The sequence below is a fragment of the Nasonia vitripennis genome, chromosome 1 (genome assembly GCF_009193385.2).
Source record: "Nasonia vitripennis strain AsymCx chromosome 1, Nvit_psr_1.1, whole genome shotgun sequence".
In the NCBI taxonomy this organism is placed as follows: domain Eukaryota; kingdom Metazoa; phylum Arthropoda; class Insecta; order Hymenoptera; family Pteromalidae; genus Nasonia; species Nasonia vitripennis.
This window is the reverse complement of record NC_045757.1, coordinates 8,033,913-8,104,331: the sequence shown is the minus strand read 5'-3', so window position 1 is coordinate 8,104,331 and position 70,419 is coordinate 8,033,913. Positions and strand designations below refer to the sequence as shown.

Genomic DNA, 70,419 nt, shown 5'->3' with positions numbered 1-70,419 from the left:
GAAAATCAAAGGGAGCCCGAATTCGCGCCGACGTTACACCCGTTCCCTCGATCACTGCAATACACGCACGCGCGAGGGAGTGTAAATCGCGTCTCTCGGTCTGCGTGAAAAGCCAGAGCTCTCTATCCTCGGACACGCGTCGTCGCGCGACGAGTGCGATGGAGTTCTCAACGCATGATTTCCGCAGCTGTTGGCAGGTGGCTTTGCGTGTATAAGGCGAGGAACGTGTTCGCGCATACAGACTCGCTCGCGCATAATTTTTCCAACTTTGCCGCCGACGATGTAGCCCGATGTGTCGACATGTGTCGTCGTCGACGTCTCTCTTATTTTTTTCTCTTTCGAGGAAAACTCTATTGTTCGCAGCGCGCGTTTACGGCTCTCTCGGATATCGATCGTGTATATGTATTATACTGCAGCAGTGAGTTGTGGAAACTTGCGGAGGGATAAATTATTATCGCGGAGTAATAAGTATCTCGCTTACTTACTTATGTACTCTAAATTGAGTTTCTTCGCGTGTGTATAGCTGCGACTCTATAGTGTGTGCACAAGCGCGGCGATCATCGATCCCGCTGCGCAACAACAAGAAAACAAGCGAACAAGAAGAAGAAGCAGAGGAGGAAGGTCCCTCGCTAATCGATACACCGACGAGCTAGCGCGAAAAAAGCTAGTGCGTACCACGGAGTACCAGACACCGATGAGAGAGATAGAGAGAGAGAGAAAGGGGTCAGCGATCCAAAATGGCTGCGCGCAATCAGCCTGTATACACAAGAGAGTAAGAGAGAGAAAGGCTGCAGTGGGGGGGGGGGGGAGTCGTGTTATATCGACCGCTCGACTCCCGGCCAATGAAAGCCGCGACTCTTTCTCATTTGCCTTAACCCTTCCACGCCGCGCGCGACTGCTGCACCTGCTTCACCGCCGCCGCGTAATTGCAGCGAGGGGACGCGAACCGACGGGATAGGCTCGTGCCGAGGAGGCGGGGATAAATAACGCCGGGATGATACGACGCGTTATTCACCCCTTTCGCTGCTGAACTTTTTTTTTGCTTCATCACACGCTCGGCCCCTTTTCTCGTCGAGGGTGGGGGAAGGGGGGAGCTCAACCCGTTCATCGGTGTTACGTACACTGTGGTTTCGAGAAACTCGTATAGGAACCGTGTGCGTGTGCAGTGCCATAAGACAATGGCCGCTGGCCATCAGCCCTTCCCGAAAATAAGAAGAAAAGAAAAGGCTATGCGCGCGGCACTCCGGGGGTGGAAAAGAAACTCATCATCGCGCGAGCGAGAGGTACGAAAAATAAATCAAGCGCATCCGAGGAAAAAGCGCAAGCGCATGCGGAAAGGTGTGCTCCGCGCGCGTGTAAGTAGCTGCGAAAGGCGCCGCGCGCGTGATTAATGGCGCCGAGCGAGAGCCGTTTCGAAATTTCCCGCTAAGCTGCGCCGGTGTGTATAGTGTAAGCAGAGAGAGAAAGCTGTATCAATCGGATTACAAACAGCTTCTAATAGCTAATTACGCGGAATCGATTGCTGCCTGCCATTATATGCGATGATAATACTGCGTATGTAGACGAGGGCAGGTGTGTACAGCGCGAGATAAAAAGGTAGAGGGAGAAAAAGAATCTGCGATACGACGTCGGCGGGTAATGAAAACATGAATACTTGAAGCCCCTTGTGAGCTTGGCGGCGGCGGCGGCGTCTTCGCGGCATAATTATATCGTCGCCCTCGGGTTAGAGAGAGAGAGAGAGAGAGAGAGAGAGACGAGGGACGATGGAAAAAAGAAAGGTGCCGCTGACGGTGGACGGGGTAAAGGGCGAGCTTTTCTCTACTCTCTTTCTGCCGAGGGAACGCCATTTCTGTCCCCTAAATAATTAATTCCGGCAGCGGCGCTCGATTCTCTATCTTCGCCGCGCAAGGGCGAAGGATAAAAGTTTCGACGACGGCGGCGGCGCAGATGGAGGAGAAATTTGCGGGAAATCCTTTCAAAAGGCCAGGAGAGAGAGAGAGAGAGAGAGAGAGAGAGAGAGAGAGAGAGAGAGAGAGAGAGAGGCTTTTAAGAGCCTTCGCCTCTTTCTTCTGCTTCTTCTTCCCTTTTTTACTCCTGCCGCTTTGAAAATGGAAAAGTGAACTTCGAATCGCGTAATTAAGGGGGAGAGTGTTTGCTAAGACACCGCGGCAAATTCAATTTTCCATCAGGGCTCTGTGTATTCGAGACGCTAACGAGCAACAATATTGTACGAAATCGATCTAATTTTTTTTGTCTAATTCGCGACGATAATTTTTCATTTCGATCGCGCTGTATACTGTATACTGAGAGAGAGAGAGTGCAAAAGTTGCGGATCTATACCCTCCGCGGAGAAAGCAAGACTCTATAACGGCGAGTAATTATACTTTAGAGCTACTTACGCGGACTCGTGAATAATGCAGGCCGATTTCAAGTTTGTTAAAAATTGAGTCATTTACGTGGAAGTCTACTGCGTCCGTGTGTGTGTGTGTGTGTGTGTGTAATGTGTATAGTACACAGTGGCGAGAGCTTCTATAAAAATACACCGCCGCTGGCGATTATTATAACGTTATCGCGTTTCGCTTAGCGTATAATTGGAGGGAAAATAATATAACCTCAGCCCTTTTCTAATTAGATCAGACTTGCAGATTTCGCTGGTGAGAGGAGAAGAATCCTCGAGAAGAGGGTCGTCGCGTCGATTAATTTCGGTTCCAGAGCAGCGATCGATTATTAAGAGGAGGAGGGAAAAAAATTCCCTCTCGGTATTACACAAACGCAGCGTCAGCCTGACAATTTGCATGACAAATTGGCCGAGTCCGAGCCAGAGCATAGCCGCCGCTCTCAACAACGCTGCTGCGTAAGTAAATCAGAGAAGATATCAGGCGAGTGTTTTTGCAAGGTCCGCCGTTTTCCTTTGTTCCTCATCGTCGCAGCGAGCTTTGTGTCGGCTCCGGCTTTTGTGCCAGCTCGGGCTATTGTCTCCTTTGCATTCGCGCTCTCTCCGTGAGTAATTAATATCGTATAGTGCAGAGGGCAAAAATCACCGAATTTTCCTCCGACAACGACTACGAGGACGATAAAGGACGGCTTTTTTCTGCTTTACTCTCGGCGTCGCTCTCCCTTTTTCAAAGAGCTAAATTAATCGACGCCCGCGAGGAGAAGGAAGAAGCCCCATTTGAAATTCCTGAATCGCGCTGCTCTGATTAACGATTCGCGTTGCCGGCGAGATAAGGGCGGTTATGGCTCGAGCTCGGCGCCAGGAATTATTGCCAATTATCTTTTTTAATTTCGAAGCCTCGTTGCAGACGGGGAGGGGAGCAGAAAACGCGATGCTCGTTTATCAGGCCGAGGATTATTGCGCGCGTATATAATACGCACCGACTTCTTTTTTGTTTAAACATTCCCTCCCGCCGGCAAAAACTCGAGTGACGCCGTTGTTGGACTTAGGAGGACAGAAAGAGATAAAAGGCAAACAAACGAGTGAAACCTCGGGATTTCCTCTCTCTCTCTCTCTCGCGCGAAAAAACAAAAGTTCTCCCGAGTGTCTCCACAGATACACGTGCTGGTCTATCCGTCTTGTGCGCCGCACACTCGAGCACTGGGGAAATAATGCACTCCGCTTCCTTATCTCTCTCCCCCCCCCCATCTCCCTCTTTCTCTCGCTCCGCGAGCTTGTTTTTATACATCCGAGTATTTAGGTTCACCCTCTGCTGATTTTTCTCTCTCTCTCTCTCTCTACTCTACCGTGTGTGTGCCACACTGCCGGACTGATCCCCTGGAATCCATCTACGTCGAGCGAGTTTTATCGCACGGGACGAACTTTCCGCCGGAGCGAGCGCCTTTGAAGTTTTTCCGGAAAAGGAGATGCGCTATACTCGCGTACAAGAGAGGGACCATTTCTCCCGTGTCGCGAGCGCGCGTCTATACTCCCGCCATCAGATTTTTTTTTCGAGGGGAATAAATATCAAATATTCTATGAATTCGGAAGACCCTTTTTCGCGTATACGGTATAAGGGGGTGCCGAAACAAGAATGTTACGTTGGGTATACACTCTCGGATCATCGGAAACTTTGCTCCTCCGTATTCAATGAACTTTTTGATAAATTTATCATTGTTCGCCGGTTTGGGTCGAAAAGTTGCCGAAAGCACGCACATACGCACGAAAATAATAATCGGGTTTCTCGCACTGCGAGAGAAAGAGAGGCAAAGGCGCGGGGACGAGTCGTAATTTTGGAAAACGAGGTAAACTTCTCCCCTCCGGTAGCCACAGCGCACGGGGTTATACCGAGAGCGAGTTGCACGCGTCTTACTCCCCTCTCTCTCTCTCTCTCTCTCTCTCTCTCTCTCTCGCCCCCGCGCACGATTCCGCAGCGGCTTTATTGGATTTCTCTCGCCCTTCGCTCGCTCACAGCGCGTCTTCTTTATCGAGCCGGCTGTATACTAGCCACTATGATTTCTCTCGATTCGACCGGCCCTTTCTATCTCGTTAAAAGTAAAGCGCGCGCGGCTTCTTATTCCACCGCGAAAAGTTGCGCCGAGAGATGGAATTTTCATTATTCAAGCTCTCGATCTTTACGCGAGAAAAATTGCGTGAACACACGGCCGCCCAGAGAGATCGACCGGCGTCCATTTCTCTCTCTCTCTCTCTCTCTCTCCCCATCACACGCACTCGTCGGTCTTCCCCGCGCTCGTGCATCATTCCCCCTTTCTATATCGCGCGTGTCACTGGCTTTTCTCTTATTTTCTCGTTGGCCTCTCTCTCTCTCCCCCGCCTATAAGGGGGTGAGAGAACTGGCTGGCTGCAACTGACCAATGAGCTCGGCCCTCCGCGTATAGCCTAGTCCACCCCATGTGTGAGTCTGTGCGTATACACCACCCCTGCATCGCGCGCAAGACGGAGAGAGATCGATATGGTGTGCACACGCGGTCTGTGTGTGGAAGCGAAGCCACGCAACTCTCACTCTACTCGTCCATATACGCGGCAATTCCCTGCAGACACTCGGAGCTAATTACATCTTCTCTCGCTCGCTCTCTCTCTCTCTCTCTCTCTCTCCGTAGCAGCCGATGCTGCTGCAGCAGCGGGAGGAGAAGCCAGAAACGATTTCGCACCTGAAAGCCGCACCTCACGGCGGCGCTTAAGAACTCGCGCGTACGCGTAAGACACTGGCGTGATTAATCATCGCAGCGCCGGCTTCTCGGAAGGAGTGTAAAATTGGCTAACACCGTCGGGGTGTAGCCAAGCTCTCGCTCGCTAGCCTCCTCCGACGCCCACGGAAAACATTTATACGTACGCGCGCGCGCGCGAAACGCGCACAGGATGATGCTGCAACGGGGCCCGAAACGCAGCGGGACGCCAACACCAGAAGGATACCGGCGCGCGTTCACGCTTCGGCTCCTGATGATTGGGCGATTTTTTTCCCTGTCTTCTGCGCTGAGGCTGTATAGTGTGCACGTAGAGGCGCGCGGGATTTAAATGTTTATTATTGACCGCTGAGGAAAGAATGCCGATCTATGGCTTCGTAATTTCATGCGTTTCCACGAGCCCTTTGTGCCTCTTTCACTTTTGTACGAAACGATGGATTTTTTGCGCACAATCGACGGCTTCGTGCATTGTCTCTCTTTCTCTACGGCTAATGCTTGTAGCACACAGGAGTTTTTGAAATCCCGCGTGTACACACCTCGTTAATTCCCGAATGTCAGGTATAACGTATACAACGCACCGGCTGGAAAAGTCGTTTTCGCGATAATTACGAAAATTGCTTCCTCTCTCGCGCGCGTGTAATGTATTACACAACGTCGTCGATTTTCCGGCCGTCACGGTTCACAATTTTCATATCCGCGCTGTCGGGGCTGCAGGAGACAATTATTTACGTCCCCGAGACGTAATTAGCGAAAGCGAAGCCTTTCAAGCGCTACCCCGTAACACGACAACCCGCTTCTTGCGACGAAATTATCCTCGTTATGCTTATCGTTATTTAATTGTGCTTCGAGCTATACAATATTATACCGTACATAATGCATTCATTTTCGGCACAGCCTAAAGCTCGCCGGCGGAGCTGACTATTTTCTCGGGATTATTTTCAAGCGAGGAAGCACTCAGGCAGCGACGCAAGTTGACGAAAAAAAGTATATAATGAAAAAAAGCGCGTAAGCTCTTGGAAGCCCGCGCGCAAAAGCCATAGAAGCGACAAAAAGTTTCGCCGTTGCTTTTTCTCTGTCTCTCCCTCACCCGTGCTTAATCTCGTTGGAGAAGCGCGCTAACTTCAAAGTCCGCGTCACGCGAGATTTTTCGTCGCTTACGTCTACCCTGTTCTCGGAAAACTGCCGGGATATGGTTTTTTCATATTCTTATGTACGAGAAAAAAGGTTATTAATACGCTGCATACTTGATTTCACCAGGGATTTCCCGAAGCGTGAGCTAATGTGCCTACTTTGCGAGGTACAATGGCGGGAAAACCCTTTTCCAAACCGGCCGCGCAGGAGATCGATTCCGACTACCTCGAAGGAAGAGCGAAAATACGGGATTCCGAGAAGAGCTGTGCAGGCCTACTCTCGCTTTATTCGGTCACATCTCGCGTGCGCGGTCCCATAACTCAGCCTCATGCCCTCATTTCCAACTGACCGTTGCTTCTATTCGCGCTGAGGTTGAGAAATTAGGATCGTTAGGCCGGCTACTCTCTTCCGACTCGTAAGCGCATATATTTCGAGCAGCAACCCCTTTGCACTTCTGCAGGGCTGGATTGATGGCGATGCGCGGTTTGGATTTCCACCAATTTTTCTCCTCCATTTTCATTATACACGAACGTCGAGCACACATTCGGATTAGAAACTTCGAAACCGCGTTGTGGCTGAAAGTGGGTCGAGCCCACCCAGAAAGGGTTAAGAGGTTCTTTTTAAAAAAAAGAGGTCGAAATCTCGGTGCTCCCGATAATACCCCAATTTTTTTTCCGTCTCCTCGAATTCCAGCTAGTTCAGGCCCTAATGCACTTTTCAATCCGAACCCTCCCATAATACCCCGGCGAGACACGGTGTCGTTTGTGGAAAAAGGGTTGCGCGCCGTACCTACCTGCTCGCGCCGGGATTTTCCCCATTTTTTTTTCTCCTCGTCGCCCGTCTAAATACCGTCTACAGGTGCCCCCGAAAGAGGATCGCACAAGAGAGAAAGGGGCATGACGCGGCGAAGGGTTATACGACACGACCCTTTCGCAGGTGAATCTCTGACCTGGCTCTAAACGACGATGTGGGAAACCCTTTTCCCCCCTTTTGTGTCTACAGAGCACACATCGCATACCTGTTTCGCTCGAACCGAGAGAGAGAGAGAGAGCTTATGCTTGCTACCTGTTATGTTATCTATATCTAATTCGATTTTTAGAGTGCCTGTCTGTCTATACCCTTTTCTCGCCACTTGTCTCGTGATTTCGGATTTTTCTTCTCCACTATACGCACCCCTTTTTCCGCCGGATTATACTCGGTCGCGTTTAATTGGCCGTATTGAGTTTCCCTCCACAGCAGACTTCGCGGTATCTCTCGCTGTTTACTCAGCGCTCGAGTGAAAAAACGTCTGTATACCCACAAAACATCGACTCCCACGCAGTCCTCCTATGCAGCTCGTCGATTAATTAACAACAATCGATACACGTGTAGCATATAGGCGTCGGCCGCCGCCAAGCGGCGCAGCGATCGCGTTTCAATAAATGAAAGAGATTCGTGGGAGTGCATTAAACATGCGTGTGCAGATCGAACCCTTATATATACTTTTGCATTGATCCGAGACGCCGCCGTGTACTGCAGCGGCAAATGTCGGATGAGTCGCGGCGGCGCAACAATATACTTTACCGCCCACTTAATGCCACGTTCGCCGTCGCTTATAGCCACTGCTGCTGCTGCGCGTTTACGCGTGTGTATAATATAATGCCGGAGTTTTTTTCTTCTACTTCTTCTTTTTTTCGCTCATACGCGATTATTATCTGCTCTCCCCGCGATCGAAGGTTAAGTATACACGGCCGCGTGTGGGAGGCCAAAAGGGTTTGTTATTATAAGTTGTTATCCCTCTGATCGCGGTTATAAAATAATTTTTAAGTTTTCGCGATTAAAAATTCATTCGGAGCTGATGACGCGCACGGCGCACGACAGTGTGTCTGGTGAGAATTTGCCCCATACCTGCGGTACAATATGGTATCTCTACGGCAAACATTTTTTTTCTCGGCTTCGCGCGAAATCTCTCCAAATTGCATTTTAACGATCACGGGTACAGCCTAGCGAGATTTAGGAAAAAAAAAAAAATCCGTCATCCTTGCGCAATTAGAGCAGGAATCCGCCGCCGCTTAGGCTAATACCGTCTACAAACTGAAAATGCGCAACAGCGTAGTGTACGCTATCTGCTCTCGCTCTCAACTCGTTCTCTCCCCCCTTAATACCCAGACCAAACAAACATAATACACACCCTTTTTTTCGCTCTCACTGTCGGCGGTGCGTCCGCCCATTAGAAAATCCACATAAACGGCCCCTACTCCCCGGCGCCAGTGTATAGAGAGCAGGTACTTTACGATCGCTCTTCCTTCCTTCTTTTTTTTTTTAAAGCGCGCGTGCACCCTTTCGGGAAAATCCGCTACCTGGGCGCGTGCGGCCGCTGCGGCTCTCTTTTTTACGACACTTATTTCTGACCTTTCTCTCCTGCGGCTTTTTTACTCGCGTGCGCGTCGTCTGTTATACCTGCGCGGGGTAAACACGCGATATGGAGAAAACGACGAATTAATTCGGGCGCCGCGTGTGTCAACCCCTTTTCGCCACCCCGTGGATTGAGTCTTTTTAGGGTTATGTTTTTTTTGTTTTTTTTTTTTTTTTTGGAAAAGGGCGCAGTAGCGCGTTTAGGGGCGGCGTTTGTTGTGCGACAATAATTTTCGGGTGATAGATCGACGGGCTGTTTATCGAAAGGCTTTGAAATACTTATTTCCTGTGTTTGTATGATCGAATCAGATTAGACGCATCACGTGAAGGAGAAAGAAACGCCTTATCGTCGGCTTTCATCTGGATTGCCCAATCCTTTCGATTCCATCTCCTGTGTACACACACCTTTCTCCGAGTGTGTATACGTGACATTTTCATCCTACGCGTCCTCGCGCGCGCGAGGGTCGACGATATAATTACACAAGCCTGTGCGTGTTCGCTGATCCCTTTTCCTCGACCCGGAGAGAGATGCGCGATTCCATAAATATAAATTTTCATCCCCGTAATAATATCAGTATAGTAGGATTGACGAGGAAAAAATATCGATCGCCGCAAGGAATAACCTCCTTCCCCTTCCGTTAGATTACATTATTTCCCCCCATAGCTGCAGCTTCTTCTTTGTTCCTCTTACGCGTCGTCCCTTTCCGACTCACACATAAGGGCTGCTGCAGATTGCACAACCGTCCGGCGGCAGCTGGCCAACCCCTTGACCTTTCACTGGACTCGCGCGCGCGCGCGCGTGTATATGGACGAAGGGCAGCAGCAGCAGCCGAGTAAAGGTGTTCTCGAATGGTCGTTGGAGCGAGAGGCCGAGAAAGGAGGGAAATAGTACCTAACGCGGCTTTTCTGACCGATCGCCTGCACGTGCGCGCTCTGTTTCTTCTCCTTCTCCTGGGAGGGTGTATCTAAGAATACGGACGCGCGCGTCTGCAGCTCGAGATTAAAATCTCGAAGCCGACGAGGTCCGAACGCAATGATCGACGGGAGGGAAAAGTTAATGAAACGAACGGCGCTAGATGCACAAACTGCACGCGGCGATAAAAAGCATAGCGCCCCATCTTTGCGCAATCCGTGTGTCCTCGAAAAGCCCCCCGTAACAAAGACAAAGCGAGCCCACGAAAGAGATGCGTGGCGCAAAGGGAGGCTGGTGTGTCTGCCGAAATTTCGAAAACGAGAGAAGGGAAAAGTGTCGCACAGACTCCGGCTCTCTCGTACATTATTGTTTGGACTGAATGGCCGCCGCCGCCGCCGCCGCCGCCGCGAGAGAGAGCACACAGCGATCGACCCCCTTTTGCATCACGAGGGGGTTCTTACTCTCTCGCTCGTCGCCTACACACACAACTGGCGCAATATATAAAGGTTCGGGAGAGGATAAACCGCTGCTACAGCGCTGGCGGCGTTAATGGAGGCGGACTGCGATTACGCATTTATTGTCGGCGGCGGCGCAACTGCAGCGTATGCGTAAGCTTGATTTATGCCCTGTAACGCCGACGTGTCAATTAATGCGAGCGAGTCTGCGGGAGAAGGATTTTTACCCGAGCGGACGTGCCATTTTTCCGGATTGGCACACTGGCTATACTGTCCTCTCAGAGCTCGTGTAACGCGCGTGTGCCCGAATACATATAGGTTATAGAAGAAAGCGAAAGTGAGAAAGGAGGCGAAAGGCCAGGAAGACAATGGGCCGCTCGTTTTGTTTTCCCCCGACGGGGGAGGGAGGGAGGGAGGGATGATGCTTTTTATACCGCCTCTGATATCAGCTAGCTCCTATATAGAGCGAGTGCGAATGTAACACGCCGACGTATGCTGTGTCCTCTATATACGGGTTTACGCGGCGTCACACACGTGATAAGGGCACGTACGCGCGCGCCGAGAGTGATAAGCCAGCACGGGGAGTGCGTATAAGGAGCTGCGCGCGAACGCATTACTTTTTTTCCCTCTCGATTAATGACGAGCGCTGGCCCACTTCTCCGCGACGCTCCGCCTTTATTTACGGCTGTCTTATCGTCCTGCGCGATTATTTCGAACGATCGCTTCTGTGCTATCGTATATAACACGTGCGTCGAGGGAGAATAGAGAGAAGATTGCAGCCATTTTGAAATCGACACCGGCCATACTGCGCGTTGATACAACCCTTGCGTATAATATCGTAGCACAGCGAACCCTTTCATCCCTGATGCCTGAGCCGCCGCTGGCTGTCACAACAGCGGCATTCGAGCGTCAATCCTTTGGCCCTGATTGGCTGCAGTTATAGGCTCCGGCTGATTGATTTTCAAGACCGTCTGGTCCCATTGATTCGAGTGCATCGACACATAGAGTCAATCTCTCTCTCTCTCTCTCTCTCTCTCTTTGTGGGCGTCGCGGGATTGGTATACCTCCAAAATCGATGCCTCAGCTGCGTATAATAATAAACCGCGCGAAACAAGCCGTAAACTATTTGTCATCGCCGCTGCACTATCAGCCGGTCGTTTATACTGAAAACGCAAGCGAGCCAAAGGGGGAGATCGATTTATAACATTTCACGGCGCCATCGGAGAAAAAAAAACGCAGCCGACGAAACCCGCTCCCGGAAAAAAAAGAGTACAGTAGGCAGCCGCATGATCGAGCGAAAAAAAAAACAGAAGCACGTATAACCCGGTGCCGAGGATTCGTTACGCGTGCAGCTCGAATTTTTCAGTAAAAACGTCGAAAAACGCGCACACGCGAGTAGGAGGGGGGAAACATAATGGGGAGGCGCGCGCGCTCTGGAAATATCCGAGATCGTAGCGCTGCATCTGCGAGAGAGAGAGAGAGAGAGAGAGAGAGAGAGAGAGAGAAAAAAAAGGAGAGAAACAGAGCGTCGTCGCCCCGAGCACTCGTGCGGTTTTTTCGACGAAAAGCGGAGAATCGAGAGCATGGAAAGGGGGAGGGTTTAACGGGGTGTGTGCTCTCTCGGCTTCTAATTGTACGAGGCACGCGAGCCCAAAGGGGGTCGAAAAATCCTTTAACCGGCGCGAGCGCACGATGATGATGCCGGAGAAAAGAGGTGATATGTGGGGTGGTACGCTCGCGCGCGCGCGCGCACGCGTGTGTGTACGAGGGCTCGTGCCGAAGTGTATGGCTTGATTTATAGCGAGAGAGAGAGAGAGAAAGCCGCCATTTTCATCGCTCGAACGCACGTGTAGACGCACTTTGCGGTCGCTAGTATATTCTTTTTCGAAAAATTTGTTGCTTACGACTTTTACAATAGGCTTTCCTTTCGGGAAAATCACACACACACAGACAGCAGCGCATTGAATCTAATTTCCTCTCCCGCGGCGCGAAGCTTCACACGTCCCGAGCGGAATACCGTATTAGCCGGGCATCCGCCGATACCGATCTCTCGCGCCCGCCGAATACTTTACGATGTCAGCCTCCGCGAGCTCGTAACTCTCCCACAGACGATCGTATGCGCCTCAAAATTCTGGAAACGCCGCGCGTCAGATGTGATAAAGGACGAGGTGAGAAAGAGCGGAAAAGGTGCGAAGCTCGTGACTAATGAACCTAAGACGCTTGATATTCACGGCCGCGGTTCCGGTGCTTAGATTTTACACGCACGCGGAGGATCTACGAGCTCGATCGTCGTCGGTGGCGCGATACGTGCGCTTTCGACGAGAGAGAGAGAGAGAGGAAATAACGCGTCTATTCAAAGCTTGTTGTTTATGCCTTTATTCTCGTCTCGCTTCCTCCGAAGCTTCTTCAATCGCGGAGATAAAGCAAGCGGGACAGGTGCTGTCGAGTCGGGCAAATCGAGTGAAAACGAACGCGTGTGTTTTGACCGCGTCGGCTCTTTGGAATTAACGATCGAAGAAAAATAGTGAAAAAAGCGCGTGGCGCGGAAGAAAAAACGGCCGATCGCGTCGAGGGTGAAAAGCCGATTGAACGAAGAGAGATTTTATCCTTTATATCCCGAGGCTCCTTTATCCTCAGCGCTCACGCGCGTATAGGAATTAGTGGCCCGATGCAGCTTGCGGCACCTGAGAGAGAGAGAGAGAGAGAGAGAGAGAGAGAGAGAGAGAGAGAGAGAGAGAGAGAGACGTGTGTGTACGCGCTCGTGCGTTAATATCGCCGTCCAAGATCCAACGAGTATAGCTTATATCTCAATGCACATATAATAGCGTCTATATGCATCAGGATTGTTAATTACACGTTAAGGAGCAACGAAAATATCGCGCCGGAAATAAAAGGGAGCGGTGACCTCCTCTCGGCTCGAAAATAGAAAATCGGGTATAAAATCATCGGGCTTTTCTATTATGCTTCTCTCTTGAAAAAAAAAAAAAAGAAGAGAGGAGGAGAGACGCCGCAATTATTTTCAGGAGACGAAAAAAAGCTGTCTCTCGCTCTCCCGAAAGTAGGAAAAGAAGCTGGAGGAAGGGTGGGGGCCGAACCGCGAGCTAACAATTTGTTCGTCTGACTGCACGCGCGCGCGCGCGACGATGTTAAAACGGTGCGAACGAGTAACTCGAGAACGGGCTGTCGCCTCCTTTTTTTCGAGGGGGTTGCGCGCCTGTCTGTGTGTGCGTGAGCAAAGGCTTTTTAGACAATAAACCGCACGCGGTGCTCGCTTTCGCTCTTGTTTTTCCGATTTTTTTCGAAAGTCCGTGTGTGTGCTGCAGGGGTGCTGAGCGGACCAAGCGGCGATGATGATATAAGCAGAGTTAATTTTGTATTCTTCGATTCTCGCGAAACGTCAAAAATCGCTCTTCCGACACCTCCCAAAGCATAATCCCATCGCATCGGCTGCACACGTATAGAACGCAAGCCAATCATCGGGAGCAACCGAACTTCCCAAAAACCTTGAAAAAACGTCTCTCGCCCTCTCTCTAAAACCGAAAAACTCGTTTGCTCGCGTGCGCTCTCTCTCCCTGTCCCCGGCGCGTCAGCCAGGGCATTATCCACGCTCGCGCTACTCGCCGGCAGATGCTCGAGTCGCGCTCTCTATTGTGAGCGCGTTCCTCCTCGCTCTCGCTTCTCTTCTCCTGCGCGCGTTTTTTCCGTAAAAAGGGGAAGAAAAAGCGCCGACGTGTGCCGTCGCCGCCGCGTCGACTCTCTTTATAATACCGCCGATCGGCCTCTAAAAATGCGATGTATAAATACGCGCGACGCCCCCGCGAGCCACGCCCGCGTATAAACGCGCGACTAATTAGCCTGATTAAGCCGCGCGAGAGTGAGAAGGGACACGCCCATCGCTCTTCCGTCTCAATCCTTTTTGGCAACGGCTAGCTCGTCGCGATTATTTTACGCCGGCCTCTGATATTCTGGAATGTCGGTTATTATACTCGAAATCGCCGATTGCATGTGTATAGAGGATAATCCATTAGTATTGCGTGTGGCGCGTCCGTTACCGCGTGTCATATACCTGTGAGCGCGGCCTTCGGACGTTAACGTAATCCGCTCGGTCTATATCCTATAGGCAAATGTCGTCGCAAAAACAAAGCCTGTCTCGCCGCTCTGCGCAGATAAGGGACGGTCGAAAATTTCCTCCTGCAGCTACCTAATAATACATGGAGATGTGTACTTTCGACGGCAATTTCAACTTTCATATAGCCGATAAAGGTATCGTGTATTTTCGCCTGTGGTTTTTACTTTTGCAATAATGCGTTTTTCGTCGTTTCTGCGGTCGAAAGTATCGAAAAACAAAGAAGAGAGAGAGAAAATCCACGCGAATGTTGATTTTGGGGCGAGGGCGAACTTGTTGTTTTTCGACGATTGCTCTCGAATTATTACGTCGTCGGGAAAGTACACTCCCCAATTTGACGAATAGCCCTTGGAGAAAGAGAGAGAGCCATATCGCAGCCTATTGCCTCATACGGCCGACGTATAAAATTCTCATTTTCACAAAGAACCGATTAAAGCCCGCTGCGCGCGCGAGAGCGGCGATATTAACCGCAAACTATACGCACGATCGACATCGAGAAAAATGGTTCTCTCGCGCCGCTTGCAATATAACGTCCTCGAGAAATACGGAATCTCGGCGGCTGCCGTATACTGCGCGCGGGGAGAGGAAAAGCGGAGGAATAATGATCATCCCGACGCCCTTATATGACCGAAAGAGAGACGATATACCCCCCCTGATAGGCCTCCCCCTCGGAATTACTTTCGGGACAGCAATATCCAGTGTTTTTATTGTAATAAAATTACGCGAAAATTCACGCCTCTACCCTCACACGTATTTGAGCGGGTTCAACAAAAGAACGTTTGTATATTTTTTCAAGATGTACCTCACACACACACACACACACACACACACTCGAGCGTCGCGCAAACAAAGCCGCAATCCTTCCTTCCTTCCTTCCTTCCTTCCTTCCTTCGGCCTCTATTTATACCATAATACGCACAAATATTTACCGGCGGCGCATATATATGTATAGTCGAGACTGCTCTCGAGGCGGCGGAAATATATTGGCGTCTCGTCTTTCACGGACGACGTCGCGTGGAGTAATCCCTTGAACAAACGGAAAATCAAAAATTCTCCAAGCGACAGTGCGAAAAAATAACACGCGGAAAACGCATAGGCTTAGGTATACACGTATATATTGTGTCGGCGGCGGACAAAAAGAGTTGACGAAACATGACACACCAGAGAAAGAGAAAGAGCGCGGTGAGACGAAAGCCCGAGTATTATACACTTATATATATATATAGCTATATGCGGATCTGCCGAGGCAGCTAGAGCTGAGTATAAGCGGCGACAATGCCTGCGGGAGTAAAGGACGAGTTGACGCGTCGGCGGCTTTTCTTCTCGCTTGTGTGTGTGTGTGTGTGTGTGTGTGTACAGTCAGGGGGGATTATCGCGAAATTGCGGAGGCGCGTGAAAACACGCCATACACACCGCAAGCCTTTGACGCGAGCCGACGACGTTCGACCTGCTCCACTCGGAGTTAGATGCGACGAGCTTTTGATTGGCTTCGTATATAATCCATAATTGTTTACCTCGTCGGCCCTTTTATTTTATTCAGCCCTTTTTTTATAAATAACGCGCCGGGCTCTCGGGAATGACACATAAAGGAAAACGAAATTACAGAAGCTCTATATACTCGCGAAATAAAACTCGACCGTCGCTCCGTCAAAGACGTCGTCGTCGTCGCTGAAAGCTCGCGTCGGTCCGTTTACGAGGTCGTTACCGCGGCGCATTATTATGCTCGTTGCGCCGAGAGCACAATCATAAACCCTTCGCCCTTCATTGCGCGCGCCTTCCGAATCGACAGCGTAAACCACTTTTCCATGCAGGAAGTCTATGCTCTCTCCTTCTTACTCTTGTGTGCGTACACGAGAAAGAATTTTATAGCGGCGTCGTTATAATCCCGAGGCTCTTTTGTTGCTCGATGAATATTTGACAAATTCGCGAGGGAAGGGAGTGTACACGTGCGTGCTGACCGCGCTTTTGGTTAAATTTTCGAAAATTACAGACTTTTTACACACACACACACACACACACACACACAAGCGGAGAGTTTCAAAGACACATATAGCATAATGTGCTCATTAGCCCGGGCTGCGGTTCAACGTAGTTTTCTGACATATTTTCTCGGCCGGCGAACTGCGGTTTCAAAGGGTATGTATACTACGACGCACTCGTGTGTAAGTATTAGCGCAAACGTACAGCCGGCGTTTCGCCGAAAACTTTCGAGCGAAAATTTCAAAAAGCTGCACAGCAGCGGCAGAGAGAGTGAAAGCGAGAATACGCAGCGACTCTAAAGGCTGAGTTAACAGTTAGGTCAGCCGACGTCGGGTCCCATCGCGGGGGCGGCCTCATTGTTCCAGATGCGCGCTCCGCTAAAATACAAGCCCGAGCGCTGCTGCGCGCATAAAGCCATAAACCGCATTTTAGCGCGTTTTTGCGCTCGACCTTCGCATGCAAATACCTACTTTACACTACTGCAGCGGGCGGCGGTCGTGTCGTAAAATTCGACCTGGCTGTACTCGAGAGGCTCTGCCGCGTCGTGTCCGGTAAAACGGTTAACTTTTTGACTCTCTCTCTCTCTCTCTCTCTCTCTCTCTCTCTCTCTCTCTCTCTCTCTCTCTCTCTGCCTGCAGGCTAGAGGCCGTGGTCGCTTTAAAAATATAAAACTACGGTCGCCGCTTGGGTCCGTTTTCCGGCCGAAAGATTTGCGATCGGTCTGATTTTTATGCGCGGGCTCGCGCTGTATATCTTGATTAACGATACGCGCGCGGCGGCCGTTTTTCGGGGAAACTGGAAAACAAGAAAGAGCGTAGTGGACTGTCCAGTTTATTGCACGAGTATACTATATTGTGTAGAGTATAGTGGGAGCGAGGCAATCGGGAAATACGCAGAGCCTGCCAATCATGCGCGGGAGACGGAGAGATTGCGTGGGCGGCAATATCGTAAGCGCGCATCTTCCCGCGCGACACGAGTCGACGCACGTGTCGGAGCTTATCGCGCGACAGTCGCGTGAAAAATCCCCGAATCCCATTCATTTTTCCACCCCTGCTTATATAGACGTATACGGCGTTGCAGCTTTTTCAATACGTCTCGCCGTACTGTCCTCGAGACAGCTGACCTAAATATTCGCGAGGAAAAAAAAGTAAATTAATGGACGCTACAGCGCGTCGCTTTTTGCAAAACCGTATACAGACAGTTACGCTCCGGGTAAACATCGCAAGGAACAACAACAGCAAGCCCTCGAGGTCTATTATCTCGTCGCACGCATACATCCTTCAAAAAGTCGACGCGCCAAGGGCGAGCTGCTCTCGGGGACAGATTTACAGCATAGCCTCGGATGCAAATGCGAAAGCGGAGCGCGCAAGGAACAATGCGCTCCGCACTTTTTCGGAAAAAGCCGAGAGAAAGCAACGGCTCGGGTTTTTTTTTTCGCCGGGCCCCAAAGTCGCTCCCCTTTCCTCGCTTTCGCTCCCTGTTTTGACTAACAGGCGTGAAAATCTGGGCCAGTTCTCTGTGCGGCGGCAGCTTGTGATTTGTGGCTTTTTTGGCGGAAGGAGAGAAGAAGAAAGACCTCCCCCGCGTCGCGTCCTCTCTCTCTCTCTTTCGTCATGCTCTCTTTTCGGTTTCGGTGCGACTCCGCTTGAAAAAATAAGTTACACTGCAGGTTATAGCACACAGACGCACGTGCGGGCGCAAAAGAAAAATAATAAGGTGGCGAGATAAGCGCGGCGGCCCTGTCAAAATCGTCAAGCCGGCGAGAGCGCATCTCTCTATCTCTCTCTCTCTCTCTCTCTCGGAAATGGTTATAAGCGCGCGGGTGGACCTTCGAGAGAGAGAGAGAGCGAGAGCGTCGTAATATCTTTTCCCGGGCTCATCCGAAGAGCAAACATCGGAGAGGAAAGAATAGCGGGAAACACGCACGCATAGAGAGGTGGCGCGCAAGGGTGTATACAGACTGGCCGCCGAGAGAGAGGGAGAGAGAGAGAGAGGTATAGAGCCAGATAAAGATAAGGGAAAAGAGTAAACGACGGGCGATACGGAAGAGAGCAAAGAGATCCTCCGGAGGAGATTCACGCGCTTATCGAGCGAACAAATAACAGCCCGTGCGCGAACACTCCACTATACAGCCTAGATTATTGAAATGTTTTTTAAACCGACGACGACGACGACTCGATTCTGTAGACTGTGTGTAAGCGAGAACTGCGCAGAAACCGGGGAGGAAAATCCATAAAAAGCCGAGCCGAACGAGGGAATAAAACGAAGTAGCGAGGATCCGCGTGTTATCCGGCGCCTCTCGCCATATACCGCAGAGGATTCGAAAGGAAAGGGGGACCGCGCAGAGAGAGATATAGCGCACTGGAGCTCTCGCTCCCTGTTTGTTTCCTGATTATTGTCCGGCTCGAGGAGTCTCTCCTCTGCAGATAGCTCTAATCTCGAGACGCGACGCAGAGAGAGAGAGGAAAGTCCCCTCCATTCCCATGTGTCTGTGTATGTGTGTGTGTGCTTTCTTTGCGTGCGCGAGACTCGCACGTGCGTGCTTTCGGGTTATGTTTGCCGCGATGACAGGTCCGAGAGCGTCAGAAGTTACCGAGATAAATATTTTCTCTTTTTGCAGCAGCAGCGGCTTTGTGTCCGTTTCCTCTTCGGGTGCAAACGATGATAACGCTATGATCGACCCGCGCATTCAGACGCGAAATGAAACAATGAGTCGAACAGCTCGCATACCTGAGAGGCAGAGCTGACAGTCGTATTTTTTTCAAAACGTTCTCCTCGAGGAGACACGCAGCTATTCCGTCGTAAAATTTTGGATACAGGCCGCGATGGATTTGTTTTTATGGCCACGGACGGCGCGTGCGAAAAGCGCGCAGCTGTAGCCCTCTCCCGAGAAGTCAATAAGCGCGGGCCCGTGAAAATTAGAAGTGGATCGGTTTTTACGGGCCGCGCGTAGTTCAATTTAATTTGTCGCAACTGTGCAGCGCACTCAAGGCCGGCGTTTTACAACCGAAGAGAGTTTTCGGCTTTCGGCGACGATGTCGTGCCGTTTGTGAATTTACATTCCGGTTTACAACTTTGGATATTTTTTTATTGATCATCGTAAAATACCAAACTCATTTTTGCAACTGAATTTTTTGAAACAAAAACGCTAATACAGTCGCTCGTTTAAAAGTTTATGTCCAGCTTTCAATTTACAAAATAGAATTAGAGGCAATATAATCCGAAAATCGAAAAGAAAAATTAAAGAGCCCTCAGGCGCTCGATAAAAACCAGCCATTGTTTTGGCTAATCCTCTACAGCTAAATTGTATGCTTTTTACGAGCTTTTACGGCGCTTGACTTTTTGCCCTAGGATCAGTCTGACTTTTTGAGCGCAGACCCGGCTTTTTTACGTCGGCCTTATAGCTCGGCCGCATTTATTAAGGGTGTAACCCTTGCGCTTCCGGGATGGCGGAAAGCCATTAGCCGAAATAAAATTCCTCCTTTCTCGGCCTTTCTCGGCCGGCAACGAGATTAACTCGACGTCGAACCGCTCGTCCAATTGGATTTCCCTCGCGTTGTCGGGATGTGCGCGGCTTGATTTTTCCACGTTCGACCTTTATACGCACGTGCTCCTCCGGCGATGCGAAATAATCGGTATTTTTTGATAAAATAATATAAACCAATGTTGGCGTATTGTATAACGACTGTACGCCACCTATACTTGCAAAATAAAAATTCAAAAATGTTGAGCATAATTATGAATAAACTATTATAATGATATAAAAAAGTGCACAAGCGATAGTCTCGTCTCGCGCAACAATCGCTGCTCGACAACAAAACCGATTGATTTATTAAACGCCAGGCCTTTTGTCCACAGCGTAAGCTCGAAAAAGTCCGCGCGTAACGATCAAGCGCATCCCCCACAGGAAAATCCCTCTGTCAAAGCTCAAAAACTGCATGATGGCGCAACAACGCGATGGCACAGCGTTCAACTCTTTAAAACCTGCCCCGCGCGCGCACATGGATCAGCGGAGTAGGACAACAAACGAAGGAAGGTGATCCCGCGGGACAGTGCGTGTCCCCGCTGGCCCGCATTCAAAGGCCAACATGACTCGGGAAACGGCAAAGGATTACACACCGGTCATTTTCGACAACGAGCGCCGCTAGCTCTTTTATGTATCTCGGCAAGGGATCGCTAAACGTCTGTCGCGTCTCTCTTCTCCCCCTTCCTCTTTTTCGACTCGGCTCGTCGCTGCGAAATAATGCATTTCTGAAATGTTGTGACATCCGGGACCAATGAAACGAGCCCGGAGATCCCTCTCTCACAATGAATGCTCTGGCCTTTGGCTTGCTTGGAAAATGCAAATTTTCCCGTGTACCTCTATACGCTCCGTATTATTTACGAATTTCTGACTCGTCACTTCCCCTGCGACTCTGCGATGCTTTTGGTTTTTTTTTTTTTTTTAAAGAATAGGTACACACACTGTTTTGATTAATGTTCGAAACCCCTTTCGAGCAAAAGCGTCGTGTTTACGTTTCGCTGCAGTATAGTTGATCGATTCCGGCTACCGGACCAGCTCGGAGCTGCCTAATGACATTTTCATGCGGAGCTCGACAACATTGACTCTTTGTGTGCTTTTCGAGGAACGTATCCACGCTCTTTTCTGGCTCGCAATGCACGAGCAAAGCCGCTCGAATCGGCCGTAAAACAGTAGCGATCGTTCTGCGGCCAAATAAAAAAGCAAATCCAATTTGCAAAAATAGCCTTGAAATGTATTTTCTAGCTAGTATCGCTCTCGCACAGCGGAGACCGGAATTCTCAGGCTCGTTTAGCTCAGCTCATTGTAGGTGTGCATAACGGTGCAACGGCATTAATGCTCTGCGACTCCGCCCGCAATAAAAATAAATAAGCTTATGGGCTATCCCACCGAGTAGAGACCCGAGCATACGCAAATATTACGACTGGGCTGGCCTATGCGAAATTTTGCCGACTGGACAATATAAAGCGCTGTCTAGATGGCTTTCCGACACTAAAACTCGACTAGGCGGGTGTGGGTGGATGGTCGAGTTGTAAAAAGAAGGGACGCGCGCGCGCGCGTGCGAAAGCACGACCATTGATGCAGGTCAACCCACAATCGTCGTAATAAGCAGCTCTGCTACGCAGTCCAGCATCGTAAGCCCTGAGTTTATGTCGCTCATTGCACAGTTTTCGGTTCATACCTGCGTGCCGTATGCAATCTTGCTCGGACAGGCGCGGTCAGGCATGTGTATATAGATATACTCTGTGGCTCCTCGGCGCGCACGTAAGCTATCGAGCTTAACTCGTTATATCCCATAATTACTGGTTATTTATAGCGGGGGTGGGGCGGGTTCGGATTTGCGCAATACCTAATACCGAGATTTACCGTTGCGCAACATTTAATACCTTGAATTACTACTGCACCCGTTGCGTAGTCCCATGCAAAATCGACGTAATCCCTCCAGTGTCGCATAAATCCTCAAACTCTTTGGGTTGGGATAATTCTGCGCATATACCTGACGGTACTTTTACAATGCGTGCTGGCGAGTTCCACAAATATTGCGTTTCTCGGAAATACGAATATTGTTAATTTTTACTTGAGGGGAGGGGGGTTTGATCTCCACCCAATTTGGAAAAACCCATCCACCTAACATACCTGGATAGCTATAACTATCTCAGGTACACGGCCACGTATCGAATGCGGTTACCGATTTTGGCGTGAAAACTCGTCGAGTTACAAAGATTTAAAACCTAAAAAGTGACCTTTTTTGACCGAGCTAAAACAATTAAATTTTAACAATGATTAAAACTTGTACTCACACATATGCAAATATATGCCATGTCAAAAAAAAAAGTCACCTTAGTTGCGCTACAAAAACTACGGCGTGCACCAGAGCTATATATATAAGCAAGCTTTTTGACCTCGGCTGAAACAGCCCACTTTAAGCCCTTGATACACGATATACCATTTTGCAACAATTTTCTGTACTATACACCGAGTGCAGAATTGCGTCGGAAAACTACCTAAAATTCCAAAATCTTCGACATTCCGGAAAGGTTCAGAGATGCGCTTGTACATGTACTGCAGATTTTTCGTTAATGGCACGCAATAGAGACAAGGCCACTCCCACCGAAGAGCGTCAGCAAGTTTTCAGCGGTCGCAATATTTGGGCAAATTTTTGCACTGGATTTTCCCGGATTTTCTCGGCACGAGCTCGTTAATGGGGCCCATTTTGGTCGACTTTTTAATTGTCGTGGTTTGATTTATTAATAGGATCTCGGGATCGGGTCGCACCGTCGTAAATCTTTTGTTCGGCTCTCGCTGATACGAAAGCCATTGTGTCCCCGTTTTTATTACACGTTCCTCGTAGCTAATTGCTCCCAGTCGGAGAGCGTCGCATTTTTGCATCTGCGTACAGAGTGCGCAAATTTCGTCGGGATGAAAGATGCATACAAGCGATCGATTATTGTTTAACATCATCGCGGCAGAGGGACGAGTTCTCGCGAATGAGTTCCGAGCTTAATTTTCTCAATGGGAAGGGCCGGTGGAAAAGAAGGGACAAGGGCTACACGTTCGGTAACATGTATAAGCAAAGAAACCCGAGCTCGCCGAAACCAGATACCACAGCCTATACACGTATACATGAGCATAAGAGTCCTTTTCCCTATTTACGTAATCTATACACTCCTTTTCAGAAAAAGAAGACCAGAAGAGTAGTGACCAGATTCCCAAAAAGAGATTTCAGTCGTGCTGCTCTCTTTTTTCCACTACGTATGTCCGCGATTGAAAACCCGCACGTCCGCTCGGATTTTCCCGCTTTTCCGACGAGACAAAACCAGTCGCACAGTACATAAAGGTGGCGCAACCGGTCAACGCACACGAGAGCAAGTGTACGTCGGCCTTGAATCAAAAAGTCTCGAGTGTCTCCTGTTATACACCTCGAAAAGACCGAGAGCATAATCAAAGTACGTTACTCGTCGCTCATACGCTTAACCCAATACTCGCCTCTACAACCGGAACTTTTTCATCGGGGGCAGCATCTGTCGCGCATAGCCGCAGCACTAGAGCGAGTCACATCCGTGATGAGCGTCGTGTCCATCCGCTCGGCGAGAGGCAAAAGGGCTCTCCGGCACACATCCCCCTTTTGTCGTACATATACCTCGTGTACCAATAATATCCTAACCCTCGTCGGAATGGTCAAGCACGTAGCCCGAGAGTAGCCCCCCGAGCGAGTATTGGGTTACGCAATATTTGTTAATTGTGAAATAGAATACCGGCTCCGCAGCGAGGACGACGTCGGCTCTTTACCTGCGGCTACTTCTCGGCGTTGCCTCTCCGCAGCCTCCTTGCGTGGGAAGTGTGGGAGGACAGGCTTTCTGCCGAAAGAGAGACGTGAAAGGAAAAGCGCAAAAAAGGAGAGAGAGAGAGAAACACGATCGGCGCGCGTATCGTCTATCTGGAGCCTGTACTCTACTTACTCTCTCTCTCTCTCTCTCTGCTCGAATTTTTTTTCTCCTTTTCGGAAAAAATGTACGATCTGCGCCCGAGATCTCGAGACAGATCGCAGATAACGTCATAATTTTCGAAAGCAAAGACGACAGAAATCCTCTTTCGTTATTATTACACAACGTGTGTACGGTCTCGTGTTTCACGCCGCGAAATTTAATCATTACGCGCAGAGGAAGAAAAGGAGGAGAGAAGGGCACGCGCGCGCATTATCTCTTTACGAGAACAAGACTAATGGTGGAGAAGCCTATTTTCCCTCTCGTCCCGTCAATGGGCGCGCGAGCAGCCGCTCGACAGAAGGTCAGCAGCGCAAAACACGATGATGATTTCGCTGACCAGTGCGGCCTTTCTCTGAACACATACACACGGAATGCAGGTCCATTGTATCGCGGAGAGAGAAAGAGAAAAAAATCGTTGCATAAAGGGAGAGAAAAAAGCAGAGAAAGGAGAAAAGAAAAAGAGGAGAGGCGCTCGGCTACCGGCCGCCCCCGCTGCGTTTGCCTCCCGAATGATGCGCTTTTTCAAGCGCGAAATTCTACCGATCGCTATTGACGGCCGGCCGAATCCCCCGCGCTTTTCTCGCATTGTTTCCGCAAATGATGCGCTTCCAGGAATACATAAGGAAAAAGAACGAGATGAACTTTGAAAGCGCCGACGATGATGACGTGGGCTTGCGTATCATCGCGGGAATGATAATTTTCGTCCGATGCGAAAAAAAAAAATTCGACGCGTCATCGACGCACGCACGATGGTATTCAATATTAATACACGAGGAGAGAGAAAGGGCTCTGGGAACGACGTCGCGTAAAAGGAGTGTCTCTCTCTCTCTCTCCGCGCGCGCACAAAAGGCGCGTATAAACACGCATGTGTGTGCGGGACCCCTCGAGAAAATTACGTTTTAGGGAAAATTATAGCAGACGGCAGCGGTCAATCCCATCTTCTTTGACGGTACGCATCATCCCCTACGTGTAGGTATATCGAACAGGTAAACGCGTCAAGCGCTGCTGCAACCCTCTTCCCACGCTCTCGCTAAACGGACACGGCGACTGCTGTATATGCGTGTGTGCGGTGTATATACCTGTGCAGCGAATCATCGTCGATTACGTTTTATTGATTTTTTTTTTGCCGCGCATTGTTCGACTTGTGTTGTGTTATTGCCCGGCAAGGGTAGAGCGTATCGCGAAGTTGCTTTGGTTATTTTGTGCGATAAATTTTGGTTAATATATTTTAAATATTAGAGCTTGAATGTGGATATCTGTCTCGAGACGGACAGGAAAGTTAAGAAATTCCTTCAAAATCAGTTGGTTGAGAATAAAAAAATTAATAAAAACCAAATTTTTGACAATCATAAGAAGCCCCCAACTCGTCGCACTTGAGAACGAAGGATGATCCGCCCATAAAATATTCACACGAGAGGGCACACATACGACCCTTTCTCTCTCAAAATCATAATGTTTTCTCAAATCCATGGGATAGTTCTCGATCGCGCATATTCAAATTTTTCTCACGAGATCTCTCGAGCCTCCTCTCGCTACAAGCGATCTACACCTTTGAAAAGTCGCGCTCGGTCCGTGTATAATATAAAAGTGTCGCAACCCTTTTTCCAGGTATACGGAAAGAGCTCATCGCTCGGCGGTTCCACATGTATTCCCTTTCTCTTCGGGGTTACGTCGAGCTCGGTCACCCCCTTATGCAAAGCACTATTCAAACATTGCGCTGGCTTACCTGTGTGGGAAAGGCGGGCGTCGTTGCAATAGAGGAAGAAAAAAGGATGACGGTCCATCGGGCGAGAGCTGGCGCAATTTTTCCGGAAAAATGGGGAAAAAAGGGATGATCGGATCGATTACCGAGAGCAGCGCTGTCGGTGTATTTATCCGTCTACAGGTATATATATGAGAAAGTTTCTCGCTGATGACTTCCGAGCGTGGGATACTGCTTCGAGTTTTCGGCTCGATCATGCGATTTTCCGTTTTGCGTGAAACTCGCCCCCTCGAGTGCGTGGGAGTAGTGGCTAATGGCCCCGCGCGCGTTTGCTCGTCCGCAGGTAAGCGTATAACGAGATGGGGTTGCTCCCGATTAATTGGACCTCGCGCACATGTTCTGTATACACTGTACTCGTATATGCGCCCTCGGTAAACCGATCATCGGCGCGCGCTCTTGGAACTAATGGTACAAATCGAAGGATGCGTTCCGGAAAGCAATAAAATCGACTTAGCCGCGTGTCAAATCGAGAGGCTCGCTCGTAAAAATCGAGAAGAGGAATTCCTGCGCGTCCCCCGATTCGGCGAACTGCATCAGAGAAGTGTAAGTGTATAGGCGCAACGGGAGGAGGAAAACCAGAAGCTTGTTTTTAAAAGGTCAGCCTGGAAGGGGAAAGTGAGAGATGATTTTCCGTTTTTCTCTCTCTAGCTCCCGAGACGCGCACCAGCGGAAGTCATCAAGTGCCGCTGCTACTACCGTTTGCTCTCTCGGCCGAAAAGCAAAATAGGAAGTGAGCTTTAGCGTGTTGTTGCGTGATGTGTGGGAGGAGGGAACCGGAGCCGAGTTTCACACGCCGACTCGCTACTGTGCACCAGCCAACTTCGGCCGAGAAGAAGCTGGACCTTTCCCTCTTTTTTTCTTTCGCCCCCTCTGCTCTTGTAAGTATAACTTTTACACCCATCCTGCCTAACCCCCCAGTTCCTATGGTCGCGTACGGCGATCGGTATGAGATCGCTCCGATCGCGAAAATCCATCGTACATCGTTAAAACAGTCTTCCACTAATTGGAAAATTAACGAGCAGAAGGCTTAGTTCACATCCTCTAGCATCCTCTAGAAAAAAAAAAAGAAAACAACCCCAATTTTTTCCCACACTTTTTTCTCTCGCCCCCGCACCGAATAAACCAAGTAGCCTCGTTTGCATCCGTTCGTTAGGTTTTCCTCGCGGGGCATGTGTGATGCTCACGTTTTTCTTCATCCTCCACTAGCCCCTGGAGATTATCCCGGGGAGAGTGTTCGTATAGGTGTACGCGCGAGAGATCGGGTACAGATGGTGCGTTTACACTCTGCTGGTGCGACGAAAGCCAAGGCGTTTAGAGGCGCGACGCGACACCTGCTCGCGCGACACAGACGGGCTGCTTCCTGTGGGCTGTGACGCTGATAGCGCTGTCCGACTCGTTTTCCACATCTCCTAGTGCTCTTGTTGAGCTTTACGCAGCTGTTGAAAATAACTGACAAAGGTTTTAAAATTAATCAATTTTATTTATCCATATTATTAAAATATTTTCCAACAATTGATAGCTTTTTCATAAAATTCCATGAATAAGTTTTGATTCGTTGAATCGCAAGCCAACGCTTTGTACGTTTCGGACAGATCTTTGTTTTTCGTTTCTCCTTTGATGATGGATTGATCGATTTCTCTGTACCACAATCTCGATACGTTTACGGAATTGATGTTGAAAAAGTAAGGAGGTATTATTGAAGTTTTATCCGTAACTAAGGCAATAGTCGTTCTGAAATCGTGCGTAAATCGTTGAGCGAAAAATGCAGTTGTTGTAAAGTAAGTGATGTAAAAATAATTAAAATGCTTACAGAGTTTCTAGAAAAATTTCTTTCGACGAGTTGGCCCATGGCAAATATTGAATATTCTCGGTCATTGTGACGTATTCGATGCAGGTTGCTGCTTTCTTCTTTGCTGTTAATATCATATCGATTTTCCGGTCCCATTTCAAATGTTTCTATTATAAAAAAAAAGAACATCAAAGCATCGGAATTAATTTTTTATTTTATAGGGAAAAAATAATATTTTTTTATACAGACTTGAGTATCGTTCCTGCAATTGTTGAGCAAACTGCTTATTCCACTGCTATTATTGCTCTTAAGATCACTGCACAGCTTCATATCGTACTTTTTTTCGACCCAAAATATTTCTAACTTTGACTGACTTTCTCTTTGAATAGTATAATTCGCAGGGCAATCTCCAACATATATTGGCTGAAAAAATACGTGTAATTGAAATACAAATGAAAATTGGGTATATTTTTCCACTATGTTACCTCCTTAATTGCTTGTGCAGCGTTCGCTCCAACGAGTGCCGTTTTATTAACTTGAAGCAAGTTGCTCAGAAGTAATTTCAAATTGACCGATAGATCAGCTTCGGTTCTGTGTACTGTTATGTGCTTCAACTGTAAAAATATATTTTGTGTAAAATATCACTGCAAGAATCACTGGCTAATATTTCGGATTAATTATACAATGAACATTACCAATCCATCTTCGTCGTACACTACGACAAAAGGCCTTAGAAGCGAAAGGCTGGGTAGTACCATGTTCAAACATTTTTTCAAATTTAAAAACGTTCCGTTTGCCTTTTCAATGGACAATTCGGTGTTTCGTAAACTCGCAAAGTATGAATTTTTTAGATTTTTGTTCGGTTTCAAATATATGTCACTATTTATGCGTAAGATCGTCTTGGCTAAATGTGGATCTAAGTGAACGTAATGTATGGAATTCAGTTCATACTTGAAAGTTTCAGAATCACCTGAAAATATATAACGATAATCAGTATTTAAATAATTTATTTCTTCAAAAGTTCTCGAATTACTGTATGAAATCGCTCACTTGTCACGTTATGAATCGACAGCAGACACATCAGTATACCTGTTTGGAAAATGTAAAATTTATCAGTTTTATAAGTTATTAAAACTAGCTTGGATATATAAGCCAGCTTACCAGAGACGTATAGATGCGTAAATCTGACCATTTTAACGAAGGTACTGTGAAAAAAACCAAGTCGAAAAAGTTCACGATTGAAACACTTCCATCCCTTATATACGAATCAAGAGCAAACAAAAGCTAGCGTTATCTTGTTGAACATTTCTCCACACCTACATGCGGTATCTGCAATTTATCTCGCGCGTTTTGGGATTGCGCACGATTTTGAGCAAATAGTCAATGTCAAGTAGAACAGAAGTGCGTTGCCAATCTTGAGTCAATATTGCGGTGCAGATTTGATCAAACAAGCAACAATAAATTAATCGTCTTCTGACCTTGATATCTCTTGATCGCCCGATGATAACCAATGAAACTGAAAAAAAACATTCCATCATTGAAATTTTCAAGATTGCACGTATTGTCCCCGAACAATTAGTTATCGGTAATTCTCGCATGAACACTCTCGCAAGCGAGTAATTACACCGTCTCCAGCCATCGTGACGAGCACAGTGAAAAAAGGAGAAGAAGAAGCAAATTGCTTCAGTAGTGAAGGGGGGAAACGAAGCAGGAAAAAACTACATTCATCGAGATATTTATCGATGCTTTTTTCTCGTAAAAATCGCTGTCCTCGGTTAGCTCCTCGAGTTTCCTCGAATTTGCAGCCGGGCGGCCGCAACATACTCCCCGACTACGTCGACGACGAGCAAACGAGAGCAGCGAAAAGGGAGATAAAGAGCTCGGAAAAGAGAGCTGAGCCGAGAAAGAGAAGGCGAGGCCGTATAGGAGTCGTAAAAGTGTTGCGAGTGCGGCTGTCAAGCCGAGTGTTATAATCGAAGATTAATCGCCGCGCGTATAGAGCCGGCGAAAGAATGAGAGAGAAGGGAAGCTATACGCAGAAGCGAGAAAAAAAGCGTATATTTACACGCGTCGTGCCGAGGAGAGAATAGCAGGTACGGGGATGAGATGGCTTTGAATCCTCGATCTCCATTCTTCGGCTCTCTCAAGCTATACTCGCGATATTCTTTCATTGTGCCGCGCGCGAGTATAGTATCACGAAAGAGAAAGAGAGCGACAATTACTCAGGGATTAGGCCGAGAATTTGCGATACGCTCGCCAGCACTTGCGTAACTCTCGGACTTGCATTTACGAGCTGTGCCGAGTAGGATTCGCGCGAATGTCTTGTACGGTGTGGAGAGGAATTGAAAGCAGCAATAAGGCCCCATCAACTCTCTCTCTCTCTCTCTCTCTCCTCTCGAGGTACACCAGCTCCAACGCGTCCAAGGAGCCATACCCTCCCTCCACTGAACTTCGGCGAGGGTGTCGCGCGCGTCCGGTACACACAGTCGCTAGCCAAAGGGCATTAAAAAGGATATAGTGCCGGCTGTTACGTAAAACGTAAAAGGCTAAAGGCCGCGCCGATGGCTGCTTTTCCTGGAAGGAGCGCACATAAAACTGCGCGTCCCAATACATCACGCGCTCTCTGAGCGTCGTTTTTCCGAGTCCTCTCGACTCCCCGAGAGAGAGAGAGAGAGAGAGAGAGAGAGAGAAATAAAGAGAAAAAAGGCGAGTGAAAGAGAGCAAGACGCACACACGTGCGCGCGCGCGTGGGGTAGTGGCATCGATCGGCCGAACAATGCATATGGGACAGCCGATGCAGCAGCCCATATTTGCACCGCCGATACAAATGACGCGGCACCTTCTTCTTCCCCCCAGCATCAGAGCATCTTTTCTTACGCACAGTTACGGTCCCCTTTTCCTCGGATTCCACATACCTGACTTGATCCTGCCGGAAAAGCAGATATAGCACAGAGGGGGCTGAGGATTTTCTTCCGCGATCGCGTCGAGCGCGCGCACGCCGAACTTTTCTTCGATCGCGCATATATCGATCACACAATGACTGTGTGCTGCAGCTTCGCGGACTCATTCATCCGTGCGTATACCGTGTGCAGGACGATTCTCGAGAGGAGCCCATGTGTGTGTGTGTTTGCGTGCGCGCGAACAAGAGAAGAACGGGACTCGAGTGGCCGTGTGTTGTCGTTATGCTACGTACTTGGCTGGAGGAGAGAGATGGAGAGAGTAAATGTGTATTTAAGAGTGAGCGCGGTCGCCTGCGCGATCTGGAGGCTCGGGCTTTTATACCCCTCCGATCAGACGGCTGATGCCGTCGTGCGTTAACATCGTATCGGATATTTTGGAAGCAAGGATTGTCGCTGTCGTTTGATAGAGAGAGAGCCCGGATTCGAATAAAAATTGCAACTCAGATCGGACCTATCCTCACCGCAGAGCCTATCAAATCTATATAATGAAGCAAAGTCAGCTGTTGCGTCGCCCCGCATCACCGAATCTCTCTCAGTCAAAGACTTGTCGAATCCGTGATATAACACACAGAACTGCAGCAGACCGATCGTCTCGAGGAGCTCGACACATTGAAAACAGTCAATAGCGCACGCGAGCGGCTCGCGCGCGCGCGCGCGCAAGTAGCAGCTGCGACGCTCTCGAATTTTCACGCGTCACGGGCTCCTCGAGTGCATCGGACTCTCCTCCTTCATCTTCTTCTTCTCTCTGCTCGCGCGTATCGTACAATAGATATAATAGAGGTGCATAAAGGAGCGTCGCTCGACCCCCGCGCATCATTTTAAAATTCATGGCACTACCCTCGCGCGACTATACGTTTCCCTATACTCGTTTTTCAGTCACTCAGTGTGCCGCGTGCCGCTGATTGATCATTCCCTGCGCGCCATCGACGCTATCGCGCAATCGCTATCGGTTCGGACTCTGCATGCTAGTAAACGCGTAGAAGCAATCGCGTTAAAACTCATCGGAGAGAGGGAGGGAGGGAGGAATCAGAAAAGCGGAAAATAAGAGAGAGAAGGGAAAAGGACGCGACACTGACAGCCGGAATAAATATAAAGCCTTGGCAGAGAGCGCTCTTACGCATTGTTGCGGCCTATATCCAGCTCGGCGTCTCCATTATTCGCTCTCTCCTTCGCTCGCCCTTCGCCCCCCTTTATATTATTACTCGCGCGATCGCTGCTCCGTCCTCGGCTCCCGATCTCGGCCCACGAATCTTTCGATTTCACGCCGCCGGAAAATTTCGGTTTCCGGTCCTGCTGGAAGGAGCCGCTGCATTCACGGACTGCAGGATTCGAGGAAGCATCCGAATATGATTGATGTGCATACGCGACTGGTGCGTTGACCTTCGTTTTAAAAATCTTGAAAACCGAGAGAGTAAGAGAAAGAGAGAGAGACAATTCCCCGAGATAGCGAACAGAGACTCGCGTCGCGAAAGACGAAGCTTTAGGGCGTGTGTACGCGGAGCAAGTCCCAGCAGACTGCGGGCTAAAAACTCGCCGCAAGCTATAATTGAAAGGCGTGCGCGCGGGTAGCTCCCGAAAAAAGGGGTATACAATAGCCCTATGCGCGCAGGCCAACGAGCCTGCACGCAAAGCCGCTCTCCGGCGAGGGAAACACGAACGCGCCGTTAGAGAGGCAGAGAGCATCAGAAGCACTTAAGGGTTAAAGCCGCACCGCAATTATAATTGCGGTATTACGAATGTTGGGAGGTCCGGCCAGCGGTGGTAGGGCATGGATTATCTTCATCTCTCCGCTTGACTTTAAGCCTACTAGTGGATGCGAGTCAGGTCTTTCTCTGTCTGGCTCCACAGGGACTTTTCACCAGGTAGCGGTTTTCGCGGAGATCAGACAGGTCGTTTGCATGGGGATGGGGTTTTTTCCCGAGACGAGTCGAGGCGCCGAGGCGCCGCGAGAATTTAGACTGACTATGCTGGCTAGATCTAACCCTTCGATCTGCACGTGTACAGTGTTTGGGTCAGTAGAGTTGACAGCTGCAGACGCGCCGTTTGGGGATTTATACCGCGGGGAGACATCAGGTGGAATTTGGATTCTCCAGAGGGATGAATGCGTAATTAGGAAGCACTTGTTGTTTGTCTGTCATTTATTATTTTACTGCGTGAAATTTTAGTGTGTTTTGTAAACGCGCGAAAAATGTGAGAACCATCAAAATCGATGCCCCATCCATCAAAAAAATCGTTCACCGCACACATGTAGCTGTAGCCATGCTCGACATTCTTCGTTTGCAGAGCATATATTTGGACCCTAGGAAAGTGTTAGGTAAAATGTGATTCAATTCAACCAGTTCAGAACAGCCCAAACGAACTTGCATTTACAGCTGAAAGCAAATTTCCAAAATACAGCCGAATCTCTGCCCATTAGCTCGCACAAGTGAGATCCATAAGTACTCGTAGACCGCTCGCGCGCGTCACGCTGCGAAGGAGACGCGCCGAAGAAAGCGAGTCGGACACGCAAGAGATGTCGATTTTCGATCCAGCTGCAGCATCTCGTCGAGAGAGAGAGAGAGACGAAGGGCCGAGAGAGAAAAAAAATCGTAGGCGTCGCTGCAGAGAGCATAGACAGTACACGCAAAAGGGATGCAGAGAAGAGAGCCGAAAGAGTAATGGCTTCCTTTTGGGCCGTTCTCTAGCTTGCGCTCTGGTTACGCAGTCGATGGACAATGGCCATCATTGCTCGCGGTGAGGTCGCTCGGCGGGGGACGACGACGGCGTCGGCGAAGGCGACACAATTTTTCCCTTCGCTCGGAGGGGACACATGCGCGTTTTTCTCTCTCTCTCTCAACCTATCCCTCCCTTTCTTTTTCCGGCCGCCGCAGAGCCGATCTCTCTTTTCTTCGAGTGCCGCTTATCGGCAGAGTATAGTGTGCAGGCTTCTCGGAAGATGGGACGGAATTTTTTTCTCAAATTTCGCTATTGACGCGCGCGCGCGAGCGCTTGCGGGATGCGTGTATACCGTTATGTAGGTGTATACGGCTGATTTCCAACGGGTTTCGCCCTGAAAACAGACTTGGATCGGTGAGCATATTTCAGTATCACGATAATAAGGTAATCGCAGTGTCAAAATCTTCCAATACACAGTCGAAAACGTTAACGACTCGATCATTCGCAAAGATCGAAAGACAAAGCGATAGCATCTCTCGGGCCATTACGGCCCCTCGAGCCAACTACACAAAAGTCGCATCCTGTATGCGTCGCACGCATTCCCGTGCAGCCCATCGGCGAAAAAAAGGTCCGCAAAGAAAGGAATGCGCGGCTGGAAAACCAGCTCATAATGTGTCCGGCAGTCAGTTACTTATCGCCGGCGGCGAGCTATGTCCTTGTGCAGCCCCTTCTCTCTTTTCACGGTACTTTCTCGGTGGTCGAGTTAGAGGTACAAGGGTTGCAGCCCAGTACGCGCCGGCCAATAAATCAGGCTGCGCTACCGTCTGGTGCGCCGCACGCTTATGTACCCACGCGCACCTCCGAGAACTTCCGAACGGTTTTTCCTTTCTGCGCTTTTTTCTTCCACTCTCCAACGTTAATTTTTGGTTTCTAACAGAGAGGAGACGCTCTCGGATGTGTCGCGAGAGTTTCTTCTCTCTCTCTTTTTTTTTGTTTTCGGACTATAACACGCCGGTTTATTGTGTCGCTCCGGATGCTGGCAAAAACAGCCCTTTATTGAAGTTTTCCTCGAAATTGCTTGGCTGAAAAAATTTAGAAAATTCACTCCTCCGCACATCGCACCGCCGCAAAGCAGACGTACGCATCGTAATACACTCGTGCGCTAATGGAGAGCCTCGCGCGCGACAATGTCCCGGTCTCCGCGCAGGAGCGGCTTCATTGAGAGGTGCCAGCTCGTGAAACGCGATCGGGGATTTCCAGCTCGACGGGGGCGATTCTCTAATCCGCCTACGCGGCTCTCTACACATACTCGCGAGAGAGAGAGAGAGACTGGACAGCGAGAAACCGCAGCGCGTTGACAATAATCGGCCGGGGCTTCCTATCGCGCGTCTTTATTCCCTGCGATGTAGGTGTTTTTTTTTCTTGTTTGATGCGTGTTTTGCCCCCGCGTGGATGCCGATACGCGGGATGCTTCATTAGGCAGCGAGGGTTTTTTTTTTGTGGAGGATTTTTGGTTAGGAGCTCGATCGAGCCTTTTATAAATTCGAAGGCTTATATACCGTACGAGGTACTCGATGCAGGAAAATATCGTAGAAAGACGGTAAACGCAAACGTAAGCAGAAAAAACGCCAGACTCATCAATTTAGTCGCTAATATCTCGCGCTCTCAGCTCTCTTTTTTCATCTCCCGTCATCCCTTTCAATTTCGAGGCGCAAATAAAACTAATTCCCGGCGGGGGGAAAGGCAAACAAACGAGAGAAGCCTCCGCCGTCGCGCCTCTATACACACTACGCTATATCCTCACTCGCAGCTTCCTCTCTCTCTCGCGGATCAAAGGGCTGTCGTCGTCGGCGCAGAGGCGTATTTGCGCGCGCTAACGCCGCCGACGCGATTACGCCTTAAAGGGCTCATCAGTCCAAAAGAAGATTTACGCTCTAAAGGGTTCTTCGTCGTCCTTTTTCTCGCGCTGACGACGCTCTGCTGGCAAAGCAAGGCATTAGGCAATCCGCCGCAGCCGCGGATTAGTCGCTTCGCTAAGGAATGTATTTTTTAAACGTTACATTACGCGCGCGTGTGCCCTGGTAGAAATGTTCAGCAGTTTATCAGCAGGCAATGCCCAGTTCAGATTGAACTGGCCAGTGCATTGAGCAGTGACTCGCCAGTCGCTGTGCCTATTTCGTCAGATTTTTGACACAGTCACTGGCCAAGGACTGGGGAATCAGACTTGAAAATAGAACTAATGACAATTGTGCGTTTCTTACTATTTTTAGCATTGGAAATAAATAAAAATGACTTAGAATCAAAAGAAATAATCAAAGATATGTTTTTTGACGATGTTTCAATGTACACTTTTAGTATAAAAGGTATGTGTTAAAAGGGTCAACCTAACCCTACAGATGCATACACTCATATATGAAAGTATGTACAAGTTTCTGTCAATGTCCAAGTACTATCATTATCATGCTAAATCCATGATATTAAAGTTGAATATCTGTTCTTTTGTGTCAAGACTTGTTAAATTATTTAAAAATTCGCTGCCATGTCAGTTTTTACTTGACTGTCTTAGTTCGGCTTTTCACCTTGAACCTTATGGCTTTGGCGTAAAAAAATACAGGTGGGCTTATACATGAAAGTTGAATTCATATCAGCTAGAATTCAACTCAATATATTGTTCGAACAAAAAAAAAATTCAATTCAACTCAATATATTGTATGAACATGCCAATACAAAATTAAGTTGCTAAATTTCAATGCTCTAGGTATGATAGTTTTCAAATAAGAGCAAAAATAAAACTGTGAAACAAGTAATCGAAACCAATAAAAATTTAATTTTGCTATAATTTGTAAACTATCATAACTAGAGGACTAAAAATTTGCATCTTAATTTGTATTGGCATGTTGAAACAAGATATTTAGTTGAATCCATTCTAGCTGATATGAATTCGTCTTTCATGTATAGACCCACCTGTATATTTTGCCGCCGAAGCCATAGGGTTCAAGATTAGAAGCCGAACCAAGATGTTTAAGTAAAAACTGACATGGCCGTCAGTTTTAAAATAATTTAACAAGTCTTTACACAAAAGAACAGACATCCAACTTTAATATCATGGATTTAGCATGATAATGACAGATTTGGACATTCACAGAACTGGCTCGCATACTGATGAGATAAAAATATCTGTGCAATTCACTTTACAGACCTCATCATTGGTGACTTTGGGCACATAGATGACACTTTTTTATAATTTACACTTAATCAACAATGATTGAGTCAGTGTATACCATATCATTTTTAACATTGACTGAGAATGTGAGAACTGTGTGTGGTGTTATCTGTTATTCTGCTGTGTAGCATAGCAGACAACATATACAACCTGTATACTATATGTGGTATATACTCTTATATGTTTAGGTACTGATTGTGCTGCTATATGAATATAAGTAAGATATAAGCAGACAGCCTGTACCACCTGTAGTATACACTACGTAGCATACTAGGTTAAGTTGTTCCTTTTTGCCACTTTAACACGTACATTTGAAAAATTATCACAACTATTTGGGTAAACGGTAGATTTAAGTAGATTTGTAATTAAAAATAATTATCGTTATTAAATATGTTTTGATTGTTATTATTATACCTGTTTATTCGTATAATAGATTTGTATCAATTATACTTGGCAGTTCATAGCCAGTGACATGTTCTTCATACTGGCCAGTCACTAGTCTGCTCACCAGTTTCGCTGCTCAATTTTCTACCAGGGCGTGTGCTTGTGTATACCTGCGCGCAAAAAGCCAGAAAAAGAGCGGACGACCATAGAGAAAGCCATCAAAGATACGACGCGGCCGATAAGAATCGCGTCGTCGCCGGTGCAGCAGCAGCATCGGAGCGAGACGGCGATGAGGACAGACAGCATTTGTATAGAGAGCCGCAGTCGATTATTGCCGCACGCGACTGTCCGTCGAACGGGAAAAGTGTGCGCATAGGCGGCTTGCGTGCGCCCGCGTATAACGGCCGGCAGCAGAAGCTACAGAAAGGGCATAACTGCATCAGCTGGCGACCCATAAATTTCAGCCCTTTTTCTCGGAGGCAGTGGTCAGTCGACGGAGAATCCGTAATGTATTGCGGCACGCCCGTTAAACTCTTTTCTCCGTTGTAGACTGCGCGCATGGCTCGCTCTTTCTTCTCGCCTGGCTTTTTCTTCTCATTGTTATCCGGGGGATGTGCGACTTTGGCCCTGAATTACTGTGTAACGGATTCACGCTACACTCTGGTCCGGGGCTGGATGTGATTTTTAAGCGACTCTGCGGTCCTATCTTCATCTCAAATTTTAAATTACACAATTCCTAACCGCGCGCAGAACGTCGTAAAGCGCACACGCGCTCGCGAGAGCGGTGAAAAGAGTAAAAATATAAGGGGGAGAAGAAAAGAGTCTCGCTGCAGCAGCATCAGCGCGTGCCGACTCGTTGAATTATGACGGCCGGCTGCAGCTCGGAGAAGAAAAATGTACGAAGGTTACAACCGATCCCTCACTTGATTCCGACTCCCGTGTGTGTGTGTGTGTATCCCTCCTACGAACGTTTTGACTCGCGCGCGGGTTAAACGACTCGAGCTTTTCCCGAAAACAGACGGCGTTTTAAACTCGAGCTTTTACGTATTATGATGATCGATGCAGCGCGATTATTTGTTTTTTAGAGGCTCCGCCGCTGCGGATTAAATTTATTACTATATCGGCGGGAATCGAAAGCCCGATAATCCCAGGGCAAATATGTTTGCCCAAAGTGTTTTGTACACGAAAAAAAATGCCGAGGCGACGACGCTTTACGACACGAGATTATATAATACGCTGAGAGAGAGAGAGAGAGAGAGAGAGTTTCAAGTTCACGCGCGGCGTTCTCGGGTCCATTATACGCTCTTCCTTATCCGTTCAAATATTTTCCTCTCGATAAGCCGGGGCAAAGATGCACCGAATTCCACCAACCGCTCGTGAGAGTTCCGAAAATTCGACCGCTATACACATCGCGCATTCGTCAAACGGAGTAGGGAGTGACAATCTCGTCAAGTTTATATTTACAGCTAGATTCGATTCAGCCTATATTTGTTTCCCTTTCGGTTAATTGCGCTGACGGCTATTTCGAGAACATTCGACTCCCGATTCTATACCCTTCCGTACTTTAAGAGACGCGTCGGTGAGTGGATATATAAGCATCGCAGCGACAAATATCCCCGGCGCGGAGTGGCTTAAGCGAACGGCGCGTCCATTATCAATTCCGGAGAGATGAGTCTGTATAAGAGAGTTAAAACCGAGCAGCCGGAGAATCGTCACGAACTCGGGATTTTCGGGATTTCTCGGATTTTTTTCTTGCCATGGGACGGCTTAGCGTAATGTATACGCCCTGTCTACCGGGTTGCGATTTACCCCCGACGCGTTCGAACCGTCGAACGATGCATGAAGATATCAGCACAGCCGACAAGACCGATTAGCCGATTGGGCTCTTCGAAATTCTCCCGCACACGACGCGGCACTGGTGAAAACGACGTCGTTCGCCGCGGCGAGGAAAGCTACCACATGATGCATATAGCAGTTCTAATACGTCGGCCGACGTCTAGGAGGAAAAGGATAATTATCGCAGAGCGAGAGAGGGATGCGCGCAGCTGGGCGCACACGCGACCACTCCACCTGTCCATTTATAATTCTAATCTCTCTCTCTCTCTCTGCCGCTCGGATGCGCTTTTAGAGGAGAAAAACTCTTTTTACCAAGGGGAAAACACGGCGTATTAAGAAGCGAGATTCGAGATATGCCGGTCGAGGCCTAATTTCATAAGTGGCCGGCCCGCGCGCCGTTTCACTTGTCATCGTGACCCGACGAACGCGCGCGTAACTCTATTTATTTTTTTTTTTTACTTTTCGGTTTTCTTCCATAGTTTTCGACGAAAACCTTCACGAGTATAGAACATTGTAGATCGAAAAAGTGAAAGTGCGTGGTTCTTTGGAAAAAAAGGAAAAACCCGCGCCGCGTTTCCTCGCGGGGCTATAGCGGCCGCTGTATACACTCGGACATCCTCTGCCGTGTCGATCGGTATCTCGTTTACGCGCTCGCATGGCTCTCAGCTGTCGCATTTCATTAACGAGAAGAAGCCGCTAGCTCTGCTCTCTGGAAAGCTCGTAAAAATAATTTACGCCTACGACGCGACGACGAAGTGCGCGCGCGTGCCGCCTTCTCTCTCTCTCTCTCCAGCTCGTGTGTGTGTGTGTGTGTGTGTGTGTGCCGTAATGTCTCGGGGCGGATAAAGCTCTTCGGCCCTTTTGTCTCTCGGATATGGCTTGTATTTTATTTGTTTACTTCGAGTATACGGCTCTCTACTGTGTGACGCGATTTTTAAAAGCTCGTTTGTTTTGCTTTTATATACGAGAGGTGAAATTGTCGATGCAGCGGGCGTTTTTGAAGTAAAAACTTTATAACGAATTTTCCTACATTTTTTTGTGTATATCGTATAAAAAAAATGTCAGAAGGTCGGCAACGGAAGCCGTCAATATCGACTCTGTCATGTTCGACGCGCGATAACCGATCGAAGCGTTCCAAACAGATAGATGCAGCATATCGGCTAATTGTATCGGCGACGCGCGACACGTGCCGGACAAGAAAGAGAAAGCTCTCTCTCTCTCTCTCTCGTCGAAGGGACGACTTTTTGTCCGTCGCGCTATACACAGACGCGTTGAAAAAAGGGCATCTGCGCAAAAGCGCCGCGCGCACAGCTGCCGGCCAGTGTTCTAATCAATGATAAATAATGGGACAGGGGCCGGCCGTTAATTAGATTAGAGCCATACAGGCATCGGTTCGTTCATTTCTCTTTGTTTTCAGCTCGAGAGCGAGCACTCACTGCGCATCTCGTGAGTACGTAACGTCCATTATACAGAGCATAAAGTGAGACGTCCACGTCTCCGAGTGGAAAAGGATTAGGGCTAATACGATCCTTATCGATCTCATCTCCGGAGCAAATTTATATACCTGCCCGCGGCAAATCGAGCATCATCGAAAACAGATCAATTTTCTCTCGCTTATACTTAGGAATGCCGGCGGAGCCTCGGGAGATCCTAATCTAAATCTACACACACACACACTCGCGCACGGTCCAGCGAAGCCCGACAATACCGCAATCCTTTCGCCTCCGGGAGCCTACTGCATACGCCGCGTTTTTTTCTTCTCCCATCCTTCTTCCTGCGGGGGAACGCGTCCATTGGCGAGCGCTCAGCCGCATGATCGGCCGGGAAAACTGCCGTGAGCGTCTTCGTGGAAAACTCCTTTTAAGCTGCCGGGAAAGCGTTATGGGAATTTTTTATTTCTTCTTTCTCTCCTGCGATGCAAGAGCGAGAGAGTTGGAGAAAAAGTAGTGCAGTTCGCGTGGGAGGCCTTGCCACTCAGAGCAAGCCTCTATAGAGGCTTGAGTGTGGAGGTATACGCTAATGGAGGGAGTTTATGTGCCGTCGGAGTGTGTTTTTTTTCTTCCTCTTCGCTCGCGGTGTTTGTTTGCGCGCGGGCTTTTTTTTTGTGCATCGCGAGACGGCCTTTATTCCCTTTTTACCGAGTGGATTTTCATTTTCTTTTAATATTCAACGCGGGCATTTTTTTCCCATTGTGGGAGCTTGTTTATAGAGATTCGCTCGGTGGCGTTGACCCGGTGGGAAATGAGCCGTTTTGTGAGCAAATATGATCCGTGTATCGACAATAGGTATATCAATAACTCATAAATCACGCGCCGATTCAAGCTCTCGAAAAGCCCGCTGGCAGATGGAAAATATGTTAATCACGTGTAAAAGGCTGCAGCTAAATTCCTAAACGTCCCTCAACACCCCACACATGTGCGCGCGCGGCTCCGACCAACCCCTTTCTTCCTATAGGTGAGCCATCTATTCCTCAATCCTTTTTTTTCCTCTGGTTTTTCCCGACCCTCGTTCGTTTTACGTTCGCTGCCGAAACCATTAGCCAGACACGTGGAGAGGGAAAAAAAAGGACGAGTGAAAAAGTCATCAAGTGTCGGCATCCATATACGAGGGAAGGGTTGCGATGATTTAATACACGGCTTCGGCCGTTTGTTTTTTCTTCGAAGATCCTCGGGGATCAAGATTGTGGAGTAGGTGGAAAATGAGATAATATGGGATTATTATATAGTTCGGCGATTGAAAACTGTTTTACTTCTACTTAGCGTGTAACAGACAAAATTTTTATAAATCATCATTTACATACTTACATTCAAGGAATTAGCAACTATACAATCCGCAACAGAGTACGAAGCGAAATTCTCGTATCAATATAATAAAATAACACGCCCCGATCCAAGCGGCGCCGCAGCGCGACCGCAAAGCTCCGGGCGATGAAATCCCCCGAAAATGAAAATTATAACTCGAAGGTCGCCTCCCCCCCCCCCTATCCACGTATAGATGGCAGCCGTGGCGGCCGTAAAATCTATTTATTTAAGCCGGCGCGTGTGTATCTGGCGCGTAAAGGGAGGGGGATAATGAAGGGCCCGAAAAAAAGACCATTAGCCCGGTCTTTACGTGTATTATGTGCGAAGAAGCGCCGCTCTCTATCGTATATAGCCCTGCGCGTATATCGTACACACACACACACACACACACACGGAGCACATGCGGCACGCTTGGGCTACTCGGGAAAAAAGAGTATTAATCAAGCGCCACCTTTCGAGCGGAGGAGAGCCAGAGCGAGCCGAAACTGGCCATCAGGTTCCCGCGCGCACGCGTGTATTTATAGTGATAGATGAGGGCAGCTACGGTATTACCGCAGTTTAGGCTATACCTTTCGGGGACGTAACCCTAATTTTCGGGACAGTCTCGCACTTTTCAGCGCCGCGCGCTGGAAAAGTTTCCTCCTGTACGTGTGTGTGGGTATATACCTATACTCGTATACAGAGATGATTACTTATTCAGCGTCGCGGAGAGATCAGAGAATTGCGGCGAACGATGAAACGGTAATGTAGGATCGAACAAAGCTCGCTCGCGCGAGCGAGGGAAGCGCGTGTACGCGGCTATTACCCGGCGCAATCGTTTCTCCTATACACATGTATAGGTATATCAGATGCGTGTACAGCGCTCGGGGTAGGTAGCTCGCGGAGCGTAATTACATAGCGCGCGAGCACTCTTTTTTCTTCGTATATTACACACGCGACGCCGCAAAAGGGGCATCCCCGGCGATCGGCCGTCAATATATACCGACGACGATTATTTCCTTCCGCGGCGGCGGGCTTCGTTATTTCTCGGAATCGAACGGGAAAAAGGGAGCATATCAGTTTCTTATTATATTGCGATCGGGTGATAGAACGGTTTTTTATTGCGAGACACCGTTAAGACGATTTTCAGAGGATTTTCTTTCTTGGCCAGGTGGCCATGTTGACCGCGACGATTTCGAGCTTGTCGCTGTGAATCATAAACGATCGATTAATTTATAGGTCTGATTTGAATTTTATCGGTCCAACTTACGTCGCCGAGGAACGTGGGTGGCGTTGAACCGGGTCACATGAACACGTGATCGAACAGCTTTGCTTTTGGATTAAATACGTGAAAATTGTTCTGACACTTTTTGCTCGATGCGACGGTTACTCGGCTAGTTTGCATGATCCTTGGTACACGATTTGTATTTATCGCACCCCAGCCGGCCAATATGGTCTCGGTGCCCGCTATCTGTTCTTCCGTCAGAGCTGACAAAGTGCCTGGCTTTATGCCTCTCACTGGGCTGCTCAGCTGATATTGGTTATGAACGTTCTCAAAGGGTATGAAAAAGCTTATCGCATCGCATTACCTTCAAAACCGCCACATCGTATTCCTCCGATATGTACCTCAGAAGTTCTTTGCCATATTTCAGGGCCCACTCTTTGTAAGTGATCCAGGAACCGATTTCGACTCTTCTGCCGCCCTGTAACAAATCGTGCGTACCAGCAAGTACAAAGAGGTCGCGATCGTTGTAATCGAGTAGACCCCCGACGTCGTCTTCCAAACAGTGCTCAGCTGTTAGGACGTGCCGATCACTGATCAGCGGATCAAGGAACAACATTTTTTCTATATAAAAATTTATTGAATCCTGTAGAAATAGTGTATTACAAAAGGCAATATCCTTTCAGGCAGTTTTAAGAGCGTCATTGATGAAACTTCTGTAATAATCGACACTGGCGTGCACGTTCATCACATCCGGCTGTTGCTCGGGCCTATACTTCTCTGGGCAAGAGGAATCGTTGACTCCGATGATTTCGAGCTTGTCGTTGAACAGCGGACCACCGCTGTCCCCCTAAAGCACACACATCCAGCACAATTAAACCTAATTTCCATACATCAGAAATATAAATAAAACCACGCGGATACTTACGCCTTGGATAAGTGCGTAGGGTGTCGCGGCCGTGCACAGGTACAGCTTCGAAGGAAGGATAACCCTTGCGCCCTGAACCTTTTGGATTCTCTCAATGCACTCGGCGCTCGGTACCACTCTAACTCGAGCCGTTTGCATGAATCTCGGAATGTCACCCGAATTCGACACACCCCATCCTGCCACTATGGCTTCGGTGTTTTTCAGTTTGAAATTTTTCAGGTTCGACAGAACCGCCGGATTTATCCCTTTGACTTCTGTGCTCAGCTGAAATATGGCTATTAATATAGGATAGTAACTAAATTCTTTAAGAAATCTATAGTCGCTGCCTTACCGTCAACACGGCGATGTCGTTGTTCGCGAACTCGGAGGTGTATCCATTCTTATCAGCCCAGTCGTCGTAGGTCAGCCAAGATTTGATGCCGATTTTTTGGCCCTTCAACAGATCGAACGATCCGACCAATACGTGGATGTCTTTGTACTCGAGGTCCTCCACGCAGTGCTCGGACGTCAACACGTGTCGATTACTGATGAGGGCTCCTGTGCAGAAGTGCTTTATCTGGTCGGGGTCTCTGTTGTCGCCTATCGATACGACGAACGGGTACTTGTTCTCCTTCAATTGTTGGACATTGACGCCGACTGATGGCTCGGCGTGCGATAGTTTGTCTATGAAATTAATTTTTTGTATTAGACAAAAATAAATTTTACCTGTTTTTTCATACTCACAGATCAGCAGGCATTGGAGAAGGAGTATGTTGAATGTGTGGCGCATGTTGCTGCAGACAGTCGCGGGGAATCGTAGCGAATATCGGATGAGCGCGACTCTTAAAAGGCCGCGTATGATGCAATCACGTTATGCGCGGCACGCAAAGGTGATAAAAAAATTTTACGACAGCTTTGAAAAAATTTACCAATATTCATCGCCAGAATGTCTCCATAATTCTTATAGAAAAACTATCCGAAACGAGAAAATTTACACCAAAAACAATGTCAAGCGCTTATCTTATCAGGCGATTATTGAAAAACGCCAGCAAACGTTCAACAAAAACATAAGGCGTGAGCTCGCATCGTTACAAGCGGCCTTGAAACGCGCAATTTTTCATCCTTCTCGTCTCTAATGAGTCCGGTCAAGCCTCAACAACATAACGACAGACAACGAGCTACATGTGTATTATACGCGCGTGTCGTTCGCGTGCGCGCGTGTACTTGAAAAATTAGGGGAGGATATTTCTGCGAGAGTGTAGAGCTCGTCGACGCACATGTCGCGGAACGTGCCAGACGCCTAAATTGCAAAGTCTGCCTTCGACGGATTCAAGGTCTCTCTCTCTCTCGTTGGCTTTCATTCTGCCTCTTCTTCTTCTTCCGACTAATACCACGGCTATACTCGTTCGGTCGTCGCGTCGGAGAGCAAAAGGAGGCGGAGAGCCAAGTATCAATTTGCCTCTTTACAAGCGACAACAGGTGGAATTCAGTGCGTGCATGGCCCGCTCACCCACTTATATGTATATATATATATATATGTGTAAGGGTATAACGGTCGTACTGCTGTTGCCGCTGTCAATTTTTTACCCCATTGACCGCGTAAACGGTTCGCGTCTGTGTGTATTATACATCGTCGTTGCGCGGAGAACGAAAGTGTAAAAGTGCGCAACGGTGCTTGTCGGTTAGTAGTCGTGTGTACTTTTTTCGCAGAATCTCGAAAACCTCACCAAAAGCTCCCATAATACTCGCTCAGTCAGTCCAGTGTGCAGAACAAGTGAAAAGTCAAAGAATCACACATGGGGCCGCAGCTCTCCGGACTTTTCCCCCGCTCCCCCGCTACGTTATCGCTTCCGCATGTTCTCGCTCTCTTCTTCCTCTCCAGCTCTTTGCACCGCAGTAGCGCATGGCTTCTTTCATCTCCTTTCTTTCTCTCGTCTCCGCGGGGTATGGTCCCTTTTCTTTTTTTTTCGCTCGCAGCTCTGCGATGCATCGGAGAGAAAGGAGAGCTCTCGCGTTACGTCGCGTTGCGCGCAGGGAAATTAGGCCCCGCACACGCTCTCGGGTTTCCCGGCACGCCGCATCCGGAGAGTAAAAGCGGCGAGTGCTTTTCAGGCTGTTTTTTTCTCCCTCCCTCAGCACAGTTTTACCGAGGCTTTTCAGCGCGATTTCGAAAATCCGTTGGCAACGCTTTTAAATATTTTTTTCGCGCTGTGCTTTGCCGGACACGCGCATGACGCGCAATCTGTAATCGCGATCGGATGCGCGCCAAATCCCTTCCGATCGGGCCACTCACTGGCCGCATCTTTCTCCCTTTTCAGTGTGCGCACGCAACAGCGGCGGCGCTTTTCCATCCTGTAAGCAGATGCGCCCCAAGAACTGCATCGCGGCAGGAGATACAAGAGAGAGAGAGAGAGAGAGAGAGAGAGATTCCAGGCCGCGATATCCCGGCAATTCTGCCAAAGAGAGCGTGTCCGGGACCTTGACAAAGCCCGTCAGAAGCTCCACTCCTGCACAATGCGCATATTGCGGAATTCAGCGTCGATCGTCTTTCCTCCTTTTATTTTTTATGCGCCCTCCCCCTACACGTATACCCTCTTCGATCCTTTATTTTTCCCGATACACACTGCATCGGATCAGGCAAGACGAAGGAGAAGAAAAACAGGCGCTCGCAGCGCCGAGTATTTTTTTTCCATCCCTCGTGCACTCGCTGCAGGAGCCCTTGTATGGAAAAACCCTTCGTCCAGTGTTTCTTTCTTTCTTTCTTTCTTCTTCCTTGCGCGCTCCGCTTTCCTTTTTGGCTATTCTCCTCCGCGCTTCCATTTCCCCCCTAATCGGCCCTTTTTTCCCCCGTTGCATATGCAGCGAGCTCTGATTTTCCTGCGCGGCGCACAATGCAGGCATATACCTGTTTTCCCTACATATGCGCGCATCTGCTTTCTCGAGAAGCCTATCCTGTTACGGTCAATGTATCGGTTATTTTATATCGAAGGAAAAGCGATTTTCGCTAATTCCAAGCGACTCTGTAAACTGAGCGAAGGGAGTGAGAACCAGGCGCGCGCACGAGCACGTTATAAAGCCTCATCGCAGGCCGCCTCGAGGAACTTTCTTATTACACGACTCTAAAATGTTCTTAGGCAATATTGCACAACACCGACCTTTCTCTCCCCCTTCTCAAAGGGCCGAGCCCGACCCTATATATATATATATGCACTATAACACGCTGACGCAACGGAAACAATCGAAGGTCGGCCGCGCGCATATTCGCATAGACCCCCATACCTATCTCTATCTCCTTTCTCTATAGCCGTCGTCGTCGTCGTCGTCGTCGTCGTCGTCGTCGCCGTCGTCGCTGTCCCATAAAGCCATTGAGAGAGTATAGCTACGTATACGCGTTGTGCTCCAGTTTCGGTCAGAATTGCGCGTAGCGGGGAGAGATTTACTGCTGCAGGGGCCCTTACCTGCAGCCGGGTGTAGAGAGATGCGAGGCGCTGCTCCAGAATTGCATAAACCTCGACGCAGTCCGTTGTAAATCACGCCCCCGGCGAGCCTTCGCTAAGATTGTGCAACATCGTAAAGAGACGCAAGGGCTGTGCTCGAACGGTATAACATTCACTCGGCTCCGAGCGGAGAAGACAATGCGCGTTGCGTCGTAGACGCGTCGCACGGACTTACCTTACCTCCGACGAAGTTTAGCTCTTGTTTTTGCCAGCCTACGCGTGTATAATCTTGTATTCATTGCAAAGGGTTGAGACAGTAAATTTCGGAAGTTTACCACTGCGCTGAATCTTAGGTCTATCTTGGGCTGTATTTTACGGCGGCATTCGTCGTGCAATAACGAGACGGAGCTCGGAATCCTATTTTCGGCGAAAACGCATTAAAGTATTTCCCAGCCCGCAGTAGTCGTCTGTCGTTCTCGTTGCGTCTGTCGGTTCGCGCAAAAGTAATTATCGGGCTTAAAAGTATAGTCGCCTCTCGCTCTCTTTCTCTGCGCAGCGAAATCCGCGTAATCTTCAAGAGAGAGAGAGAGAGAGAGAGAGAGTTTCCAGGTGCCGCCGACTAAGATAGCGCTTCGATAAGGAGCCGTAGGCGTATACGTATCGGCGCGCAGGTATGCGCGCCGGGCTCTAATGAAATTTCGAACCCAAATACGCTTAGACATTAACCCCCGGGAGTAGGAGCTCGTCCTCTCGTTTTCTCTTTCTCGCCGGCTACGGGATTTACCCCGAGCGCTGCAAGGCGATACTTTTTAGCTCCGCATATAGCTCTCGCCTTATCAGGATAATTGAATTATTCGCTGCAGCTCTGAGGAGGCTTGTATAATATTGCGTAAGCGACGAGAGCCTCGCAGTAGTAGCGCGTGTCTAATAAGCGGAAGATAAATCACGCGAGTATAGCGCGAGCTGATTAATATATTCGTAATTTAATGCGTGCGCGGGGGTGGGGGTGGATAAATCACGCCGCTCCAATATCCTGCTTGTACGGGGTATATGATGAATATAAAGAGCCGAGGGATGTCTCAACCCTCTCCGTAGCTCGCCGGCCGCTGATCAATACTTTTTACCAGCGACTCGCGGAGGAGAGGGAGAGGAAGGGTTGACACTCGCGTTGGGGAGAAAATAAGCATCGGCGTGTGCAGGAGTTGGGGAAGAAAAAAACGAGAAATATATCTGGAAATATATCGAGCTAACAAGACGACGACGGCGGAGAGATAACGAAGGCGGATACGCACGGCGAAGCGAGAGCGTCGTATCGAGTGTCTGTCCGGGAAGATGATGAAAAAAAGAAGAAAAAGAAGAAGAAGGGAAGAGCCGCCGCGTAACGGGGTTGGCTGCTGCGCTGCAGGAGAGAGAGAGAGAAGGGTGCGCTCCGGCTCCACGTGCCGGCGTAATCAGGAATATCATTAAACTCTCGAGTCTGAGAGAGGGAGGAGAGGGGAAAAGTTCGCGACTCGATATCTCTGCCGCAGGCCGCGCTCTCTCCTTTAATTTCCAAGTCTATTTTTCTCTCTCTCCCCGGTCCGTTATACGTATACACGCGGCTGTATACTCTCCCTTCGATTATATATTACGAGGAGGTTTCCTTTTTAATTGAAAAGTCTAACGAAAATCCACGCGTCCACGGCTTTCGGACTCGATTTTAAGAGCGATGGGTCTCGAGAAAAGGGTTAGAGCCGCGCGGCTGTTTTGACAGCGAGAGCCCACGCCTCGTGTTTATTCCAAACCCCGATGCACATTCCAATGCGTGCATCGTGGGAATGAAGCGATCGAACAAAATCGCCGATTTCGCCTGCACCGAAATAATCCAACGTCGGCTATAACCCTGTATTATACAGGCGCGCAGCGTTACACATCGTATCGATTAGCATTCTCTCTCGCAGGGGTATTTTTTCAACGTCGCATCGCCAGGCCAGCCACGTACTGCTCAGCGTGCTGCAGGCTCTCTCTCTCTCTCTCTCTCTCAGCGATCGAATGTATAAGGGGCGAAGCAGTCAGCGCGGAACAAAGTACACCTTTTTATTAAAGCAGCTCTAACGGCGCCAGCACGCGACCGATGCAAAATGTCTCTCGCGGCTTGTTTTAACTTCGCCGATGTGTAACGCGCAGGGGTGCACAGGGCTTCATTTTTTATTAACCCCAGTCGCTCTAGCTGCTCTATATGTGTGTGTGTGTGTGTGTAGCATCGAGGGATGCTGTAAAATACTTTGGCGATTTTTCTCTATCCCGAAACTTTGGTCGTCTCGGTTTTTCTCAGTTGTTTATTTACGAGCCGGGACAGGGCAGGTGCGCACCCGCCTCCCTTTTTTAAATAGGAGTCGAAGGGAGACTTGTACGCTACGTTATACACAACGCGGGCTCGCTCGACTACTGCAATTAATAAGATCCCCAATAAAACTCATCGACAGATTTTCGAAAAAAGCGAGCACGCGCCCGCGGTGATTAATGTCGCGCGCGCCAATAATTCATCACATCCCTCCCGGCGACGGCGAAGCCACCCCACTTGGACAAAAAGAGAAAAAGCCGCAACCGCCTCCCCTTTTTTGAGATTGCTTCGACGTGTATGAAAAAAGAGCCAGTCGGAAAAGGAATAAAGAAAATTCACCTTGCGCGCTTGAGTGTATATTTTTGGCGCACTCGCGGCAGGTATGTACGTTACACAAGAGTCGTCGTCGTCGGCGTGAGTAGTCGGTTGGGGTGGCAACGGGCGCGGAAGGGTTGCTCGTCGCCATGGTTACCGGAAAGAAGGGTTAGCCTGCAGCTACTACTGTACCGCGGGAGGGATATAGGCTGGAGGGAAGGGTTAATGAAATTGGCCCTCGAGCCTGAGTGTCTGCGCTACATAGGTATATCAAAGGGGCGAGGGAAGGGCTTTTGTTTTCTTTTTTCGCGGGTAGGACGTGCCAAGATGGCGCGCGAGGCTAAATTGACGCTGTCGGGTTAAATGGCCTGTGCTTTATACTTTGAGAGAGTTTCGACGCTGTTACTTCTGGAAGTCGTATATTATTAGTAAAATTCTGAAAGAAAACCGTGGCAGATCCATCAGGAAGCGAGAATGAAAGAAAGATCCACGGATGCATCATCGAGCAGACAGACAGTGCATCGATCCCTTTGAGCAAGTGCTCGCGCGATTCTCCAACAAAGAGTATACATGTATATACCTATACGAAACCGTCCGCTTCCGCGCGAACGACTGTGCATCATGGGAAAATTATGTAAACCGGATCGTCCTCGACTCCCACGGCGCCGCTCGAGATGACTCGAGAGGAGACAGTCGTCGTCCCTTTTTTTCGCTCGAGGGACACATACCTACTACGATCCTTTACACGCGCATCGGGAGAAGGGTGCAGTCGTCCTCAATAGGCGAATACATACAGTCGAGAGACGAGGGATCGAGGTTACGTGGGAGAGCCGAATTTCGCATTCACAGATTCGAGCCATTGTCGCCTCCTCATTCTTCCCCGGTGCAACACGTATGACCAGAGAGTTGCGTATATAGAGGAGACGTTAAGGGACGTGTGAGAAATATTTACACTCGCCGCTCGCGCCCGAGTGCTCCGTCATTTCCGCTTTCAGGTGCGTAACGAAGGATTTTTCCTTTCGCTCTCTCTCTCTCTCTCTCTTTCAGGCGGCCCGCGCGGATTCGAGTATAGAGCGCGGTTTAATTGGCCTTTTTACGCCTCGCGGGTATGGCTTCCTGTGCGCGGGGGAAATAGTGCCACTTCACGCGCTCGTGTTTATACCTTCGTATAAATAAACTTATATTTATTGCACAATTCAGAAAGTGCAGGCGAAACCGGCCACTCTTCCTCGAAATTTTCTCGCACCAAATGCGCGTTTACTGCACACAAATACATTAGAATATAATCGCTCAGTCCCGGGAAAATCCATCGATCTCGTTAGTACGCGCTATTCTCGCAGTAGCCCAGGGCGTGTCCAGGAGTCCGAGTTCCTTCGCTCGGCGACAAAGGCCCCTTCCGGTGCTAACGCCGTTCCTGTCCCCAATTATGCGAGTCGAGTCCGGCCGAGAAAGGGGTATACACGCGCAGAGCGTTGGCTGGAATATAATGGACCGGTAGGCGTTCGCCAATTTTCGCGCCCACTTCTTTCTCGGCGCAGCTTCCGTTTTAGGACTGATCGATCGGTTCCGCTCCTAACAATCCGAGCTATTAAAGAGTCATTTGTCGAGTGGGTGTGTGCAGTATAAGCTCTGAAAGGAGAATAATTCCGCGCGCGAGTTTTGAGTGGATTAAGCTGCTCCCTTCGTCTTCTTTGGGAAACTTTCTCTCGCGCAGGGAGTCTCATTAAAGAGAGGAAAACAATCGTCCGACGCTCCATCACTCGCGTGTCATATTTTTATTAGCGGCAGAATTACACGCTTCTCACATTAGGAATTAGCCGAACGACTGCTAGAGAGAGCGTATCCGTCTTCCTCTCTATACACTCGATCATCCGTCTTTAGCCCATACGTGTTCCGTATTTGCCTTGCGCGAAATCGTTCTCCCTTCCCCCCGCATAAACGTAGGAGAGAGGGACAGAGCGAACGGGAAGGAAATCGGAAATCGGAAGGTGCGTGTGTGTACACACACGGGCGCGCGGAAAAAGGGATTTTTCTCGCTATAGCGGCCCGGACAAACAGCGCGAGAGCATTGCTCTGTTTGCCCTCGACTCTCTCTCGAATTGGATTATTCGATTGACTCGAGTGTTATGGATTTTTTTTCTCAACGGCCGCGCGTTCGAATTTATCGCTCAATAGCGGACAATGCGCCGCCGCGAATGAAAATTTCTATATCCGTCCGGAGGCAGAGCCGAAAACAAAGAGCGGCTCGAAATCCATCCATAACGCGCTCGATTGATCGCCGGGACGCGGGGAGAGAAAAAAGAGGGTAGAATTCTGCATAACGGCGCGGAGCTGGTCTCTCTTTCTCTCTCCTAATATATAATGATATGTACGCTCGGTCGGTCGGTCGGTCGGTCGCGCGGGAAAAGTGAAAAACCAATAGGCGATCACCCCAAAAAGCCGACAATGCGACCTTTTTCTGCATAATGCTCTCGGCCGAGTGATCCACGCGCATATGTCGCGTATACGAGACTGGCCACCCGTTTACTCTCGGAAATCCACCCCGAAAAAAAGGAAGGGCCTTCGAAGGGGTGGGGCGTATACGCGCGTAGGGAAATGAATCGGGAGAGAGGCCTCGTCCCTTTTATAACGCGCTATGGCCAGTATACGTGTGTGTGTGTGTGTGTGTGTGTTCACGTCACACGGGAAACCGGATGAATTTTAAATAAGACTCGCGCGCCGCCTTTATGCGTCTCGCCTTTCTTTCTCTCTCTCTCTCTCTTCGGACCCCTGAGCGTAACCGACGAGAGAGAGAGGAGTGCGTGTGATGCAACGTGTGCTGCGCCGGTTTAAATAAATAAATTTCTTCTTCTCCTCGATGATCGCGCGCGTCATGTCCGTCGACCGTAGGCAGGTATGTGTATAACGTGGACTTCCGCGTGTGTAACGGATTCGCTCGGATTTTAAGCGTTATACGTGCGACTTACTTATTCATTCGACGCTATTCGCTGGAATTAATTTTAAAAGCGTGAATGTTTAATGACGCTCGTGTATACAGCGGTTATTAAGACGTTACCCGCGACATTCGGAAAATTCGAGGCTTGAATTATTCAAACGAGTATAGAGTCCCTCTATGGCGGTGCGTCTATAATAATAATAACGACAAAGTAAATAATTACACGTTGGCAGTTTTTTCGAAACTAATAAAACTCGCTCTGTAAAAGGAGAAAAAGGCCGGTAAACGATCGCGATTTACGAATAATCTCGAGGCTCGTAATTAAAGGCTCTTCTTCTCGGATCGTCAACATCTCAATCGAGCTCTCGGCACCTCGTCTATCTCACTCTCTTTTTCTCGAGATTGCGCAGAAAATAAGACGAAATAGAAACTCAGCAGCGGCAGCATCAATTTCGTCGGAATTGAGCCGTTAGCCCGGCGAATTATCGAATCGTCGGCGCCCGTGTAATTATCGACTCGAAGCGACGCAGCACCTGTGCGAATCGATCGAGACCCAATAAATCCGAGCCGTATAAGCCTCGCGAAGCTTCAATTATAAGAGCCGGGGGACTCGCTGAATTTATTCGCCACCACAGCAGCTCGCGCTTGAAGCTTCGGAAAATGTAAACTTAAATACGTAAAATGCCTCTCGATCAAGACAATCGTCGCTATCGAAGGCGATCGACGCTCGAATCACTGTAAAAAAGGCGCCGACAAACTCGAGAGCCGCGGAGAGAAGAAAAGCGAGCACGAGCAGCCTGTTGCGCATCGAGAGGAGACAAAGACACGTGTGTGCTACACACACACACGGAGAGAGAGAGAGAGAGAGAGAGAGAGAGAGAGAGAGAGAGAGAAAGAGAGAGAGAGGAGGAGGGCCGCCGCAGTTTATCACTTGCCGCCGCTGCTGCTGGCGCCCGGAAGAAAAGGCGGAGGAATATAGATATAGAGAGAGAGAGAGAGAGAGTAAAAGAGAGAATAGTCGCGTGCTGCCGGGGAGTCAGTCGATTTTTATCTGACTTCGCTTTAGATATGTGTGTTACGGTGCCGCTGCGCGCCGTTTTATTGCCTCCATAACGCTACCGCGGGCCGCTTTATTCGATTCTCCGCGTGCATCGCCTGCTGGATTTTATTGGGATGGATCGCTTCTCCCCGACACCTTCTATTCTCCTGCGATTTGTAAAACAGATTTCGTCTTTTTATTGTAGTATAAGGTACACACACACACACACACAAAATTTCGATTTTTAAAACGCTTCTGCATAACATAACGGAGAAGCAGACGCGCACCCTTGGGCGTTTTTCCGGCGAAAGCCACAAAAAAGCGTCCAGCATCCTTCAGCTGCAGAGAGAGAGAGAGAGAGGCCCCTTTACGATAACGCTTTTACAGCGGATTATCGCAGATGGTCCGGCGCACACTCGTATAGGAAGCGTTAAATTAACCGGCCACATGCGCGCGCGATCTCCAGTGGCGTTTGAGGGAAAAAAGCGCTCCTCTTTTTTTCCTGTCCTCCGGTTTTTTCTCTCCTAGTTGGTTCTGTGGTCGGGACGAGTTGAGAGGAAACGTCGGAGACGCGCGGGTGCGGGTAGGATGAAAAAACAGGTAGCCCATACGCTCCTAACGTATGCAGAGAGTTATGGATTGTGATTTATCGACTTTTTACTTGTCGTGTGTTAATTGATTTATGGATCTCCGAGGACGCCGCGAACGAGTTGATATGCCGTTGGAAGCTTTTCGCCGTTTCCGGAAAACACTTGTTAATTGGGATTTTTCACTCCGGTTTAACGTTTTCAGCTTTCCGAAAAAACCGGCCAACGGACTTCTCTCTCGGTACCCGCACACGTGCGGACGAGGTAAGGTCCGTCCTCTCTCCCATTCAAATCTCTCTCTCTCTCTCTCTCTCTCTCTCTGCACCCTTCGGTCGAAAAAAAATCCCCCGTCTGTAAAAAAACCGAGCTGACCCGCGCGAATCGCCTAGACTCGCAACAAAAAAGCAACTCCGGAATGAAAAAGGCACGAGAGAGTCGATCGGGCGGGCGCGTGTCCGCGCGAGAAAGAGAAAGGCCCCGATGAAGCGTGCGCGCGGCCAGTATGCCGCTCGGGCATTATCCCACATCTGCCGCTAGATCTGCGCTGCAGCGTTTTAGAAGAAGGAGAGAAGAAGAGAGACAAAAAATGAAAATCCGCGCGAGCCGCACGCGCCCAAGTCTCTCGGACTTGAAACTCGGCTTCCTTTTTTTGCGCTTGTGTTATAATGTACTCTTTGTGTCCGAGAGGCTGCGGAACGGTTTTTCCAGATGCCCAGCGCGTGCCGTTGGTCAGCGGCTTGTGAATCGATTTTTTTTTTTTTTTTTTTTTTGAGAGAGAGAGAGGAGAGAGATGCGTTTCGGGGGGTTGCTGCATGGAACGGTTTTGTGCCGAGAAAAGTATTAATTATGGCCCGCCCATGATTTTCTCAGAAAAACGGTAGCCATGTTGGAAGCTGCCAAATAAGCCAAAAAATGGCGCTGTAAAAGCCAGCGTGCAATATGAAATCAAGCAAGGGGTGCGCGCGACAGGACTGACAACCCTTTGTCCGACCCTTTTTCGCCCGTCTCACCCCTTCCGCGCATATAGCCAATCGCGTTGAAGCTCCACCTCGACATATAACCCTTTTATTCTAGACCGTGTCAACCCCTGCACAAACACACACGTGCCTATATATCGATCTCTCGGTACCTGCAGCACAAAAGGGTTGCTTATAGCCATTGTTGCGCTCGATATACAGACACGCGTATCTCGTCTCTGAATAATTGAACCCTAGAGCGCATTTTACGCTCCCGCTCCAAGTTCGTCGAACTTACGCTTTTTAATCGCCAACAACGTACATTAAACTCCGTTAATAAGCGGTTATCGTCGTCGCTGCGCGCGAGGGGCTAAATCAAACATCCGCGCCGGGCGCGCGTCCTCAATTATTCAGCGGCTGCGAGCGCAATTTGCCGGGGCATAAAAAATGTACACGAATTGCGCGAGCAAGCAAAGTTTTAACGCGCGACATTATAAATCGTCCCCGTTCTCTCTCTCTCTCTCTCTCTCTGCCCCTCTCATGCGTACAGCGGCAGAAGCTTCTTCGCTCCCGTTAATTATGCAGCGGCGCGTATTATACTCGTTTCGAGTTTTCTTTTCTGTTCTCTTTATTCTGCCGTTTAAACACACACGGGGGATGACACACGCGAATCCGAAGGCCCGAATTCGTCGGGGAGTACACACCGATCGCTCAGCGTCGAAAGTATAGGTGGAAATTTTTCGAAGCCGAAGAGCGAGGGTAATTTCGCGTCGAGTATAAGAGTAAAAAAAATGAGGCCGAGAGACAGGGAGGAAATTACGGGAACATCTCGCGAGAAGGGGCCGAGATGAGAAACGAGAGACGGATTAAAAAATTAAAGGGTCGCCGCGTATAGCCGCGCGCTACCGTTGCGCGATGAATAATTGATCGCGATAAAAAACGAAGGAATATATAAGAGCCGCGCGACTCTGAGTGGAGTGTAGTATACGTATAGAGCTTTGGGTAATTTATGCGCGACGCCTCTGCGCTGTCACGAAAATTCAGTTTTACGCTGTTGATCGCTTTAGCGTCGCGCGATTACGGCGAAGTACAACAGTCATTAACGACGCGATGAGGAAAATTGTTTAAATAGTTTAACGAAGTGAGTACAGAAGTCGTCGCGGAAAGTTTTCCAGCCTCGTGAATAATCGAATTAAACGCTGTGTATAATTCCAGGCCAGAGACACACGGGCCATAAATTGAGCGCGTCGAAAATTCGGTGCCACGTACACACGCATACACCACCGAAATGATGAACACTCCGCGAGCCGGCCGTATAACCGACAATTATGATTCCTCCGACACGCGAAACGTCGCTGCAATATAATAAGCCGCTCGAAAAGGCCCATCGGACGCACGCGCGAAAAGCCGGCGGCCATAATTTCCAGAAAAGTTGGCCCCGGATAAGCGGAAAGAGGGCGGCGCTGCACGTGAAAGAAGGGATGCAAGAGCTGATTGAGGAGAGCCGGACCGGCCGAGATAAGGAGCAGAAGTAATGAAGTGAGGGGAGAGTCGCGCGCGGGGGTGAGATAGTGTATACTCGCGGAGAGGAGCAGGGGAACGCGGAGCGAGAAAGTTTTTTCCTTCGGTGGCTGGTTCTTTTTTTTTTTGGCATTACAAGGAGGGGAGATTTCGTGCGGCGTAAACAATGGTTCCGCGCGTGAGTTTACGAAAATTAAGGAAAATATTGGACGTGCAATATAAGCCAAGGAAGAGGCAGCCGAAGCACAGCCGAGAAAGAAACAGGCGCTCGGCATATCGGAGAGCGAAACCATCAAGAAAAATAAACGATGGACACCGCTCGCCTCAAGAAGCGAAAAAAAGCATGAGCAGCAGCAGCAGCAGCGAGTAGCCACACGAGAAGGGTGAGAGAGTCGCCAACCCTCTCCCCATCGCGTACGAAGAACTACGCACTCGCGCGCGACTCGTCCCCCCGCGTATTAACGCGAAAGGCGCACATGGGGCAGCACAGCTCTTTTTCTCCCTTTCTCTCCCCGCTTTATGTGAACGTGCAGTATAGGCTCGTACACGGTACACACAGAGAGCTGCGGCGACTCTCGGGACTGACCAGAGAGCAGCTACGACGATGCGCCGGATTGGCCGGCTTGCCCGAGTCGAGATCAATAAATCGCGCTCTCTCTCTCTTTCGTGCAGCCCACCCCTTGTGTTGTAAATGTGCTGTGGATATATACGCGAGCGACGGCTTGCCCTGCAACCGACACACGCGTTACGTCGGGCTACTACTATATACGCTTTGGCCAGAGGGATGTGTGATGCGCAAGCTCGCGGGGGAATTTATAGGGAAAAAAGAAAAGAGAAAATGGTCGCCTGCGCAAAATTATATGGACCCGCGCCGTGGTTCCCGTTTTTTAAGAGTCGTTGGGCGGAATCGTCAATTGTTGCTCTTTGTTCCTATGAAAAGTTTCTGTAAAATAAAGAAATCGTCAAATATGTCAGAGAACTGCACGCCGGCGCAGCGCATCCCACGCTCTCGCACTCGTCTCCTCCTCCTCTCCGCTTCGATTCCATAACCAAGCACACTTTGCGCAAAGAGCACACCTCCTCGCTCCGGTTTTCCCACACGGCAGAAGAAAAAAAAATGAAAATGCCGTCTCTTCGCCTTTGACTCTGCCAGCTCTCGCTCTTTTTCTCTCTCTCTCTCTCTCTCTCTCTCTCTCTCTCTCTCTCTCGAGAAATCGATAAACGACATCGTCAACCACCAAGAAGCACTAAATCAAGGGAAACAAAACAGAACCGACGACGAAGAAGAAGAAGAAGTAACCTGGAACCTTCGCTCTCGCATACCTAAATGCATTATACGCATACATAGAGAAGAGTGTCCCGCTGCATCCCTTTTTCTCTCCGCAACCCCCTGTTCCCGCAATTTTTCGGGACGTTTTTAGCCGAAAAAAAGAGAGAGAGAGAGAAGGGCCCAGCGGAGGTCCGAGCTCCACAATGAGCCGATCGTTATGCGTTGCGTATATTCAAAGCGCATACCTGCGCGGTCCATTGTGTCGATGCCGTCGTCTCCTTTCCCGGAAAAACATATCCGGCGCTCGGATGAACTCACGCTAAAGTAGATCTTGATTTTTCTCTCTATCTCTCTCTCTCTCTCTCTCTCTCTCTCTCTCTTCGCATCGTCTTGCGAGCGTCGTTATGTCGCGATCGCTATATACTCGCGTAATACGTTTTTCCAGCTTTTAGCGGTTCTATCCTCGGCCGAATCGCCGCAGACCGTTGGCAAACATGCCAGAACTGTGAGCGATGATCAGAGACTCGCAGATCCATCAAACAATACCTATACGATCGCCGAGTAAATACGAAAAATCGTCTCTCCATCAATTAGACCTGAAAATTCCATTATATACTGCGCTTTGCACGTTTTTTCCTGTATATTCTTCGAAGAAAACTCGCGTACAATTGAAAAGAAGACTTAGAACTTGTACTATGTCTCGCGTGACACCTCGCTCGTCCTTCCCTGTAATTAAGCGCGACTGTATACGAGATTTCTCGAAACTCGAAGAAGCATCACGAGCTTCGCGTAAAACCGCGCGCGTAAACAATGCGTGTATATCGAATTCGTCCTCGGTCTGTGTATCACCTTCTACAGACACCTTACAAGTCGCTGATGGCCGTCTGCTCGCTTCGGCTCGATTCGAGAAGGAAAAAACACGAGCATATCTGGGACACGGGCTTCTTATGCCCTGTGATTCGATTGCGAAGCACCTGCTCTCTCTCTCTCTCGCTCTCTCTCTCTCTCTCAGGGCGTCAAGGAAAAAGGCAAACATGTAGGCATTAGCCGCGGAAAAACTCGCGCGTTTGCGCAGCTGATGAGGATAGCAGAGGAGGACAGAGTCGCTCTTTCATCGTCTCGGCGGACGCACAAATCGTTCGGGTAAGGTTATACGAGTGAACTTATTTCGTTGTCGCATACACTATTCAGCGCGAAATCCGAAGCGCATATCGCGCAAAAAAATCAACCGCGACAAACTCCGAATCGCAGCAGCGAGGGTGACTCGATTCTTTTTTTTATCCGCGCACGTGCATGGGTAATAACGATCATTTGCACGGCGTTATCCCTTCGCGATCTGAACTTTTCCGCGGTCGGCTATACTTCTTCTTCTTCTTTTTCTGCTTCGTTTGCTCGTGTATTTTTGATGATCGCTTTCATTATTTATACGTCGCGGACGTTCATACGAAACTTGCGCGTCTCTAGATTTTTTTCTTCTTCTTCTTCCCCGACGCGAATTCTTGCGCCGCAACGAATGCCTGCGGTGTGTATACTATACATAGGGATGTGCTGAATTCTGAATGATTCTGAATGACGCGCGAGAGAGAATTCGGCTGATGGGAGGGCGGGAAACTTTGTTGCGGCGTAATGGAAAACTTTGATTGGATTATAATCGAGCGTGCGAGAGTATTATGGTAGTATGAGTATATAGAGGTGGAAAGTTTGCTGTGCGTCGAAGGAAAAAATTGCACTGCAGTGTTGACGAAAAATCAAATTATAGTGGAGAGAAGGTAGCGGTTTTCTGAAATTTCTAAATTTGATTCTTCGTACGATTCGCTGAAACTCGTTATTATTCGTGGAGAAGTTGGTGAATTTTTAATTTCTCAATGAATCTTGCGTAATACAACTTTTAACTTTCTGCGGTTCTAGGCGATACAATACACACGGCCGCGCCGCCCCGTGAAAATAAAAATAAACAAAAAGCGAGAAGGGCGAAGGAAGCTCGGGCGCTGACGAGGCGGCTCCGCAGGTCGAAATGATATTAGCGCGGCGGAAAGTAATTAAAATTCCCGTCTTTGCGCGCGGGCTCGGTCGTTGTATAAATTAAACAGCCGGGGAGTAAAAGCTCGGAGAAACTCACCCTCGCGTAAAAGAGAGAGAGAGAGAAAAAGGGAGGGATTCCGTGTAAATACAAGCGCGAGGAGGATGAGCTCGTTCGAGATTTTTAATGGAAGAACAACAGAAGCGCAATTAACGCGCGCCGCGCCCCTCTTCCGGCTTTCCCTCGGCTACATCGAATTTAAAAAGTTTGCCATCTTGTCGCGGCCAAACTCGCGCATATATATATATATATATATATATATATATATCCAGAGGGAGAAGGAAGAGTGAGCGATAATTCAAAAACTCGATTCGACGCGCAATCCATTAGCTCGCTCCGCAAGGTAAAATCGGAAGCGCGCTGCAATCCATTCGATAATAAATTTTTTTCCCTCGCGCGCACAATAAGCCGAGAGAAGGGCAAAAGGACGCGCATATAATATAAATACGACAAAAGCCGCCGAAAAAGCAACGGCACGACGCACAATAATACGTATAATGCGAGCGCGAGTCATCTCTCTCGTATACCTGCATCCGAAATTTTTGATGCCACCAGGTGTGTGCGTGTGTGACCCCATCTACATACATATCCATATATACGCAAACGGCGCGCTGTGCACCGAGGACGTGAAATTTAATGGCCGCAACGTTTTTCCGTATGCAGCAGCGTATACGGAAGCATCAGCTGCTCTCTCGCGCTCTGCTGTGGGGCCCATTATGCAACATCCACTAATCGGTCATGCCCAGCGCGCGACGGTCAGTTTGTCCTACTACTCGCGGCGGCCGGCAGGCCCCTTTTTTCCGGCTTCTCCCCTTTTTTCGCCTCCTCTACATGCCTCCTCCCGAATTCCCAGGATATGTATATACCTAACCGACGCGCGGCTCTCACTCTATGTATATCGTATGTATATTTGGGGAAGCCGGACAATGGCCAGATTTCATCGGGATATATATCCGTACGCGGAAGGTCAAGGGTTCGGAATATCGGCAGCTGCACGCCAGCCTCGATTGAGTTTCACTTGTGCGCAAGCGATGGGAGCGATGGTATACTCGCTCGTAAGATGATACAGATACGAGAAACCGTCGTTTTTTTTTTGTTTTTTTGTTTTTTTTTCATATAACTCAACGGCGAATTTTCGTGTTTAAACTGAAAAATCGACCCTTTCTCCCTCGAAAACTCTCTATACGCAATGGCGTTGAATTAGCTGCGGCGTCGCCCCCGCCGAAATACACCCCTTGAGGGAAACTCAATCTATATATCCTCGAAGCGCACACGCGAGCAGCGCACGCCTGCGTGTAACGAATGCGGGCATTTTTTTCGGTCACGCGCTCGCTTTTTCCCGATTTCGGTGCGCGACGCGAGTCTTTCCCCCTTCTATGCGTCTCTACATATAGTCCCCCTCCCCATACAGTCGAGCGATGACGTTTTTCCGAGTTTCACCCGCTATACCGCACACGGCCTGAGCAAATACACGCGTAAAGCGCAAAAAAAGTGCCGCGGCAGAGCTTCGGTTAAAAATATAGGTGGCGTACGTAAAGAGGCGCGTGTCTGCTTTTTTTTTTAAAAGTCGCTTCTATCTCACCCTCTTCGGGTTTTTTTGTTTTTTCGGTAACTTGTGGAAACAATGAGAGGAAGAGACGAGCGTGACGCGAGCCTGGCAGCCGCTGACAAGCTCCGGTTTTTCAGGGCGCGACGCTTCTGACTCTGCGAAGGTTTTACGGCTTTATTCCTGTGCGTGATATTTTCGAGTCCGGACAAAAAAGAGCGATGATATCTGGCGAAACATCGGTAAAAATATAGTGCGGGAAACGCGAGGGGGGTCGTGCGCTATAATAGTGGGCGCGTCGGCGCACTTCAAAAAGGGTTGGAGCGAAAACGTAGTCCGTGGCTAAAGGGACCCTCCCGCGTCACAATGGCGCCGTGCGGCAAATCCCGCCGGCGTAGCCGCAGCCGCTCGACACGATGATGATGCATCATCATTATTGTTGTTATTATTGCCAATTACCGTCCTCTCGAGTGAATTTTCCTCTCAATCATTCTGCTCTTGAGGACCGTAAGTCGCTTCTTTTTTCTCTCGACTCTCTGTCCCTTTGGGGAAAAGTGGCAACTCTTTCGCGCGATTTTTAACGCCTGTCGAGGACCCTCGCATTCAGTCTCGAGAGAGACGCAAATTTCGCGCTTTAATGTCGTCGTCGATCGAGTCCTTCCGGACTTCTGGCGGTGATGCTGCTGTCGGCTTTGGATTGCAAACTTTCTGAGTGTCTGATGCGATTTTGGTGTGTCATTCCCACTTTGCTGAATAAATCATCGCGTGTAATAAGTTAAACTTTATCCAAAGCAAGCAAAGCTGGCCAACTATTGCAAGAGCGAGAAACCGACGCAACTTTCCAACGCGCGACAACCACCCAGAATCGAGGCCTGACAAACGATTCCATCCTCCACAGTCACTCCATAATGCATCTCTCCTACACAATACAGTAGCATAAGCACCGCTGCTCTCCAAGACCCACTGGACACATGTCTCTCTCGGTTCATCATCAGCCCGAACATTGTACAATAAACTCCTACAGCAGCAGCAGCAGCAGCAGCAGCAGCCACACGCAGCGCGCGAAATGCAAATATTGGGGGAAGCTGCGCAGCTTTCCCCGAAGAATCGCGAGCCCTCGATTATTATGCGCATTCAGTCTCGAACATGAACTAATGTATATAGGAATACACAGAAGAGCAGCGCGAGCTTGGAAAAAAGGCTTGAAACTCGCCCCGCGGGAGAGTCGAGACCGTAAATTATGCTCGTTTCCTCGAGACCATCAATTAAGCTGGCAAAGGGCTCGAGTCGAATGCCATTATTATACCGATTCCATTGCAGCGCCGCCGAAAAAAGAAGAATAAGTATAGCCGAGAGTGAAAGTTTGACCTATAGATCTGTGTGTATGTATAGAGAGAGAGAGAGAGAGAGAGAGAGAGAGAGAAACAGGCACGCGTGGCTGCACCTTTCCTTACGCGACGACGACGACGACGACATCATTAATTTTCCGAGCGCGATGAGCGTTTTCACGCGCCGAGTCCAGACTCGCTGCGCTGGACAGCTCTGGTTTTTCAGCTTTGCGGACCCGGGAAAGAGAGGTCGTTGCGACGATTTTTCGCAGTAAACGACAAGATCGTTTAGGCACGAAATACTTTCCCACAGGGTTTCATTGAGCTCGAATGCTTTTGCGTGTAAACGCTGAAATTGAAGCAGGATAGTACAGCATTTTGAATATACTAAAGTCTTGTACTGAAGCAATGTCTCTAATTTGCTCGAAAATAACGACGACAGCCACGTATATACAATTTGTTTAATTCAAACAAAAGTCTTCAATATATCCGTCGCGAGCAAACAACTCGCGGTTAACTCGACTGGATATAAGCGAGCAAACGAGAAAAAAATGCTCCTTAGCATCTCCCCCCCCCCCTTCCTGAAATTTCATGGAGGTCAGCAGGCGAGCGAAGCCAAATGAAGAAAAATCATCGATTCAAACGAACCGTTAACGTACGCGCTCAACTACACTGACCGTTTCTCTCTGCTTTACCCTAACGCATCTTTAGTCTCCGTCTTTCTTAAAAACCGTTTCCTCGTTTTTTTTTCCCTTCCCTCGTCTCTCCGAGTCCGTGAAACTCGAATCAGTAGCAACTGACCCCAAGAAGAAAAGAGACGAATGTGTCCTTCTCGTCCATTTACCGGGATAAAATCGCATGATCTTTTTATGGGCAGCAAATGTAGCCGATGTACGATCAATTAACCGTTAGCTATACGAAGAAAAAAATCGAGCTGCATCGGCGAACTCTTGGGTATAATACACGGGGTCGTATATTCGGTGTCTTTGAAGCGGAGAGAAAAAATGGAAAAGGGCAGTTTTCGCCGGTTGACCCGAATTTCGAGAAAACGATCGACGCAACGCACTGACCGATTGACCACTGCATTCCTCCCTTCGCTCGCAGATGGCCGGCTAGAGAGAGAAAGAGAGACAACTCGCTCCTTCATTTTTCACTCGGTTAAGCTGCAGCTATTCATCTTTTATTTTTGAAAAAATCGCTTCATACAAAAAGTGTGTGTGTGTATAGGTGCCTATAATTATCGAAGAAAAAGTAACGCGCCCATAAGAAAGAAACAATAAAAATAAAGATATCCGGCGTAAGCCTCTCGACAGCCGTAAGCACAGCCATAAAAAACAATAATTCCGGGGACAACCCGCTGTACGGTGCGCGTATACGCACAAAGCCGTGCAAATATCCGGGTTGTCACCTTGAACTCTCTCTCTCTCTCTCTCTCTCTCTCTCTCTCTATCTTGGATACGCCGATCCGCCATAAAGAAAAGTCGCACACGGGAGCTCGGGCCGTAAAACCCCGTTCGATTGAGGCGACACAGCGCACCAAAGAGTCATCGAGAGCTCGATGATCATCGCTTGCGGTTTCGAGGCTGGTCGTAAAAAACGCCAGCGCCCCGCGGGAGGGAAAACGGCCCATTCGGAAAATCGCCTCTCGGACTTCATAAAAGTGAGTTAGCGCTTTGTAATTTCGATTTTTCTCTCTTTCGTGCGCGCACACTCTTAGTCGGGGAAGGAAAAGTCACCGGAAGGATGCGAGGAGTAGGATCGAGTCGAGTAAAAGGAAAACACATAAAACGAGAGAAAGATGCGATCCACTTGCGAGCCTTTCTCACGTATCGGCTTCACGTGTTCGGACACACATGCTCCCGACGAAGGACTTCCTGTGAGAGGGATCTGTGTGTGTGTGTGTGTCTCCAGTGGTATAGTGTGCAGAGGAGCGAGTTAGCGGTGAAAAAAAAAAACAGCGATCTAAAAATGGATCGGCAGTAGCATCGATAGCTTTTTCAGGGCTTACGAGAAGCGGCGCTGGTGCGGTATTTACATGTGACCGCGGGTTACACCGAGAAGGATAATAATTGGGAGGATGTCGGATCGCTGCGCGTGTCCTTTGGGCGCTAAGAGGCTGGGAAAGTTTCGGAACGGGTGTTTTCGACGGTGAGGAGTCAGATAAATACAGAGTATACGTTGATGTTTACAATGGCGACAGTTGTGGCTTATCTTACGAGATGTCGCCACTCATTTCGCGCAGCTCATATAGACGTTGGGCAGAAGCGGAATTGTTAGAATAGCGACACCATCTCCCCGTATAAATCTTCGATCTCGATATATATATATAGTATAAGCTGATCGGTGAGTGGTCTTCCAGTGACACGAGAACTAAGTACACGTCGACATGAAGTACCACCTGCTGATGTCCTTCCTTGTCGTGCTTGCGGTCGCGCAGGGTAAGTGTTGGTAACTTTATAATCATAATTATTAGTATATAACGTCGTCATTTTTCTATTAACATCAGCGACCAGCGCCGGCGGAGACTGCAAGGGTTTTCACGACGACGAGATATGTCGCGAGCAGTGCAACGCCATACTGGCCAGGTGCGAGCCAAATCCCTGGTACAGAGGTTACATGTGCAACTGCGATCCAGTTGAGGACAGTCAATTTTTTATCGGTTAATCGAACAGCACTGCGGAATTTCGAATCGAAATACCAACACTTGGTTTTTATAATGGACACGGGATCATGCGAATGAACGAAGCGAATGAGGATATTTTTCAAAGTGCCAATAATATATTGTAATGCGTTTTTAATAGAGGGATGGCAACGATTCTTATCGTGCTTCACCTCGATTCCCCACCCCTTGACGATATCAATACTCATTAATATTCTGTGTGTAAATATGTAAACGTTCGAATCATACATTGAAAATTATTTTTCTGTTATTCTCGAACAAATGACCATCATAGAATCCTCGTTAGATTCCCCAGTCCGAAAAATTCGAAGCCGCCGCGCTCTGTTTGCAAACAAGCAAACGAATCGCCCAGCCAGTCGTGAATGTGTCGCACAATATAACCAGCGCAATTTTCCGACTCACCGATTCCCACCTATATCCACACAACGTCTATCCAATTTCGCCTTTCGAGAAAACCCTTCCGCCCCAGAGAGCATCGCGAGTGACGAGTGACTATAATTTTTTTTTTCAATCGCCGCCGCCGAAATGCAAAATAAGAAGCTATGCGCGCGCGCGCACAGGTGCCCGTCTGAGGAGAAAAAAACCTCGTGTGGCGCATACCTGCGCGCGAAACTCGGCGATATAATGGACGCGGAAGGCCGAAAAGCAGAGAAGCTTTGTTACTCGGATAATGGAAAAACGAAAATAGGTATACGCGTCGCGTGTGCAGCGGCACGTGAAAAAGCCGAGGCGGATCTGCAAATGAGATTGAGCGAAGGTTAAAGAGTGTGCGCGCGAGCGAGCGAGAGAGCTGCTATGGGCAAGCCTTTTTCTTCCTTGCGCAGAGTTTGCAAACATCGGGCTTTGTGTGCCTCTCTTGTGTATGGATGTATGTATACGCGTATTAGATGGGCAGAAGACGCGCGCGGCTTAGATCTGAGAGGAGGAAGATTATTCCGATGCTTTTGTATTGCACATCGACGGCTGGCGTCGAACGGATTGTTTAAAAATCTATCAGTACGAAATTGAAATTCGAACGAGATTTCAAAAAATGTGGTGATAAGAAGCAGCATCAGTAGAGAAGCCTCCCGTTGCCTCCATACCTCTCCCACTCCCCCCCCCCCCCCCTCTCACTCTCTCGCTCTTTCTAGCGTGTGCCTCGGCTTTGCAAACAGCTCGATTTCCGCGGCGGATTATACAGCGCGCCGTACCTACGGCAAAAGAACAATAGCCCTGGGGGTTACCCTGCACAGAGTATATGCCATTCCGAGAGCGGCGATCGCTAACGTGTCTCCCGCTGTCGCAAGAATCCGCTGTTTTTCCCAAACAAGGATTTTCCTCCCATTGATCCGCGCGTCGTCGTCGGCGCTTCTGTAGAACGATACGATATAATGTATACCGAGTAGGCTTGGTGTCAAGAGCATCAGCCGCCCGCCGCTGAGAACACAGCCGAAGCGTCGGCGGACGGCCAGAGATCATGATGCGGACTCTGTAGACGTCCGGCTCTCTCTCTCTCTCTCTTGGAAATAGGATACTCGGATTAGAGGATAAGCTCGGAGACGCACGGCTGCGGCTCTCGTTTCGCAATTTTTCGCAATTTTACCTCTCGACTGTGCTTACAGCGATTTTCAATGTTTGGCCGATGTGTTGTCTTTTCTAGTCTTATGCGAAAACTCAAGGTGCGCGGATGTGTAGAACGCGAATCGAGCGATTTCGAGACAAAGGATGACAGATCTCTATCGGGAGAGTCTTGTGCAACGCTGGTAAAGCAGCGTGTCCCTTTGAAATCCCTATACCTCTTCCTTCCTTCCGGGCAGCGTGTCCCCGCGAAGATCTCCGGGCGCCGGTCGCGCACGCTCCAGTAGCCTTACTCTCGGCTAATGTGCTCCGCTTTTGAGCCTCGTTAAATAATGCCCGCCGTGTCCTTAATGTCCTCTCCGCTCTCTCTCTCTCTCTCTCTCTCTCTCTCTCTTATTCTCTTCTCGGTTACTACTGGAGTGCGAAATGCGATTTATTTTGGAGTAGGAGAGCCGCGAGATATGGATCGATACGCGGCTCTCTCAACGAGTTGTTACGCCGAGAGTATACGGATCAGTCGACTCGTTTGCGAATTATTGCATTAGAGCTAGGACCGCGCCTCTAAGAAGCTTCGTATACCGATATACATCCTTTTTCCGGGGGCGTCGTTACGCCGAGGCGATTTTCTCGTTCAACGACGAGCGGCGCTTTTGTTGTCGTTAAATAATTTTTTTATTTTTTTAAATCGTTCTTTTAATTTTCACTCTCCTCCTGCGCGTATACTCCGGGCGATATTTCCGAGGAGCGAGTGGTGGACGGGGAAGCCCTGCGGCCGAATAAAAACGCGAGAGAGAGAGAGAGAGAGAGAGAGAAGGACCCTTCGGTCGTCGGCGAAAATATATCAAAGCCCAGGCCTGTAGAGAAATTGAAAGTCTTTGTGCGCGCGCGGGGGAAATAAGAAAGTATCCCGTCCGTCCCGCAGCTTCTCTTCCTCCCGAAGCATTTCTTCTTCTCGAGCTTCTTATCATAACCGGCGAATTCTTTTCAAATAATTATATTCCTCCGCATGTATTTTCAGCCCGACAATGCCAGTGCGTGCGAATGTATTGTAGATTCGATCGATGCTCTTTGTGCGCGCGTTATGCTTGTGGATATCGGTGCATCTCCAATCGCGAAACACTTTGTGCCTATTTCTACGTCGAAAATTTTAAATCCATACAGTACAACCCGTCCCGCATTGTGCGACGATTTGATCTCGTTAAAGCGCCCTGTGTGCGTGTGGATAAAGGGTATACAGTGTTGTGGCACTACAACCCTTCACGCGACGGTCAGCACCTGAAAGGGCTTTTCTATTCGAGCGCAGGTTGCTTGGAAGATCGACCGGAAGCGATTACTCGCGTCGAAAGCGTGCAAGTGCGGAGGCGGGTATAGATCGAGAGAGGTCTTAGCGTCAATTAGGTGGACTTTTTGAAATTCGAGTGCCGGCCCAAATATTTTGATCGTTGGACTGTTGTGCGTGGTTGATTCTTTCTTGTGTACGTGTGGTTGAATTTGAAATAGTTTATTTGTAACTTTGAAAGCCCTTGTTATCAATTTTTCGTTCAAGCTTTGATTCAAGCATTTTTAACAAATACAAGTACAAAGAATTTTCGCGCTGGGCACCGGATGTTAGAGTCAGTCCCGACATCTCTTGGCAACTTGGCCTGTCTGGTATACCAATGGACGAGGTTTTTTAGTTGAAATTCTGGCGTGAGGTGGCACCACTGTACACAAAAGTACGAAATTTGAAATTTTACATTACCAAACTATCTCCAACAATCAGACCTACATTCGTTTTGGCTTTTGATTCTTCGTTGTACTACGAAGCGTCTTAATCCGTGTAACGCGCTAAACACCGCAACTCATTTGGCAGTTGCACGTTTTATCTCATCACTTGTTCCCCCTCCATGCGCTCTAATAATTTCAGGTAAATGCTTTTTTTCAATAATTTCAGTCTACTCGCAAAAGAATATTGTTAGCGATAGAAAAATATACAAAATAAATTTGACGTAAGTAATATTCTTGTGTTCTCTAATGGTGCCATTAGGCACGCTGATCACGAGTATTCGACATAGTCTACTTGTGAAAAATTCGTTTTTATTTGGAATTTCTTATTCTACGGTTCAGAAAATAGTAAAAGAGCGATAAAACATACAAAGTATTAAATTTATTCATCATTTAATTGGATCGACAAAAATAAATGACATACAAATGTGATTCATTGCTCAGATATCATAATACATAAACGCAGTTCTTTATATAGAGCGCAAAATAATATTATAATATTCTAAATAATGAGGATGATGATGATATATAGCAATTAGAATAGAAATCATATAATAGTGCTAGAAAATGATAAAACTAAAATTTACAAAAATGATTAACCATAAGTGTATATGGTAGTGACAAAATAAGACGGTTCAAATAAAATATATTAATAATACATTATATACTTTTGGGGTTAAAAGTAAAGGCTACGGTACATACAGAACGCGAGGACATTTTGGTATCAAGACGTGCATACTTGTAGGCAATATACTTTTAAAATATATTAAAAATTACGAGTGAGAAATATCGCTTTTTGGACTCATAATCGCAGCCTTAATATTAAGACTACAATTCTACCGCTACTAAAGCAGTGAAAAATTCATTATTGAAAAATCTATGTACAATTCATTATTTCCGATAATATATCGTAAAAAAAGAAATCGAAGCATTTTGAATAAATTAATTAGATTCAAACTTACAAAATTCATCTTACTTGAACGGATGCGTAAAATTCTTTCGCAGTATATAAGCTTTCTTTTTGTATAAATCACAATTACATAATTCCACTAAGCGTTAAAGTAGCTTGCACGTTTGTTTTTAAATACATGTATAAAATGTGATGGAATCGTGCATAAACAACGATTGTATCACGCGATTTAAAATATCATTTTCATTTCTATTTGTTTACTTGGTGCGATCATTCGTTGATTTCCGTATCTCAGCTTTGTGCGTATCAATTAAACCTCGTACAAAAAAAATCTAGGTCTTCATCATGATCATCATCTTCAAAATCTCACCACAGCCTTATTAAAAAAAGAACAGACCTTGAATACTGCCGCCCGATTGCAGTTATTTATCGAAGGCCGCCCAGCGGAAACCATTCGACTATTTCATTCGTTAGATCTATTCGGTTGAGCGGTAAGCGAACGCCTCCTAAAAATTCATTCTCCTGAAGAGTGTCATGGTTCCAGATTGTTGCCTCCAACGTTCTATCCTTGATTACTTCTAGCGGCATCCGGTATTCCAACTGATCGCCAATTTAAAAAAAGATTTCAATAATTTATTTTGCGATGAATTTTTCGATAATCAGGTTTTGTAAGATAATCGATGTTTAAATAAAATTGCTTTGAAAATATTTGCTAGAAAATTATGATTCACGCATACCATGATTCACGTTTTTCATCTCATGAATAAAAACAAACTACTCACCATTTCCATGAAGGACGGATGGCAGTTCTTCTTCACAACTTTGGTCTTGCGCTTTGTGGCTTTTGTTTGATCTGGCTTCAAGTATACTTTAACGTAGGTGTTGGGCTCTTGGGCATTCGCAACTTTTGGTAATCCTCGGGCATGATAGACCATCACGCATAGCGTACCGCGAGTGTAGTGAAGAGACAACTTTATCTGGCCACTTTGGACGTTTTCTCTGACTTTCT

The 70,419-nt window shown here is 48.5% G+C and overlaps 4 protein-coding genes across 6 annotated transcripts in view; all 4 read right to left on the bottom strand.

Moving 5' to 3' along the window:
- Positions 1-26,869: 26,869 nt before the first annotated feature.
- LOC107982232 lies at positions 26,870-28,723 on the bottom strand. The gene is made up of 7 exons (XM_016990430.2): positions 28,357-28,723; positions 28,246-28,284; positions 27,891-28,165; positions 27,681-27,809; positions 27,445-27,618; positions 27,217-27,362; positions 26,870-27,137 (listed from the first exon to the last, which is right to left on the bottom strand). Exons 1-7 carry the CDS (start codon positions 28,385-28,387, stop codon positions 26,900-26,902), a joined length of 1,032 nt encoding a protein of 343 aa, XP_016845919.1. The 5' UTR covers positions 28,388-28,723; the 3' UTR covers positions 26,870-26,899.
- Positions 28,724-42,179: 13,456 nt separating this feature from the next.
- Positions 42,180-42,874, bottom strand: LOC116416710 (testisin-like). The gene is made up of 3 exons (XM_031925926.2): positions 42,623-42,874; positions 42,341-42,564; positions 42,180-42,240 (listed from the first exon to the last, which is right to left on the bottom strand). The coding sequence occupies exons 1-3, from the start codon at positions 42,872-42,874 to the stop codon at positions 42,180-42,182; spliced, it is 537 nt and encodes a 178-aa protein (XP_031781786.2).
- Positions 42,875-42,937: 63 nt separating this feature from the next.
- On the bottom strand, positions 42,938-43,952 carry hmm536144 (serine protease). The gene is made up of 4 exons (NM_001170877.1): positions 43,907-43,952; positions 43,515-43,846; positions 43,184-43,447; positions 42,938-43,105 (listed from the first exon to the last, which is right to left on the bottom strand). Exons 1-4 carry the CDS (start codon positions 43,950-43,952, stop codon positions 42,938-42,940), a joined length of 810 nt encoding a protein of 269 aa, NP_001164348.1.
- A 24,912-nt stretch (positions 43,953-68,864) lies between these two features.
- Positions 68,865-70,419, bottom strand: part of LOC100121969 (phosphatidylinositol 4-phosphate 3-kinase C2 domain-containing subunit beta) — an 11,645-nt gene continuing 10,090 nt past the window's right edge. For 2 of the 3 annotated variants that reach the window (XM_008218861.4, XM_016990429.3), the window contains exons 25-26: positions 70,193-70,419; positions 68,868-70,010 (exon numbers count right to left, since the gene is read on the bottom strand). The exon at positions 70,193-70,419 is cut by the window's right edge and continues 21 nt beyond it. In XM_008218861.4, coding sequence (XP_008217083.1) covers positions 69,837-70,010; positions 70,193-70,419 — 401 coding nt within the window. In that variant the 3' untranslated portion in view covers positions 68,868-69,836. Of the gene's footprint in view, positions 70,011-70,192 lie in introns of all 3 variants that reach the window. The other variant, XM_016990428.3, reaches the window with a different exon arrangement.

Bases quoted from the DNA above. Each gene is read 5' to 3' on its own strand.
- hmm536144 (NM_001170877.1), bottom strand. From the start codon at position 43,952: ATGCGCCACACATTCAACATACTCCTTCTCCAATGCCTGCTGATCT. The intron at 43,448-43,514 runs GTAAGGCAGCGA...GCCATATTTCAG, and splicing joins ACGACATCGCCGTGTTGACG to CTGAGCACAGAAGTCAAAGG. The intron at 43,106-43,183 runs GTAAGTATCCGC...TGTGTGCTTTAG, and splicing joins CCTACGCACTTATCCAAGGC to GGGGACAGCGGTGGTCCGCT.
- LOC116416710 (XM_031925926.2), bottom strand. From the start codon at position 42,874: ATGTTGTTCCTTGATCCGCTGATCAGTGATCGGCACGTCCTAACAGCT. The intron at 42,565-42,622 runs GTAATGCGATGC...AACCAATATCAG, and splicing joins ACGATGTGGCGGTTTTGAAG to CTGAGCAGCCCAGTGAGAGG. The intron at 42,241-42,340 runs GTGACCCGGTTC...TATGATTCACAG, and splicing joins CTGTTCGATCACGTGTTCAT to CGACAAGCTCGAAATCGTCG.
- LOC107982232 (XM_016990430.2), bottom strand. From the start codon at position 28,387: ATGGTCAGATTTACGCATCTATACGTCTCTG. The intron at 27,810-27,890 runs GTAATGTTCATT...ATATTTTTACAG, and splicing joins TGTACGACGAAGATGGATTG to TTGAAGCACATAACAGTACA. The intron at 27,138-27,216 runs GTAAGCATTTTA...GCACGATTTCAG, and splicing joins GAAATTTTTCTAGAAACTCT to AACGACTATTGCCTTAGTTA.